General features: G+C 51.9%; 1 protein-coding gene across 1 annotated transcript; it reads right to left on the reverse strand.

The window, feature by feature from the left end:
• Positions 1-18056: 18056 nt before the first annotated feature.
• LOC147113822 (spondin-2-like) lies at positions 18057-44410 on the reverse strand. The gene is made up of 5 exons (XM_085996167.1): positions 44383-44410; positions 43559-43782; positions 42161-42352; positions 39823-39997; positions 18057-18465 (listed from the first exon to the last, which is right to left on the reverse strand). Exons 1-5 carry the CDS (start codon positions 44408-44410, stop codon positions 18284-18286), a joined length of 801 nt encoding a protein of 266 aa, XP_085852293.1. The 3' UTR covers positions 18057-18283.
• Positions 44411-70964: the final 26554 nt, after the last annotated feature.

The raw sequence follows: 70964 nt of genomic DNA on the forward strand, positions 1-70964 counted from the left end.
TTTAGTCCCATTATTTTACCAAGTACTATTTCCTAAGTGATAGTGATTGTCATTAGTTCCCCCCTCCCTGTGGCCCCTTGATTATCCATTATTGGGATGTTGTTAGTGTCTTCTACCGTGAAGACAGATACAAAATATTTGTTCAGAGTCTCTGCCATTTCCCCATTCCCCATTATTAATTCCCCCGTCTCATCCTCTAAGGGACCAACGTTTACTTTGGCTACCCTCTTCCTTTTTATATACCTGTAGAAGCTCTTACTATCTGTTTTAATGTTTCTTGCCAGTTTAGTCTCATAATTCATCTTCTCTCTCTTTATTATTTTTTTAGTCATCTTTTGCTGGTTTTTAAAAATTTCCCAATCCTCTGGTCTCCCACCAATCTTGGCAAAATTGTATGCCTTCATTTTCAATTTGATACCATCCTTTACTTCCTTCGTTAGCCACGGATGGTGCTCCCTTATGTTAAAATCTTTCTTTCTCACTGGAATATATTTTTGTTGAGAGTTATGAAACATCTCCTTAAATGTCCGCCACTGCATTTCAACTGTCTTACCCTTTAATTTATTTTTCCAGTTCACTTTAGCCAGTTCTGTCCTCATGCCATTGTAGTTGCCTTTGTTTAAGATCAGGACACTGGTTTGAGATACAACTTTCTCACCCTCCAACTGAATTTGAAATTCAACCATGCTATGATCATGCTTTCCTAGAGGATCCTTTACAATGAGATAATTTATTAATTCTGTCCCATTACACAGTACCAGATCCAAGATAGCCTGCTCCCTGGTTGGTTCCATTACATACTGTTCTAGGAAACCATTCCAGATGCACTCTATGAACTCCTCCTCATGGCTACCATGGCCAATTTGATTTGTCCAATCAATATGGAGATTAAAATCACCCATGATTATTACCATACCTTTTTTACAGGCCTCCATTATTTGTTGATTTATACTCTGTCCAACAATATTGCTACTGTTTGGGGACCAGTAGACTACGTCCACCAGAGACTTTTTCCCTTTATTATTTTTTATCTTCACCCAAACCGATTCGACATCTTGATCTTCTGAGCCAATATCACTTCTCATCACTGAACTGATCCCATCCTTTACCAACAAAGCCACCCCACCTCCCTTTCCTTTCTGTCTATCCTTCCGAATTGTCAAATACCCTGGAATATTCAGTTCCCAGCCCTGATCACCTTGCAACCATGTCTCTGTAATGGCGATCAGATCATACCCATTTGTATCTATTTGTGCCGTCAACTCATCTATCTTGTTACGAATGCTGCGTGCATTCAGATATAGAGCTTTTAACTTTATCTTCTTACCATTTCTCCTTGTTTTGGCCCCATTTTCTGTTGCACTCTTATTTTTAAACATTCTGTCCCTTCCTGTCACACTCTGGTTATTATTTCCTCCATCTCTATCCTGCTCTATTGCTTTCTTATTTCTCATTGACTTTTTAAATTTCCGCTCACCTGGATCTTCCCCCCCACTATTTAGTTTAAAGCCCTCTCTACAGCCCTAGTTATTCGATTCACCAGGACTCTAGCCCCAGCATGGTTCAAGTGAAGCCCGTCCAAACGGAACAGCTCCCTCTTATCCCAGTACTGGTGCCAGTGCCCCACAAATCGAAACCCATTTCTCCCACCAGTCTTTGGGCCACTCATTCATTTCATTGATCTTATTTACCCTATGCAAATTCGCTCGTGGCTCAGGTAGTAATCCAGAGATTATTACCTTTGTGGTTCTGCTTTTTAATTTAGCCACTAGCTGCTCATACTCTCTCAGCAGAACCTCTTTCTTTGTCCTACCTATGTTATTGGTGCCTACGTGGACCATGACAACTGGATCCTCTCCCTCCCACTCCAAGTTCCTCTCCAGCCCAGAGGAGATGTCCTTAACCCTGGCACTGGGCAGGCAACACAGCCTTCGGGACTCATGCTCTCGGCTGCAGAGAACAGTATCAATCCCCCTAACTATACTGTCCCCTATCACTACAACATTTCTTTATACGGTGCTGTGGTCAGATTGCTCATCCTTCCTGCAGTCCCTGCCCTCGTCCACACGGGGAGCAAGAATCTCGTACCTGTTGGACAAGGCCAAGGGCTGAGGCTCCTCCATCACTACCGCCAAATTGGAAGTAATTACTCTAGTGGGTGTGACTGCCTCCTGGAACTTAGTGTCCAGGTAATGCGCCCCCTCCCTAATGTGTCGCAGTGTCGGAAGCTTGGACTCCAGCTCATCAACTCTGAGCCGAAGTTCCTCGAGCAACCAACATTTGCTGCAGATGTGGTTGCCCTGGACCTCAATGGTGTCCGCCAGCTCCCACATGCAACAACAGCAACACATTGCCTGGTCTCCCATCTCAATTAATTAATTAATTCGTTTTCAAATTTGGAACACGTATATCTTTTAATCTACACCAAGGCACTTAAATTTAGATGCCCAAGTTTGGAAAACAAGTGAGAAATATAGAAATACTCACCAACTTGCTTTCTGGTTTTAAAGTCCGCGCCTCAATAATACATGGACTTCGGGAGAACAGTTTAACAGGTACTTTACTGAACAGGAGGGCAACGTCAGACTGAAATACAGAAGCCTGCTAGGGCCTTTTATACAGGGGTGGTCACTGCCGGGACTGCAGTCTAAAACCAGTTCTTCCCTTAAAGGTACATACACAACAATTCCTCCCCTTTTAGATAAACAGTACATAACATTCATTTAACAACTAAATAATAACTAATTATAATTTTCTGGATACTATATACATCAACTGAAATAATCATTTATAAGTTCAGTCTTTGAGGAGACTTCCAGATCCTGACTGGATAGCGCCTTTCTCGAGTATCCTGTTCTTGCGGTGAAGTTGATTCTGGTTCATTGTCATTGGTTGGTTCGTCAGCTTCCAATACCACTGCTTATGAGGTAGACGCAATCTGTACTTCGGGTTGATTACCTGGTGCACCTTCTCGTGGTATGGGTTTGGCTTGTTCCTGTGACTCTAGAATCTGGTCAGCATGGCGCCTCACGATGCTCTCTCCAACGTCCACTGTGTACATTAGTGGTCCCTGCTGTGTGCATAACGTGCCTGGCTGCCATTTTTCTGTTCGGTAATCGCGGGCCAAGACTGGTTGCCCTATCTTGAAGCTCCTGGTTGGCTTCTCATTTATGTGCTGGAACTGCTTATCCTCAACATCTCGTCTTATGTTTGGTTTGAGCAAATCCAAGCGACATCTTAGTCTCCGGTTGAAAAACAGTACGGCTGGAGTTTGGTTGGTTACTGCATGTGTCGCATTCCGGTAAGCAAACAGGAAGTTATCCACCTTGTGTTGCAGTGGTATGTCGTCATTATACATTGCCTTTATGGCCTTTTTAAAGGTCTGAACAAACCTCTCAGCCAATCCATTTGTGGCTGGATGATATGGGGCAGATGTGTAATGTTTCACCCCATTATTCTTCAGGAACCTCCGGAAATCCTCAGACACAAACTGTGGGCCATTGTCGGAACAGATCTGTTCTGGCAACCCATTCCTGGTGAAGATGGTCCTTAGGACTGCAATAGTTTTCTCCGTGGTGGTGGAGGACATTTTAATGACCTCTGGCCATTTCGAATGGGCGTCCACAGCGATTAGAAACATTGAGTCCATAAATGGACCAGCGAAATCAATGTGTACCCGTTGCCATGGAGATGAGGGCCACTCCCATGGATGTAGCGGGGCCTGTGGTGGAGCGTTTTGGACCTTCTGGCATCCTGTGCATCTCTTGGTCATATCCTCGATTTCTTTATCGATTCCCGGCCACCACACAAACGCCCTGGCTAGGCTCTTCATTTTTACCCCTCCCAGATGACCCTCGTGAAGCTCATTGAGTACTCTATCTCTCAACTTGGGTGGAATTACCACTCGGGATCCACACATCAAGGTTCCCCGGCACACTGACAGCTGTTCCCTCCTTGGCGAGAATGCTGGCAACAGTGAGTCGCCATATGCTGGCCATCCCTTCACCGTCAAATCATAGACCCGAGAGAGTGTCGGGTCATTTCGGCTTTCCTTCTCAATACTTGCATTTGTAACAGGCAAACATTCGACTATGGTCGCATGGAATATCTCCACCGGGTCCACTGCAGGTGCTTCTTCCGCCATAGGAAACGGTAGACGCGACAGCCCATCACCGTTTCCACGTTGTTTCGTACCTTTGTACTCTATGTCATACTGATATGCCCCTAGAAAAAGTGACCATCTTTGCAGCCGTTGCGCCGTCATCACCGGAACGCCCTTCTTGGGTTAAAAATTGAGACCAGGGGTTGATGATCAGTCAGTAGGGTGAATTTCTGCCCGTGCAGATAGTGATTGAACTTCTTCACCCCCCACACCAGGCTGAGGGCCTCCCTTTCAATCTGGGCGTAGTTACGCTCGGCTGAGGTTAGCGAGCGCGATGCAAAGGCTATTGGCCTCTCTGAACTGTCACGGAATTTGTGTGACAGCACCGCTCCAATGCCGTAAGGTGACGCATCACATGCCAACCGAATCGGTAGTGTTGGGTTGTAGTGGGCCAATACTTCTTTTGAAGTGATTTGGCATTTACATTCCTGAAAGGCACGCTTACACTCATCACTCCATTTCCATGTTACACCAGTTTGAAGGAGGGCGTTCAGTGGGTGCAGAATTGTAGATAAATTCGGCAAGAACTTATGGTAGTAGTTCACCAACCCGAGGAACGACCTCAGTTGCGACACATTTTCTGGTGCTGGAGCCTTGACTACTATAGCCTCAATCTTGTCCGGCGACTTATGCAACCCTTCCTCATCAATCATGTGGCCACAATACGAGATTTGTCTCCTGAAGAACTCGCATTTGGGACGGTTGGCTCGTAGCCCATATTCCTGCAATCTCGTGAGCACCTGTTCCAGGTTGGCAAGGTGTTCATTGTCATTTTCGCCCGTAACCAGGATGTCGTCCAAATAACACTGGGTCCCCGGGATCCCTTGCAGGACTTGTTCCATTGCCCTCTGCCACATAGCCGGGGCCGATGCTACCCCAAATACCAGTCGATTGTACTGGTAAAGGCCTTTGTGAGTGTTTATCGTGAGGTATTTCCTAGATGCTTCTTCCACCTCCATTTGTAGATACGCTTGAGCCAGGTCAATCTTTGTAAAACGTTTCCCTCCAGATAGTGAGGCGAAAATACCTTCTATCCGCGGAAGCGGATACTGTACTGTGTGCAGGACTGGGTTCACAGTCACCTTGAAGTCCCCACAGATGTGAACCTTCCTTGGCTCCCCAGGCGTGCTGCTCAATGCTTTCTTCATTACAGGAACGATGGGTGTGGCCCACTCGCTCCAGTCCACCTTAGACAGCACCCCCGAATGCTCCAGACTCTCCAGTTCAGCTTCCACAGCTGGGCGTATTGCATATGGCACCGGTCTGGCCTTGAAAATTTTTGGGTTTGCGTTATCCTCAATCTTTATGGTTGCCTTTACTCCTTTTAGAGTCCCAAGTCCTTGTTGGAACACCTCTTCCGCGTCAGATAGAATTTGTGACAGACGTCCAAGTGCGACGTCATCATCTTTTTTGTCAGTCACAGTTAGTGCCAGAATGGAATGCCAATCCAATTGTAGTCTTCGGATCTATTCACGTCCCAATAATGGTGGTCCTCCATCTCGTAGTATATACATGTATAGTTTCTGTGTTTCCTTTGCGTTATATTCAACTGGCACCCTTATTTTTCCTCTGGGGTAGACCTTTTGCCCCGTGTATGTCTTCAATACAATGGATGTGTCCTTTAAGGGTATGTGTGAGAATAGCCGCTCATAGTCTCGTCGATTCATGACAGTTAGGGCTGATCCTGTGTCCAATTCCATCTTCACTGGGGACCCTGCTATCATGAGGGTGACCCAAATGGTTCGGTGATCTTCTTTTGCGATCACGTTGTGTAACTTTAAACAACTTAGTCGCCTGCTCCCGGAGTCCTTATCACGCTCCTGATCTTCTGAACTACTATCTGTCAGTTTCTTTACTTTCCTGTACTGTTCCTTAGTAGTTCTTGTCGTGTTGGTCTTCTTTCCCGACCTGCAGACTCTTGTTATATGTCCCATTTTCCCGCATTGCCTGCATATTTTGTCTTTAAACCAGCAGTCCTTCTGCTCATGGGTTGTTCTGCCACAGCGATAGCACTTTTCGGCTCCATACGCCATTTCGTTAGCGCTGTATTCTTGTGGTTTCTGTTGTATTTCCGCAGCTCCCCGTGCTGCTGCTTCGTAGGATACTGCCACGCTGAAAGCCTGTTCTAGCGTCAGGTCCTTTTTTGAAAGTAGTCGTTTCTGGGTTCCTTCACTCTGGAGCCCGCAGACAAACTTATTCCGTAAGGTGTCTGCCAGTCCTGCTCCGAACTGGCAGTGCTTCGATAACTTGCGTAGTTCCATAAGATAGTCAGCATTGCTCTCATCTTTGTGCTGGTTTCTTTTATGGAACTTGAATCTTTCTGCTATCAGCAGTGGTGTAGGGCTTAGATGTTCCGGTAAGATATGAACAATCTCCTCAAAACGTTTCTCCATTGGTTTAGCTGGGGTAATTAAATTCCGCAATAGGCCGTACGTACTCGCACCCATCAGATTTAATAATACCGACGCCCTCTTTCCATCAGCCACCTCATTTGCCTTGCAGTACACTTCAGTTCTTTCCACATACATGGTCCAGTCTTCTACCTCGTTGTCAAAAGCAGTGATACTGCCACTTTTCGGCATCTTGGGCGGTTTAAAATGGCGCCTCCCGCGCTTTTGCTTCTTCCCCTTACTGCCACACTGCTCCTAGCATTCTACGGGGTAATGGCGGCGACCCGCAGCTTTGGCGCGTCTCGCTTTCCTTCCCCCCCCCGTTTAGTTTCTCTCCGCTGTCATGTTCTCGAGCACCGACCGCACCCTGTGCGCTCCACCCGCTCTCTCTTGTTTTCTTTTCCCGGCGACGCTGCGCGGCCCGATTTGTAGAGCCGCTCGATCGAGCTTGAGCCCGCCGCAGTCCGGAAGGGTCAGCGCGCTACCTGCTACCAACACGATTCGCTGGAACCACAGTCTCTCCCGCAATTCTCCAAACACCGATGGATTCTTTGGGCGGTTGCCCTCGGTCGACGCCCGTTGCTCAGACTACGACCTTCCAGGACCTTCCTTTCAGGCGAGATCCCCGTGAGATGATGCCACACTGCAGGTGAGTTCAAACTTACTCGTCGCCACTGTAAAGTCCGCGCCTCAATAATACACGGACTTTGGGAGAACAGTTTAACAGGTACTTTACTGAACAAGAGGCAGCTTGAAACTGAAACTACAGAAGCCTGCTAGGGCCTTTTATACAGGGGTGGTCACTGCCGGTACTGCAGTCTAAGACCAGTTATTCCCTTAAAGGTACATACACAACACCGCTGCTTTAAGTACCGCCGAGGTCTCGCGCTCTCCTGGGCTCCCACTGCATTAAATACCATGAGGTCTCGCGCTCTCCTGAGCTCCCGCTGCTTTAAGTACCGCCGAGGTCTCGCGCTCTCCTGGGCTCCCGCTGCTTTAAATACCACCAAGGTCTCGCACTCTCCTGAGCCCCCGCTGCTTTAAATACCACCAAGGTCTCGCACTCTCCTAGGCTTTCATTGCTTTAAGTACTGCCGAGATCTCGCGCTCTCCTGGGCTCCAGCTGTGTTTTGTACCACTGATATCTCGCGCTCTCCTGGGCTCCAGCTGTGTTTTGTACCACTGATATCTCGCGCTCTCCTGGGCTCCCGCTGTGTTTTGTACCACTGATATCTCGCGCTCTCCTGGGCTCCCGCTGCTTTTAGTACTGCTGAGGTCTCGCGCTCTGCTGTCTCGCACTGCTTTTAGTACTGCCGAGGTCTTGCGCTCTCCTGGGCTCCCGCTGCTTTAAATACCACCAAGGTCTCGCACTCTCCTAGGCTTTCATTGCTTTAAGTACTGCCGAGATCTCGCGCTCTCCTGGGCTCCAGCTGTGTTTTGTACCAGTGATATCTCGCGCTCTCCTGGGCTCCAGCTGTGTTTTGTACCACTGATATCTCGCGCTCTCCTGGGCGCCCGCTACTTTAAGTACCGCCGAGGTCTCGCGCTCTCCTGGGCTCCCGCTGTGTTTTGTACCACTGATATCTCGCGCTCTCCTGGGCTCCCGCTGCTTTTAGTACTGCTGAGGTCTCGCGCTCTGCTGTCTCGCACTGCTTTTAGTACTGCCGAGGTCTTGCGCTCTCCTGGGCTCCCGCTGCTTTAAGTACAGCCGAGGTCTCGCGCTCTCCTGGGTTCCTGTGGCTTTTAGTACCGCCAATCTCCGTCTTGAATATACTCGACGACTGAGCCTCCACAGCCCTCTGGGGTAGAGAATTGCAAAGATTCACCAACCTCTGAGTGAAGAAATTTCTCCTCATCTCAGTCCTAAAGGGCCGACCTCTTATCCTGAGATTGTGACCCCTGGTTCTAGACTCCCCAGCCAGGGGAAACATCCTCCCTGCATCTACCCTGTCAAGCCCTGTAAGAATTTTGTATGTTTCAATGAGATCACCTCTCATTCTTCTAAACTCTAAAGAATATAGGCCTAGTCTACTCAATCTCTCCTCATAGGACAATCCCCCCATCCCAGGAACCAGTCTGGTGAATCTTCGTTGCACTCCCTCTATGGCAAGTATATCCTTCCTGAGGTAAGGAGACCAAAACTGTACACAATACTCAGGTGTGGTCTCACCAGGGCCCTATACAATTGTAGTTAGATGTCTTTACACTTTTACTCAAATCCTCTTGTAATGAAGGCCAACTTTTGCTTTCCTAATTGCTTGCTGTACCTGCATGTTAACTTTCAGTGATTTGTGTACAGTGACACCCAGGTCGCTCTGAACACCGACATTTCCCAATCTCTCACCATTTAAAAAATACTCTGCTTTTCTATTTTTCCTACCAAAGTGGATAACTTCACATTTCTCCACATTATATTCCATGCTATGTCATGTTCTTGCCCACTCACTTAGCCTGTCGATATCCCCTTGAAGCCTATTTGTATCCGCCTCACAACTTACATTCCTACCCAGCTTTGTATCATCAGCAAACTTGGATATGTTACATTTGATCCCCTCATCCAAATCATTGATGTAGATTGTGAATAGCTGAGGCCCAAGTATTGATCCTTGCGGTACCCCACTAGTTACAGCCTGCCAACCTGAAAATGAATCGTTTATTCCTACTCTCTGTTTTCTGTCCGTTAACCAATCCTCAATCCATGATAGTATATTACCCCCAATCCCATTACCCTTAATTTTGTTTAATAACCTCTTGTGTGGCACCTTATTGAATGCCTTCTGAAAATCCAAATACACCACATCCACTGGTTCCCCCTTATCTATTCTGCAAGTTACAACATCAAAAATCTCAAACGTGATTTCCCTTTCATAAATCCATGTTGACTCTGTCCAATCCTATTGTTATTTTCTAAGTGCCCTGTTACCACGTCCTTAATAATAGATTCTAGCATTTTCCCTACTACTGATTTCAGGCTAACTGGTCTGTAGTTACCCGTTTTCTCTCTCCCTCCTTTCTTAAATAGTGGGGTTACATTTGCTACCTTCCAATCGCGGGAACCATTCTAGAATCTATGGAATTTTGGAAAATGACAACCAATGCATCCTCGATCTCCATAGCTAACTCTTTCAAAACCCTGGGATGTAGGCCATCAGGTCCAGGGGATTTATCGGCTTTCAGTCCCATTAATTTCTCCAGTACTTTTTTTTACTAATACTAATTTATTTCAGTTCCTCATTCTCGCTGGACCCTTGGGGGGAAAAATTGGGTGGCGCCCAAAAAGCTGGGACATTAATTTTAGCGCCCTGAAAAAGTTAACACCCCTCCGTCCTAAATTCAGTAGTAGCGTCTCAAGCAGGAGGTGGGGCGCTACTGGAAAGTGCTCCACCTCCTGCTTGGGGCGCTACTACTGAATTTTGTGGTGCTATGTGCCACCGCGCACCGTGCAGCGGCATGTGGCGCTGCATCATTGCAGGCCTCCTCCCCTGATTAAAGGGGACGAGCCTAGCGCTGCACACACCGGGGACCCTGCTGGACCTTGAAAACAGCCTGGCACTCAAGAGGAGTGCTGGACTGGTCGATCGCGGCCGGCAACCCGCATTAAAATGTGAAAGGGGGCAGGTGCTGGCTGTTGGCCAAAATAAAAATGGCCGCCCGACACCTGCCCTTTAAGTAGCGCCGCCGCCGCTGCAAAAACGCCCCCTGATCCTGTCGGACATATCGTCGGCGATAGGTCACGGGGCGCAAGGGAAGTTTGCGGCCGGGGCGCAAGCGGGGTGCTAACCTCCCGCTGAATTTCATGGGAGGTGCTAGTGGCGCCATGCCTGGGCACTGGGGGATTTGTGCCCCGTTAGCACCCCCGGGGGCACTAACCAGAGGTGCAAACCAACCCAATCTTTCCCCCTTGGTTCTCCCATTTCCGGGAAATTTTTTGCATCTTCTACCATGAAGACAGACACAAAGGGCTGGATTTTGTCAATGGGGATGTGATGGAGGCGTGTCTCCCACTTTTTGGGTTGTAGTCCCGCCTCCCTCGATTTGTGGCCAACCCATGCGATTTTCCCTTGATTGACCTTGTTGAGCCTGCCCAGCGGGCTCAGCAGGCCAATTAAGGGACACCCGGTTACAGGTGACGTCAGGGATTGACATTTCATCTGTCAAGAGCTTTTGACAGATGAAATATCAGTGTTTGACAGCTCTGTGAGGCTGTCAAACACTGACAATCTGACTTCTAACTTGAGCCCTTCTCCACAGACTCAGTTAGAAATCTCTCCAGAACAGAAAGTTGAATGCTGCAACTTTTGACAGCTCGCAGCCATTCTGCTTTCTGTGCCGGTGAGATGAGGGACTCCCGAGACCTGAAGGAAGGAAGCCTGCATTAGTAAGTAAAGGTAAGTAAAACTTATTTAAACACTTTACACACATCAAACACACTTACCTCTGCACTCATGCACCCATCACTCACCTGAACACCGGACATCTCGAACCCTCCAAGCCCTTCAGCCCGACGGTCCGCCTCGCTAACTTGGCGTGGTTTGGAGCCGTTGGGCAGCCCACACTTCAAGGCTAAAAATAGGGATTAGGCCAAAAACTGCCTGTTAGCTACCTGTTAACAGGCAGTTAATTGGCACTAATCCCCTTCCCGCCTCGGGGAGGCGGCTCCCAACACAGGTCGGGTACCCACCTCCTGGGAAACGGGCATGGAGACGGGTTGGGAGTGGAAAGGGTTCGTGCCCCCTGATTCTGCAATTTTCCCCCCACTCCCGCCTCCAAACCCGTCTCCACAGGGCTTGGAAATTCGAGCCCAAAGTATTTGTTTAATTTCTCTGCCATTTCCTTTTTCCCCATTATAATTTCTCCTGTCTCAGCTTGTAAGTGACCCACATTTACTTTCGCTAATCTTTCCTTTTTACATACCTATAGTGTAATGTATGTACCTTTAAGGGGAGAACTACTTTTTACAGCTCCTGTATACTGTAGCACCGGCAGTGACCACACCTGTATATAAACCCTGAGTAGTGATCTGTACAGTTAGTTCTAGAGTAACCCTCATTCAGTAAACACCTGTTGAATCGTTCCCTGCAGCCTTGTTGTCTAATTATTGAAGGACACAACATCAAGACACACGGATCTAACATATAGAAGCTTTTACAGTCTGTTTTTATGTCTCTCGCTAGTTTACTCTCATATTCTATTTTCCCTTTCTTTATCAATTTCTTGGTCCTCCTTTGCTGAATTCTAAAATCCTCCTAATCCTCAGGCTTACTACTCTTTTTGGCAACATTATAAGCCTCTTCCTTTGATCTAATACTATCTTTAACGTCTCTTGTTAGCCACGGTTGGACCACTTTTCCTGTGGGGTTTTGTGCCTTAAAAGAATGTATATTTGTTGTAAATTTTGTATTAATTCTTTAAATGCTAGCCATTGCTTCTCTACTATTATGCCTTTTAATGTAGTTTCCCAATCTACCTTAGCCAACTAACCCCTCATAACTACGTAGTTTGCTTTGTTTAGATTTAAGACCCTAATTTCGGATTTAACTAAATCACTTTCAAACTCATATTATTGTCACTCTTCCGTAAAGGCCCCTTTACTACAAGGTTATTAATTAACCCTTTCTCATTGCACAATACTAGATCTAAAATAGTCTGTTCCCTAGTTGGTTCCTCAACATACTGATCTAGAAAACTATCTTGCATACATTCCATGAATTCGTCCTCCACACTATTACTGCAAATTTGGTTTGTCCAGTCTATATGTAGATTAAAGTCCCCCATGATTACTGTATTACCCTTGTTACATGCACCTCTAATTTACTGATTTATACTCTGCCCTACATTACAACTATTTTTTGGGGGCCTATAAACAACTCCCACCAATGTTTTCTGCCCCCTGCTGCTTCTTAGCTCCACCCAAACTGATTCTACTTCTTGATTTTCAGAGCTGAGATCCTTTCTCTCTACTGTCTTTATCCCATCCTTTATTATCAGGGCTACCCCTCCTCCTTTTCCGTTTTGCCTATCTCTTCTAAAAGTTAAGTATCCTGGAATATTTAGTTCCCAACCTTGGCCACTTTGCAACCACGTTTCCATTATGGCTAGTAGATCAAACCTGTTAATTTCTATCTGCGCTATTAATTCATCTATTTTGTTGTGCATGCTTCGTGCATTCAGATATAGTGCCTTTAGCTTTGACTTATTTTTATTTTTCCCTGATGTCACCTTAGTCACTGATGCCATATTACCTTTGTTACTCTCTCTGTCCCTTCCTGACCCACTCTGCTTATTTTTACCCAAAACTCTACTCTGCTCTGGAGCCTTGACATTTCTCTCGCTGCTTTTAAATTTACTCTTTCCTGAATCCTCCCACCCCCCCCACCCCCTTCATTAGTTTAAAGCCCTGTCTACTGCCCTAGTTATTCGGTTCACCAGGACACTGGTCCCAGCCTGGTTTAAGTGGGGCCCATCCCAATGGAACAGCTCCCTCTTTTCACAGTACTGGTGCCAGTGACCCATGAACTGAAACCCCTTCCTCCCACACCACTCTTTGAGCCACGCATTTAAACCTCTAATCTGTTTGTCTCTATGCCAATTTGCATGTGGCTCAGGTAACAATCCAGAGATTATTACCTTTGAGTTTTTGCTTTTTAATTTGGATCCTAGCTCCTCAAACTCCCTCAGCAGAACCTCATTCCTAGTTCTACTTATGTCTTTGGTTCCTATGTGGACCACGACAACTGGATTCCCTCCCACCTCCCCCCCCACCACCCCCCCCCACCACCACCCTCCACTCCAAGTTCTTCTCCAGCCGTGAGGAGATGTCTTTAACCCTGGCACCGGGCAGGCAGCACAACCTTCGGAATTCTCGGTCGCGGCTGCCGAGAATGGTATCTATCCCCCTGACTATACAGTCCCCTACCACAACTGCATTCCCTTTTACACCCCCCACTTGAATGGCCTCCTGCACCATGGTGCTATGGTCAGCTTGCTCATCCATCCTGCAGGCTTTTCCCTCATCCACACAGGCAGCAAGAACCTCATACCTGTTGGACAAGGGCAAAGGCTGAGGCTCCTCCAGCACTGCACCTGGGGTCCCCTTACCTGCCTGAGTTGCAGTCACACCCTCCTGTCCCTGACCACTAACCAGACCTGTACCACTACCTAACCTAAGGGATGTGACTGCCTCCTGGATCAAAGTGTCCAGGTAAATCTCCACCTCCCTGAAGCCCCGCAATGTCTGCACCTCAGACTCCAGCTCAAAAACTGTGAGCTGAAGTTCCTCAAGATGCAGGCACTTACTGTAAATGTGGTTGTCCGGGATCACAATGCTCTCCACAAGCTCCCACATGCTGCAGTTGCAGCTCACCACCTGCACTGCCATCCCTATATGACCTTGTTTTATTTAATTTAATTTAATTTAATTTGTATTTAGGTAACTTAGTTTACAGTGTAGTTTCTTGACTACTTACTTGATCTAGATTAAGTTAAGGGTACTGAAATTAAATATCTACCTGTAACACAAAGCACTACAAGTAATGTAGGCAGAAAGCAACAACTCCTTCACACTCTTCTCCAAATTCTCTCTCACTCCAAATTCCCAAATAAAACACTCTATTCAAGTCCACTCCATTTAATCCCGCTTTGTGCAGACCGCTCTGTGCTCTGCAGGAATGTTTACATTTATACACATGTTGTGCAGTTGTATATATATGCTGTGTCCCAAGATATCACAACTGTAACCACCAATTCCATCGTCCTCCCCAGCTTCTCGGTTAGGTTGACCCATATGGTATTGAATCTTGGCTTCATTCCACATCCCGTCCATCACCAACATTGTTTACTTCCACTTTCACAGCATCACCTCACTCCCACTGCTGCTGAAACATTATCCATGCTTTTGTTACCTCTAGACTCAACTTCTCTAGTGCTGTCCTTGCTGACCTTCTGAGGTCAACCTTTCACAAACTCCAACTTGTCCAAAACTCCAGTGCCCACATCCTGTCCTCAACACAGCCCTGCTCACCCATCATCCTCATACTTGTCAATTTCCATGGGCTCCCTGTCCTTCAATGAATTAACTTGAAAATTTACAGTGACCTCAACCCACTCTCTCTCTGCAACCATCTCAAGCCTTATGTCCCAGTCCATGCCCTTCAGTCCTCAGACTCTCGTCTCCCACTTTCCCTGCATGCCACTATCAGTGGCAGAGCTGTCAGCCACCTTGGCTTTACTGTCTGGAACTCACTCATTGTACTCCACCCCTCACCACTTCTTGTTATTTCTCTCTGCCTTATCAACCATACTTTCAGTCATTCCTAACTCTTCTGCAACTGCTTGGCATCCATTTCACTTGTCTTCTTCTACTGGAAGGGCACTATATAAATGCAAGTTGCTATTAGACAATAAAATTTTTATGATGCATAAGTCGGCTGGAATTTATCTACTAGTTTCCCTGAGTGGGTTAGGGGTGCTGTGATGCTGAGTTGTACAAACAAGGAATATCACAGGTCCGTGTTGAGTTAGCTGATCTCTGTAAAAACTTTCAGCGCACAAGGCTATGGAAGGGCAAGTAAAGTCAGGGTTCCTGCACCTAATTGATATCCAGTGTGTGATGAAATATATGCCTTCATCAGCCCATGTGTTTTACCTGCTTGTATTGTGTGAACCGCCCCCTTTTGTTCCTATTGTGTGTATTGGCTACGCCCCTGTCTTTTGCCATATAAAGGTCTCAGGAGCTGTATGAGTCATTTCTACCAGACGAACCCGATGTGGGAAGACCTGTAATGCTGCAATGTGCTTAGTGATTAAAAGCCTTAGTTGAATCCTTTAAACTCCTTGTCTTTGAGTTATTGAAGGCACATCACAGTGATGTAGCAACCAGTTCACGGGCAGTATTGGTAAAGCCCTGGGAGCAGGTCATTTGCCTGTTCTGTCGGCCATATGCTTCTATTAACCATTATGACATACCTATGTTAGAAAGAAAGAATCCCATTTGCATGATGCCTTGTCACATCTCTCAGAATTATCTTAAAGCACTTCACAAAGAATGACTTTGAAATGCATTGACTGTTGTTTGGTAGATAAATTTAGTAGCCATTTTGCATACAGCAAGATCCCACAGCCAACAATGAGACGAATAGCCAGCTAATCTGTTTTAGGTGGTGTTGGTTGAAGGAGAAATGTTAGTCTGAATGCGGAGTGGACTCTCTTCTCTTTGAATAGTGCCACGAAATCTTTAATATCCATCTGAACTCGCATCTGATGTCAGCAATCCCTCAGTTCTGCGCTGAACGGTCAGCCTAGATTATGAACTCAGGTCCTGGAATGAGCTTTCAACCTACAGCCTTCTGATTCAGAGGTGAAGGTGCTACCAACTAAGACAAGCTGACACTTCTATGGGAGTCTCATGAGACCACTTAGAGTTTAACAACATGCCATAGCAATGAGAGGGAGCCCATGGAAATTGGCAAGTATGAGAGTGATGGGTGAATGGGACTTAGTGCAGGACAGGATGTGGGCAATATTCCCCTTAAGGTGCGTGGTCGCGCAGCCGTGCATCAAACCGGAGGTCCCCCGCAGGCCGCTCACAAGCTGTTGCCACTGGGGGAAGACATTGGTACATATAAACATCCAGAACCAGGACATTAAATGGTTCCAAACCAGTTATTTGTCGATTAGTTAACATCGGGACTGCCCTGTGATATCTGGTCACCTCCTCATCTATTTTTTTTAAAAGGGCCTCTGATAGCATAGAATCATCGAGCACAGAAGGAGGCCATTCGGCCAATCGTGCCTGTACCGACTCTTTGAACAAGCCAATTAGTCCCACTCCCTTGCTCTTTCCCCATAGCCCTGCAAATTTGGTACGTTTTCAAGTATCTAGCCAATTCCCTGGTTCGCTCTTTAATAATTCTTCCTGACTTAATTCATCAGATTGTCTGACTAATGGTGTTTTACAGTTCTACTCAAAAGAAAAAGGCTTGCATTTATATAGCGCCTTTCACGACCACCAGAAGTCCCAAGCGCTTTAAGCCAATGAAGTACTTTTTGAAATAACAACAGAAAATTCTGGAAATACTCTGCAGGCCAGGCAGCATCCGTGGAGAGAGAAACAGAGTTAACGTTTCAGGTCTGGGACCCTTCATCAGAACTGGAAAAAGCTGGAGATGTAACATATTAAGCAGGTGCAGAGATGGGGGGGGGGGTGGGGTTAGGAGGGGAGGAAGGAATAGAAAGAACACCCTGTATTTTTGTAAGAGGCAGGAAAGATAAAATGTTGCAAATGGGAGTGGCAAAAATCATACTGCATGAAAAATGGGGGCAGGGATAATTATCTGAAATTGTTGAACTCAATGTTGAGTCCAGAAGGCTGTAAAGTGCCCAATCGAAAGATGAGGTGCTGTTCCTCGAGCTTACGTTGAGCTTCATTGGAACAATGCAATAGCCCGAGGACAGAGAGATCAGAGCGGGAGTGAAGCGGTGAATTAAAGTGACAGGCGACCGGAAGCTCAGGGTCACCCTTACGGACTGAACGGAGGTGTTCCGCAAAGCGGTCGCCCAATCTGCGTTTGGTCTCCTCAATGTAGAGGAGACCGCATCGTGAGCAGCGAATACAGTATATTAAATTGCAAGAAGTACAAGTAAATCACAGTTTCACCTGGAAGGGGTGTTTGGGGCCCTGGACAGTGGGAAGGGAGGAGATAAAAGGGCATGTGTTGCATCTCCTGCGCTTGCACGGGAAGCTGCCAGGTGAAGGAGAAGGGCTGTTGGGGGTGATTGAGTGGACCAGGGTGTCGCGGAGGGAGCGGTCCCTTCGGAATGCTGAAAGGGGAGGTGAGGGGAAGATGTGTTTGGTGGTGGGATCACGTTGGAGGTGGCGGAAATGGCGGAGGATGATCCGTTGAATGTGGAGGCTGGTGGGGTGAAAGGTGAGGACAAGGGGAACCCTATCGTGGTTCTGGGAGGGAGGGGAAAGGGTGAGAGCAGAAGTGCGGGAAATAGAATGGTGTCAACCACTGTAGAGGGGAATCCTCGGTTGAAGAAAAAGGAAGACATGTTGGAAGCACAAGGCTGAATAGACAAACGGAACTCCCGTCGGAGAGAAGAGCAGAACTTCTTCAAGGTGGGCAAGGCTGAAAAGTACTTTTTGAACTGTAGTCATTGTTGTAATGTAGGAAACGCGGCAGCCAATTTGCGCACAGCAAGCTCCCACAAACAGCAATGTGGTTGATTGAGGGATAAATATTGGCCAGGACTCAGACAAACATGTTTACGTTTGGATGATAAAGAGGAGACTTTGAGCTGAGCTAACTGAAATTTTCAATGTTTTTCAAGATATTGTTTCAGGCAAATTGTTCACAATTACAAAGGGTTCAAGAACCAAGGGATACAAGTTAACACTTAGGGGGCACGTAGTAATAAGGGATGTCAGGCATAACATTTCATCCAAGAAACTTGTGGAATAAATTATCAGAGAAGGCCATTGAAGCAGACAATACACATGGGTTTAAAATACATTTAATTGTGTATCTGGAGAAGGGATTGAGGGACATGGTGAGAGATGGGTGGGAAAGCATTAAGAACAAGCAAAAAGAAATAGGCTTGTTGGCTCCTCCTTCTGTTCCTAAAAATTCTTATGTAATCACAGTCACTGGTACAAACTCTTAACTGTGACCTACAGGACTGAAAATGTTGTCATCCAACAGCAACACTGTCAGTCACACATCTAAAGATGTCACCAGAAACAGTTCCTGGGAATGCACTTCCTCTCCTGCTCCAGCTCCGGGCATGGAGCTCCGCTGCTGGAAGGCTTTGTGTGGATAAAACGTGTCCTGCGCCTGGTACCAAACGGACTGCATTCTCTGTTGCACAGGCCCCAAGAGGACCAGGTGGAAACCTCACAATCCAGAGGGGTTTCTGTAAGTAAAGGTAAGACCAAATAGAAATCAGTGTGAAGCTGTCCTTGGAGGCTCATTCACCACAAAATGTAACCCCCACCAGCACAGCAACCCATCTGCACAGCAACCCACCAGCACAGCAACCCACCAGCACAGCAACCCACCAGCACAGCAACCCACTATTATAAGGGCAACTGCCCAACTGACATGATCAAGTATGCAGTGAAATAGATTGTTTTCCTTTGAGCAGCGAAAGTTAAGGGGGGATTTAATACAGGTGTTCAAAATTAGAAAGGGTTTGATAGAGTAGATGGGGAGAAACTGTTTCCACTGGCAGGAGGGTCAGTAACCAGAGGACACAGATTTAAAACATAGAAACATAGAAGATAGGAGCAGGAGTAGGCCATTCGGCCCCTCGAGCCTGCTCCGCCATTCAATGCGATCATGACTGATCATCCAAATTCAGTACCCGGTCCCTGCTTTCTCCCCATACCCCTTGATCCCTTTAGCCTTAAGAAATATATCCAACTCCTTCTTGAATATATTTAATGTATTGGCCTCTACTGCCTTCTGTGGTAGAGAATTCCACAGGTTCACCACTCTCTGGGTGAAGAAATTCCTCCTCATTTCTGTCCTAAATGGCCTACCCCTTATCCTTAGACTGTGACCCCTGACCATCGGGAACATCCTTCCTGCATCTAGTCTGTCCAGTCCTGTCAGAATTTTATAAGTTTCAATGAGATCCCCTCTCATTCTTCTAAACTCCAGCGAGTACAAGCCCAATCGACCCAATCTCTCCTCATACGTCATTCCTGCCATCCCAGGTATCAGCCTGGTGAATCTTCGCTGAACTCCTTCCATGGCAAGAACATCCTTCCTCAGATAAGGCGACCAAAACTGCACACAATACTCAAGATGTGGTCTCACCAAGGCCCTGTATAACTGCAGCAAGACATCCTTGCTCCTGTACGCGAATCCTCTCGCTATAAAGGCCAGCATACCATTTGCCTTCTTAACCGCCTGCTGCACCTGCATGCTTACCTTCAGCGACTGGTGCACAAGGACACCCAGGTCTCGTTGCACTTCCCCTTCTCCCAATCTATTGCCATTCAGATAATAATCTGCCTTCTTGTTTTTGCCACCAAAGTGGATAACCTCACATTTATCCACGTTATATTGCATCTGCCATGCTTTTGCCCAATCACCCAACCTGTCCAAATCATACTGGAGTTTCACGGCATCCTCCTCACAGCACACACGCCCACCCAGCTTTGTGTCGTCTGCAAATTTGGAGATATTACATCTAGTTCCCTTGTCTAGATCATTAATATATATTGTGAATAGCTGGGGTCCAAGGACCGATCCCTGCGGTACCCCACTAGTTACTGCCTGCCACTCGGAAAAAGACCCGTTTATTCCAACTCTTTGCTTTCTGTCTGCCAACCAGTTCTCCATCCAAGTCAATACCTTGCCCCCAATCCCATGTGCCTTAACTTTACATGCTAATCTCTTACGCGGGACCTTATCGAAAGCCTTCTGAAAGTCCAAATACACCACATCCACTGGTTCTCCCTTATCTATTTTACCAGTTACATCCTCAAAAAATTCCAGTAGATTAGTCAGGCACGATTTACCTTTGGTAATTGGCAAAAGAATTGGGGCGGGGGGCGGGCGGGGGGGGGCGATGAGGAGAATTTTTTTACGCAATGAGTTGTTATGATCTGGAATGCACTGCCTGAAAGGGTGGTGGAAGCAAATTCAATAGTAACTTTCAAAAGGCAATTGGATATATACTTGAAAAGGAAAAATTTGCAGGCTACGGGGAAAGGGCAAGGGAATGAAACTAATTGGTTAGCTCTTTCAAAGAGCCTGCACAGACACGATGGGCCGAGTAGCCTCCTTCTGTGCTGTAAAATTCTATGATTCTATGACACGTCTGTGGTGTAACACCTCAGTTCTTGGCCATCTGTAGGTATGTGCAATACAACTGTGGAGACATGCATTCCTCCATCACACTACCTGTGAAAACTGTCACAATACCGTTGTGCTTATTTTATTACACTCATTAATGGCCCAGAAATTCGGGTCTCCACGGGTGAGTATGCACGGGGTACTCATGCGTGGGCCCGATGGAAGTGCTGGTTTCTTGCACGCATGCGCGGGAAACCGGCACTTCCGTTCCTCTGAAAGCAGGGGTTCAGAGGTCGAACGCGTGCGCGCGGGAGTCTGCGCGTGCGCTTTGAACTTACGTTTTTTTTACAGGTTTTTCCGTGAGGATAAGCCTGCAGGATTTACACATTTAAAAAGCAGGCGTAAGAGTAAAACAAGGTTACACTGCAGTAGGAGTAAATTGGCACAGCAGGCAGTGGAAACCAGTTTTCTAACCAATCAGCAGGGGTGACTCATTTGGCTGTAAACAAACAAACAGTATAAAAAGACCAGTCCTAGTGCGAGTCATCAAAGAGTGCTGTGAGTTTGGGTAAGTGCAGCACGGTGGCATAGTGGTTAGCACTGTTGCCTCACAGCGCCAGGGACCCGGGTTCGAATCCAGCCTCGGGTGACTGTGTGGAGTTTGCACATTCTCCCCATGTTTGCGTGGGTTTCCTCCGGGTGCTCCAGTTTCCTCCCACAGTCCAAAGATGTGCGGGTTAGGATGATTGGCTATGATAAATTGACCCTTAGTGTTAGGGGGATTAAATACGTGGGGTTACGGGGATAGGGTGGGATATGTGTTGGTGTAGGGGTTATGGGGATCGGGTGGGATATGTGTCGGTGCAGGCTCGATGGGCCGAAATGGCCTCTATCTGCATTGTGGGGTTTCTGTGATTTCTGTGATAAGTGTGAGTTACGGTAAGTGGGGTGTTAGGTGCTCTTTTCAAACTTTAACTCTGTGGGTTGTAGTTAATAAGGCCTTTCTGGTGCAGAGTGACTGTTGGTAAACCATTTAACTGGTGTAACTAGAGGGATTGATTTAATTTAAATCCAATTAATTAAAGGGGATACTAGCATCTAAAATCGGGCAGAGGGTGTCCATAACTAACAATAAAAAATTTAATTAATTACATAGAATGGAGCAGGTGATGTGTTACTGTTGCGAGATGTGGGAGCCGGTGAACCCCATTGAGGCTCACGGTGATTACGTCTGTGACAAGTGTCTGCTGCTACAGGAACTCCAGCTCCGTGTTGATGAGCTGGAGTCTGAGCTTCAGACACTGTGACACATCAGGGAGGGGGAGAAGTACCTGGACTCTGTGTATCAGGGGGTGGTCACACCTATAAAGTTAATTAATTCAGATGTAGCCCATAGTCAGGGACAGGACGGTGTGACTACGAGTGAGGCAGGTACGGGGATCCAGGAGGGAGAGCTGGAGGCGCCGCAGCCCTTGCTCTTGTCCAACAGGTTCGAGGTTCTTACTCCCTGTGGGGACAGGAGCAGGGACTGCAGGGAGGATGAGCAACCTGGCCACAGCACCGTGGAACAGGGGGCCATTCAAGAGGGGGGAGTAAATAGAAATGTTGTAGTGGTAGGGGATAGTATTATTAGGGGGATAGATAGAGTTCTCTGCAGCCAAGAGCGAGAGTCCCGAAGGCTGTGTTGCCTACCCGGTGCCAGGGTTAAGGACATCTCCTCTGGGCTGGAAAGAAACTTGCAGTGGGAGGGGGTGGATCCAGTTGTCGTGGTCCATGTTGGTACAAACGACGTAGATAGGACTAGGATGCCGGTTCTGTTAAAGGAGTATGAGCAGCTAGGGGTCAAATTAAAAAACAGAACCTCAAGGGAATTATTACCTGAGCCACGAGCGAATTTGGCTAGGACAAATAAAATTAGAGAGTTAAATGCGTGGCTCAAAGACTGGTGTGGGAGAAATGGGTTTTGCTTCCTGGGACACTGGCACCAGTACTGGGGCAGGAGGGAGCTGTTCCGTTGGGACGGGCTTCACTTGGCCAGTGCTGGGACTAGAGTCCTGGCGGATCATATAACTAGGGCTGTAGAGAGGGCTTTAAACTAACTAGTCGGGGGGGGGTTCCTAGAGAGCAAATAATAAAAATGACAACAGAGAAGGTCATAGACTTAGGTAGCAGTGGGGAAATTAAAAACCAGAGCGTGTCAGGAAGGGGCAGAAGGTATGGAGTAAAAGGTAAAGTAATAAAAAGGGCAAAAGCAGGAACTAAGTGTCACAAAACATATTTGAAAGTTCTCCATCTGAATGCACGTAGCATTCGTAACAAAATAGACGAGTTAATGGCACAAATAACTACATATGGGTATGATCTTGTGGCCATTACAGAAACATGGCTGCAGGGTGACAATGCCTGGGAATTAAACATACCAGGTTATTTAACGATCAGGAAGGACAGGCAGGAAGGAAGGGGAGGTGGGGTGGCTATGTTAATAAAGGAAGGAATCACTGTAATACAGAGAAATGATATTGGGTCAAAAGATCAGGATAATGAAACAGTTTGGGTGGAGGTAAGGAATAATAAGGGGAAAAAAACACTAGTGGGCGTAGTCTATAGGCCTCCGAACAGTTGCAACTCTGTTGGACGGAGTTTCAATCAGGAAATAGTTGAGGCTTGTAATAAGGGAACATCTATAATTATGGGGGATTTTAACTATCATATTAATTGGACAAATCAAATTGGGCAGGGCTGCCTTGAGGATGAGTTCATTGAGTGTATTAGGGATGGGTTTCTTGAGCAGTATGTAACTGAACCGACCAGGGGGCAAGCAACCTTAGATCTGGTCCTGTGTAACGAGACAGGATTAATTAAAAATGTCCTAGTAAAGGATCCCCTTGGATGGTTGAATTCCATATTCAATTAGAGGGTGAGAAGGTTGGATCTCAAACAAGCGTGCTAAGCTTGAATAAAGGAGACTATGAAGGCATGAGAGCAGAATTGAGTAGAGTGGATTGGGAAAATAGATTAAAGGGTAAGACGATACATGATCAGTGGTGTACATTTAAGGAGTTATTTTACAACTTCCAAAAAATATATATTCCACTGAGAAGAAAAGGGTGTAAAAGAAAAGACAGCCATCCGTGGCTAAGTAAAGAAATTAAGGATAGTATTCGACTAAAAATAAGGGCATATAAGGTAGCCAAATCTAGTGGGAGGATAGAGGATTGGGAAAACTTTAAAAGACAGCAAAAAATAACAAAAGGATTGATTAAGAAAGGGAAGATAGATTATGAAAGTAAATTAGCAAAAAATATAAAAACAGATAGTAAGAGTTTTTATAGTTATATAAAAAGAAAAAGGGTGGCTAAAGTAAATGTTGGTCCCTTAGAGGATGAGACCGGGAAATTAATGGTGGGAAATATGGAGATGGCAAAAACACTGAATATTTTGTATCAGTCTTTACAGTAGAGGACACTAAGAATATCCCAACACTGGACAAACAGGGGGCTATAGGGGGGGAGGAGCTAAACACGATCAAAATCACTAAGGAAGTGGTACTCGGTAAAATAATGGGACTCAAGGCGGATAAATCACCTGGACCTGATGGCTTACATCCTAGGGTCTTGAGGGAAGTGGCGGTAGGGATTGTGGATGCATTGGTAATAATTTTCCAAAACTCCCTGGACTCAGCAAGGGTCCCGGCAGACTGGAAAACTGCTAATGTAACACCCTTATTTAAAAAGGGCAGTAGACAGAAGGCTGGTAGGTAAAATTTTGGAGTCCATTATTAAGGAGACAGTAACAGGACACTTGGATAATCATAATTTAATAGGACAAAGTCAGCATGGTTTTATGAAGGGGAAGTCATGTTTGACAAATTTGCTGGAGTTCTTTGAGGAAGTAACATATAGGGTGGATAAAGGGGAACCAGTGGACGTAGTGTATTTAGACTTCCAAAAGGCATTTGACAAGGTGCCACACAAAAGATTATTGCTTAAGATAAAAAATCACGGGATTGGGGGTAATATTCTGGCATGGATAGAGGATTGGCTATCTAACAGAAGGCAAAGAGTTGGGATAAATGGTTCATTCTCAGACTGGCAATCAGTAACTAGTGGTGTTCCGCAGGGGTCAGTGCTGGGTCCCCAACTCTTTACAATCTATATTAACGATTTGGAGGAGGGGACCGAGTGTAACATATCAAAGTTTGCAGATGATACTAAGATGGGAGGGAAAGTAGTGAGTGAGGAGGACATAAAAAACCTGCAAGGGGACATAGACAGGCTGAGTAAGTGGGCAGAGATTTGGCAGATGGAATACAATACTGGAAAGTGTGAGGTTATGTACTTTGGCAGGAAAAATCATAGAGCAAGTTATTATCTTATGGCAAGAAACTGGAAATTACTGAAGTACAAAGGGATCTGGGGGTCCTGGTGCACAAAACTCAAAAGGTTAGTATGCAGGTGCAGCAAGTGATTAAGAAGGCCAATGGAATGTTGGCTTTCATTGCTAGGGGGATAGAATATAAAAATAGGGAGGTATTGCTTCAGTTGTACAAGGTATTGGTGAGACCGCACCTGGAATACTGCATACAGTTTTGGTGTCCATACTTAAGAAAAGACATACTTGCTCTCGAGTCAGTACAAAGAAGGTTTACTCGGTTAATCCCGGGGATGAGGGGATGGACATATGAGGAGAGGTTGAGTAGATTGGGACTCTACGCATCGGAGTTCAGAAGAATGAGAGGCGATCTTATTGAAACATATAAGATTGTGAAGGGGTTGGATCGGTTGGATGCGGGGAGGATGTTCCCGATGATGGGTGAAACTAGAACTAGGGGGCATAGTCTTAGAATAAGGGGCTGCTCTTTCAAAACTGAGATGAAGAGGAACTACTTCACTCAGAGGGTGGTAGGTCCATGGAATATGCTGCCCCAAAAAGCTGTAGAAGCTACATCATTACATAAATTTAAAACAGAAATAGACAGTTTCCTAGAAGTAAAGGGAATTAAGGGTTACGGGGAGCGGGCAGGAATTTGGACATGAGTCTAGGTTCGGATCGGACATGGCCCTGTGGGTAGCGGAGCGGGCCCAGGGGCCGTGTAGCCTGATCCTGCTCCTATTTCGTGTGTCTAATTCTGTTAGATTCAGGAGATGGTTCTGTGATAGTAGATTGGCGGTTAGGATCAGATCAGCCATGATCTTATTGAATGGCGGAGCAGGCTCGAGGGGCCGATTGGCCTACTCCTGCTCCTATTTCTTATGTTCTTATGTAAGGTAAGTGGTCAGTTAATTAAAATTAAAACATTTTTTCCACAGGTTTATTATTTTTAAATATTTTAAAGCAAGGTAAGTGTATTTTTAGCCCCGTTAGAATATAAAATTATTTTTTTCAAAAATTTAAATTGTTTAAAATAGTTATTTAATGTAATTTTTAGTTTATTTAAAAAGTGTGATTTAAAAAAAAAATTATTTGAAGGTTTACTGCTATTTTGGGGCCCATAGTATTTATAATTTTTGACAGCTCTTCCTGTCAATCTCATGAATGGGCATTTCCCTCCTCCGATTGGCTGCCCATGGCCCACGTGATCCCAGGGGACGCATCAAACTAACTGCGCCCCTGGGACATGCAAGCACTGCGCGGCGGGAGCTGGAGCAGGCCCCGGATCGGAATTCCACGGGGCCCTACAGCTCAACTGCCGGCGCGCAAGGTAAGTGCAGGTTGGGGGCTTGCACCCGCGGGAAGCCCCCGACCCGAATTTCTGGGCCGTTAACAGCACTGATTCTGAGCGGTTTTGTTCTCCGCCTCCAAGGGGAAAACATCACCAGTAGTGATGGCTAATAATAACACCATGATTTTACCTTGGTTACAGGCCAGATGTTAACATTGCTGGCCTGTACCGACATTCTGGCAACATCAGGGAAGGTGAGCAACAGAAATGGTAAAGCCACCAATGCGACTTTGGAGCAACTGAGCACGTGCAAATTCATCCCATCGTAGAACAGGATAAATTTGGAATCCAGGCATCTGCAACCTAACACAGGACAGCTTCCACTGCAAGCAGTTCCACAGTATAAATGGTTATATGAATCTGACTGCATGTAAATTTGTTTGCCTGTCAAAGCAGACAAATAATTGTGGAGTAGTACATCTCATTATATCGACAATTCATCTGTGTCTTTGATTATATATAACTAGCTGAAGTGCCCGGCGGTGCCGAGGCTTTTTCGAGGGCATGTTGTTGTTGGAAGAGAGAGAGAGAGCGACTGGGGGGAAGAGAGAGAGCGACTGGGGGGAAGAGAGAGAGCGACTGGGGGAAGAGAGAGAGCGACTGGGGGGAAGAGAGAGAGCGACTGGGGGGGAAGAGAGGGAGGGGAGGGGAGGGGGGAGGGGAGGGGGGAGGGGAGGGGGAGGGGGGGAGGGGGAGGAGGGGAGGGCGGGGGAGGGGGAGGAGGGGAGGGCGGGGAAGGGAGGGGAGGGGGGAAGGGAGGGCGGGGGGGGGAAGGGAGGGCGGGGGGGAAGGGAGGGGGGGAGAAAGGGGGGGGAAGGGAGGGCGGGGCCCCCCCCCCCGAGGGTCGCGGCCCCCCCCGAGGTGAAGACCGCCGATTGCGCGCGCAGCAGGAGCTGAGACGCGGCGTCTCTCTCTGGCTCGGCCGGCGGGCCCGGTTGCCAGGGTAACCATGATGCTGACCAAGCCCCGCCCCCCCGGCCAAGCCAGAGAGACGCCGCATCTCAGCTGCTCCTGCTGTGCGCGCGGGCCCCCCCCCCCGAGGGTCGCGGCCCCCCCCCCGAAGGTCGCGGCCCCCCCCGAGGGTCGCGGCCCCCCCCCCCCCCCGAGGTGAAGACCGCCGATTGCGGCTGTGCGAGACGTCCGGCGGGCCCGGTTGCCAGGGTAACGCTGGACGCTCAGCAAGCCCCGCCCCCCGGCCGAGCCAGAGAGAGACGCCGTGTCTCAGCTCCTGCTGCGCGCGCACCCTAGCGGCGCTGGGCTGAGGCTCGGCCCTCCAGCCTTCGAGTGGGGCCGGGAGGTGCCTAGCTCGGGCGTGGGTGCAGAGGAGATGCCGAGGCTTTTAGGCCTACCTGGAAAAACGGGGAAAGGTAGGAAAATTAATGAGATTAGATAAGTTAATTACTTTCTAAATCATTTTTTTTTAAAACAATATGTGTTTTAAAAGCAACGTTTTTTTTAAAGACGCAGAAAGCGGGGAAAAAGAAAGGAAAAGTTTGGAATCAAGATGGCGGCGACTCACCTCGGTTCAGAACGATAAGGCCCGGCCACACACGCACCGATTGGCCCGGCGGCATGCGCCAGCAACCCGGCGTACGATTGGTCGAGCTCGAGGTCACTCTGTCGCTAATGAGCGGATAATGAGATGCTAATGAGCGGAACGTTGAAGGTTTTTGGGATACCGCGGGCGCGATTTTAGCCCGGCCGAAACGTAAATACGCTTAAAACCGTCTCGGAAGCGTAAGCGTTCTTTGGAGGTAACGCGCGCGTAGGTACGCCCTGTAACTTTCGAGCGCATAGCCCGACAGACGCACAGGCGATGACAGACAGAATGGCAGAATGACAGACAGACAGACAGAAGTACCGATTTATATATATAAGACTAGCTGGAGAGCCCGGCGTTGCCAGGGCTGTTTTGGGGCAGGCGGTTTAAATCGAGTGCCAGGCTTTGGGGCCCTGTCTGTGTCCCTTTGTGAATCTGGTGCTGGGCAACATTTTAAATCGAGTGGCAGGCTTTAGGGCCCTGTCTGTGTCCCTATCTGTCTACCTTTTAAAAGCTTGAAAAATGAAAGTGAAAGTACTTATAAAACGTTTTTGGTAAATCTTATGTTATTTTTAAAAGAGATACTAACTTTCAAAGTAGTTTTAGCTGGAAGCTGAAGTCACAGAAATCACAGAAATCACAGAAACCTCACAGTGCAGATAGAGGCCATTTCGGCCCATCGAGCCTGCACCGACACATATCCCACCCCCGATCCCCGTAACCCCTACACCAACACATATCCCACCCTATCCCCGTAACCCCACGTATTTAATCCCCCTAACACTAAGGGTCAATTTTATCATAGCCAATCAACCTAACCTGCACATCTTTGGACTGTGGGAGGAAACTGGAGCACCCGGAGGAAACCCACGCAAACACGGGGAGAATGTGCAAACTCCACACAGACAGTCACCCGAGGCCGGATTCGAACCCGGGTCCCTGGAGCTGTGAGGCAACAGTGCTAACCACTATGCCACCATGCTGCCACTTGTCATTTGAGCTGGAAGCTGAAGTCAGAGCTGGTAGTGAAACAATGGCTGGCACATCCCCGAGATGAAAACGAATAGTCCCGCCCACACACACACCGATTGGCCAACCATCAGGGGACCGTACTGTAGGATTGGTCAATCGTGACGGAACAGGATTGGTGGAACCTTGATGTCAGTCAATCAATGCTAGCAGATAATGAGTTTAATTTTGAAGGTTTTTTGCATAAGGCGCGAACAATTTTCGTCCGACCGAAAAGTAAATACGCTTAAAACCGTACTGGAAGCGTAAGCGTTCTTTGGAGGTAACGCGCGCATAGGTACGCCCTGTAACTTTCGAGCGCATAGCCCGACAGACGCACAGGCGATGACAGACAGAATGACAGACAGAATGACAGAATGACAGAAGTACCGCTTTATATATATAGATAGATAAGAAGATATACGTAATCAGGTTCAATTCCTGGCCAGCACTGGGTTAGCTGCTCCCAGTCATGTAGCCACAACAATTGGTTTTGGCCCATCTGGGTTAAAGAGGAGGAAAGAATCAACCAGGATTTCCACTACCGATTGCTATCCAGTGACTTCTGCGAGAAGGTGCTTGTGTGTACCGGCATCAGGTGAGGACAGGACTGCACTCTTTAAAACCTACCTCTTGGGCCAAGCTTTTGGTCACCTGTCCTAATATCTTCTTATGTGGCCCGTTTTCAAATTTTGTCTGATAACACTCCTGTGAAGTGCCTTGGGACGTTTTACTGTGTTAAAGGCGCTATATAAACAACAAAGTATTCATTTGCGCAAACATTTTGTGTCCTTCTGCGCATGCGCGCGGCCGGTCCCGCCCCTTTGGTGCACGCGCACCGATCCCTACTGCGCACGCGCGATGTCACCGAGGCCATTCCGCGCGTGCGCAGTACTCCACAGTTGCGGCGACAGTGAAGTGTGGGCCGTACTTTGTTCAGCTCCGTGGGACAAGGCAGGTCATTGGATCCGTGGGGAGAAGAGAGGATTGAGAGGGAATCAGAGAGAGAGTGGGTGAGGGGATCGGAGGGAGAGAGGGGGGATCGGAGGGAGAGAGGGGGGATCGGAGGGAGAGAGAGAGAGGGATCGGAGAGAGAGAGAGGGAAGAGAAAGAGAGGGAGAGAAGGGATCGGGGGGAGAGAGGGGATCGGAGGGAGAGGGGGAAAGTGGGAATCGAGGGAGAGGACATCAGATGGAGAGAGAGGGGAGGGAGAGGGAATTGAAGGGAGAGAGTGGGGGAGGGGGGGAGGGTTTGGAGGGAGGGGATCAGGGAGAGAGGGGAGGGAGGGGAAATTGAAGGGAGGGAGGGGGAATTGAAGGGAGAGAGAGTAAGGGGATCGGAGGGAGAGAGGATCAGAGGGAGAGAGGGGGAATTGAAGGGAGAGTGGGGGAGGGGGTGAGGGGATCGGAGGGGGAATTGAAGGAAGAGAGTGGGGGAGGGGGTGAGGGGATCGGAGGGAGAGGGGATCAGAGGGAGGGAGGGGGAATTGAAGGGAGAGTGGGGGAGGGGTGAGGGGATCGGAGGGAGAGGGGGGATCGGAGGGAGAGTGGGAGAGAGGGAGGGAAAGGCGGAGGGAGGGGGAAAGTGGGAATCGTGGGAGAGAGTGGTGATCGGAGGAAGAGGGGATCAGATGGAGAGAGGGGAGGGAGGGAGTGAGAAAGGGTATTGAAGGGAGAGAGTGGGGGAGGGGGTGAAGGGATCAGAGGGAGAGGGGGGATCGGAGGGAAAGAGTGGGAGAGAGGGAGGGGTATCGGAGGGAGAGAGGGGGATGGGGAGAGAGTGGGAATCGGAGGGAGAGGGGGCATCGGGGAAAGGGAATCGGGGAAAGGGGAGATCAGAGGGAGAGGGGATCGGAGGGAAAGGGTGAAATTGGAGGGGGAGGGGTGAGGGAATCGGGGAAGGGGGATTGGAGGGAGAAGGGATCGGAAAGAGAGAGGGGGCATTGGAGGGGGAGAGAGAGGCGGGATTGGAGGGAGCAGAGGGGAGGGGGTGAGAGGAAATTGGGGAAAGGGGATTAGAGAGAGAGGGGATCGGAGGGAGAGGGGATCAGTGGGAGAGGGGGTATTGGAGGGAGAGAGGAATCGGAGGGAGAGGGAATGGGAGGGGGCAAGAGAGGGTATCGGAGGGAGTGAGGGGGAATCGGAGGGGGTAGAGAGGAGGTCAGGAACTCGTGGGGGAGAGGGTAAAGGTATGGAGAGCACAGTGGAAATGGTGGAAGATTGTGATACAGGTCTAAAGGGGAGGGGGTGGTGTTGAGAGTGAGAACGTGATCCAGATTGTAAATCCGGAAGTCACGACATTGTCACTGTTCACTTCATACCCAATAACCTGTTACCAATCCGTGGCCCACACAGAATGCCCCAACTATGGGGGGGAGGGGGGGGCGGAGAGCGGGTCGGAAGATCAGGAACTTGTTGGGGGGGGGGGTAAGGTCATTAATCCGTGGAGGAGGAACTTGGGCAGGGGGAGAAGGTAAGAAACCCAGGTGGGGGGGTGCGGTGGGGGAAGGTGATCAGGAAGCCAGGGTGGGGGGGGGGAGAAGGACAGGAACTCAGGTGAAGGGGGGAGGAGGTCAGAAACTTAGGCGAGCGAAGGTCAGGAACTTGGGCTGGGGGGGGGGGGGCGGAGAATGTCAGAAACTTGGGGAGAAGGCCAAGAACGTGGGCGGGGGGGGGGAGAGTAGGTCTGGAACGTGGGCGGGGGGGTAGAGTAGGTCAGGAACTTGGACGGGGGGGGGAGTAGGTCAGGAATGTGGGCGGGGGGGGAGAGTAGGTCAGGAACTTGGACGGGGGGGAGTAGGTCAGGAACTTGGGCGGGGGAGAGTAGGTCAGGAACGTGGGCGGGGAGGACAGTAGGTCAGGAACTTTGGCGGGGGTGGTGTGAGGAGGTCAGGAACTTGGGCGGGGGTGGTGGGAGGTGGTCAGGAACTTGGGCGGGGGTGGTGGGAGGTCAGGAACTTGGGCGGGGGAGAGTAGGTCAGGAACGTGGGTGGGGAGGACAGTAGGTCAGGAACTTTGGCGGGGGTGGTGGGAGGAGGTCAGGAACTTGGGCGGTGGTGGTGGGAGGTCAGGAACTTGTTCGGGGGTGGGGTGGAGAAGGTCTTAACCCGCAATGGTGAGCACTGTCGTTCCAAGTGAGCTCTGTTCTGTCTGGAGTAGGCAGTCAGAATGGCTCGAATTACACTTTGCAGAGTAACTGATTACGTTGGCAGGGAGGATCTAATTACACATTCCAGAGAAACTGCTGGTGTGTCTTGTCCTCCAAGGGGACCAATCAGAGCTTTAGGTGTTGCAAATAAACACATCTCTATATAAATGCAAGTTGTTGTTGTTGACTGGACTGTGATGCTCCTGGTGATAAGGCAGCCTGGCATCAGTCATTGTCTAGACATGAAGACTGGGCACTTGGAGGAGGTATCAGAGGAGCCGTGTGGAACTGTACCCTAACGAGGAGAGGGAGACAAAATGCTACAGTGGCGGCAAAAAGAAATTTAAAAATAGATCGCTGATAGCAGCAGGAGATTGCCCAGGACATTTTGTAATGTTACAAAATTCAATGTTCAAAACCACATGAATTCATTAAGGGATAAGTTTGCTACCAGTATTACAGGAGACCATGAAGTTACAGCTGTGTCAAATTAATCACAAATAGAGTTCTGGGCATTGTCCAGGTCCAATGATTCTGGCTCAGAATTTACAACATATGTAGAGCTCCCTAATACATGTGTTTTGAAGCATTGAACAACCACAGGACACCCAGACCAGATGGGATACACTCAAAAAGCCAATATTTTCAGCATCTCCATAAATAGAGGACTGGAGAATCTGTCCAGTTATAGTCAGCTGGCCATAACTTAATATCATCAGCAAATTTCCCAGCATTGGTACAATATGTGCGTACATCTCAATATATAGAAAAATACTTGGGGTGAAAGTCCATGGGCTGCTCGCTGTAACTGTCATCAGCCAATTTTCTTTCAGAAAATAATAGGATTGGGCAGAGTCAACATGGATTTATGAAAGGGAAATCATGTTTGACGAATCTGTCAGAGATTTTTGAGGTTGCAACTAGCAGAATAGATAAGGGAACCAGTAGATGATGTGTATTTGCATTTTCAGAAGGCATTCGATAAGGTGCCACACAAGGGGTTATTAAACAAAATTAGGGCTCATGGGATTGGAGGTAATATACTAGCATGAATTGAGGATTGGTTAACAGACAGAAAACAGGAATAAACGAGTTATTTTTGGGTTGGCAGGCTGTAACTAGTGGGGTACCGCAAGAATCAGTGCTTGGGCCTCAGTTATTCACAATCTACATCAATTTGGATGAAGGGACCAAATGTAATATATCCAAGTTTGCTGATGATACAAAGCTAGGTGGGAATGTAAGTTGTTAGGAGGATGCAAAGAGGCTTCAAGGGGATAAAGACAGGCTAAGTGAGTGGGCAAGAACATGGCAAATGGAATATAATGTGGAGAAATGTGAAGTTATCCACTTTGGTAGGAAAAATAGAAAAGCAGAGTTTTTTAAATGGTGAGAGTGGAAAATGTTGGTATTCAGAGGGACCTGGGTGTCCTTGTACACGAATCACTGAAAGTTAACATGCAGGTACAGCAAGCAATTAGGATAGCAAATGGTATGTTAGCCTTTATTACAAGAGGATTTATGTACAAGAGTAAAGACGTCTTACTGCAATTATATAGGGCCCTGGTGAGACCACACCTGAGTATTGTGCACAGTTCTGGTCTCTTTACCTAAGGAAGGATTTACTTGCCATAGAGGGAGTGCAACGAAGATTCACCAGACTGATTCCTGGGATGGGGGGATTGTCCAATGAGGAGAGATTGAGTAGACTAGGCCTATATTCTCTAGAGTTTAGAAGAATGAGAGGTGATCTCATTGAAACATACAAAATTCTTACAGGGCTTGACAGGGTAGATGCAGGGAGGATGTTTCCCCTGGCTGGGGAGTCTAGAACCAGGGGTCACAGTCTCAGAATAATGGGTCGGCCATTTAGGACGGAGATGAGGAGAAATTTCTTCACTCAGAGGGTGGTGAATCTTTGCAATTCTCTACCACAGAGGGCTGTGGAGACTCAGTCGTTGAGTATATTTAAGACAGAGATCGATAGATTTTTGGATATTAACAGAATCAAGGGATATGGGGATAGTGCAGGAAAGTGGAGTTGAGGTAGAAGGTCAGCCTGATCTTATTGAATGGTGGAGCAGGCTCGAGGGGCCGAATGGCCTATTCTTGCTCCTATTTCTTATGTTGAGCTGCAGACCAGCTAGTCTGAGTACTTTAGAGAACATTATCTGTGGGCATGCAAAGAGTACAGAGACCATAAGAGTAGTTTTAGAAACAATACTGCAATTAGAGTACATAACTAAATTGATCTGCCTGTTAATAAATGAAAAAGACTTTGCCCCTAATCGACTTCCACAGGGCTCCAGTCTGGTTCCTCTGTTCCTAACACAATTGACAGCAACTAGCCACTCTCTCGTGGCACAGATTGGGATGATACGCTATAACAATGGCAGTATTACAACATTCAAAAAATAAAATCATTCTTGGGCTATGGGTGTCTCTGTCAAGGCCAACATTTATTGCCCATCCCTCGTTGCCCTTGAGTAGGTGGTGGTGAGCTTTCTTCTTGAACCGCTGCAGTCCGTGTGGTGAAAGTACTCCAACAATGATGCTAGGTAGGAAGTTCCAGGATTTTGACCCAGTGACTATGAAGGAACGGCAATATATTTCCAAGTCAGGGTGGTGACTTGGAGAGGAACTTGGAGGTGAAGGTGTTCCCAAGTGCCTGCTGCATTTGTCCTGCTAGGTGCATATTCCATCACACTCCTGACCATATAACAGGGTATACTGTACCCTGCGTATTATTTTCATGCTAAAGAGCAGCTGTGTTTACTTTGGCCTGTCCCTTTATGGTCAATATAATTGTAAATCGGCACTTCCATAGGTCATTTATGGATTAGTTGTTGTTGGTGAGGGAAGTTTACAGATTGTAACTTTTCGGCTCTAGGTCAGAAGAATCCAGCATGAAAGCGACTGCCTTTCTCTTTTATTCATAATTTTGATACTTTGAAGTGTGCTGTCTGAAGTGTGACAAACACAAGCCAGATACAAGGGGTTGAAATTCCACGATGGTACTCCCGTTCACCCGCCATCACTTTGAGGTATGGAAGAATCGAGGAAATTGCAAAAAATTGGCATAAACGCCAATTACACCATTTATCTGGGGTTCCTGTGGCTCGTACAGCAAAGTTACGGCAAACAGCCCATGGACTTTCACCCCCATTTTTTTCTACATATTGATATGTACGGACATATTGTACCAATGTTGGAAAATTTACTGATGACATTAAGGTGTGGCCAGCTGATTAGAACTGGACAGATTCCTGATTCACCAGACGCAGAGGGATACCAACTTGGTGCCAATGCAGGAGGCATTTGTGGATCTAATTAATAGGGTGAGCTCGATTGTTGAAAGGTCTTTCTCTTGCTCATACTTCATGGGGTAAAAATTCGGTTGCTTTGTGCCTCCAGTTAGCGCCTCCTGCAAAATTCAGCGGGAGGTTAGCGACGGTGGTAGCCGGTAGCGCCCTGCAGAACTGCGCCTCCGGCAATGGCGTCATCACCGTGCGCAGAGCCCCGCTCACGCCCCGGCTGCAAACTTGGCTCGCGCCCCCTGACCTACCACCGGACGCTATGTCTGACAGGGTATGGGGAACGTTTTTGCGGCCGGGGCGGCAATAATTAAAGGGCAGGTGCCGGGCGGCCATTTTCTTTTGGGCCGTCTGCCAGCCCCTGCCCCCTCAGACCTCCTCAGGCGGGGTGCCGGTCGTGATTGGGCAGCCTGGCACTCCTCTTGAGTGCCGAGTTCTTTTGCTGCAACCCTGCTCCCTGGTGGTCCAGCAGGGCCCCGGTGCACCTGCGCTAGGCCCCTCCCCTTTAATCAGGGAAGGGAAGCCTGCAGTACCACGGTGCTACGTGCTGACACTCATGGAGCTGCTTCATGTAGCGCTGTGATATACAATAGGAGCGCTCCAAGAGGGAGGAGGAGCGCTTCCAGTAGCGCCCCGCCTCCTGCTTGGGGCACTACCATTGAATTTTGGGCGCAGGGGCGCTAACTTCCCCAGTGAAGTTATTGCCCCAAAGGGCACGCGAGACAATTTTCCCCCCATATCTTTAGAATGAGCAGTTTATTATAATGAGGTTCTAATATTGTTAGAAAGAGAAAGAACGTGCTAGCAGCCATCCCATACTACACCCACGTGGACATTCTGTGTAACGAGACAGGATTAATTAAAAATGTCCTACTAAAGGATCCCCTTGGATGGTTGAATTCCATATTCAATTAGAGGGTGAGAAGGTTGGATCTCAAACAAGCGTGCTAAGCTTGAATAAAGGAGACTATGAAGGTATGAGAGCGGAATTGAGTAGAGTGGATTGGGAAAATAGATTAAAGGGTAAGACGATACATGATCAGTGGTGTACATTTAAGGAGTTATTTTACAACTTCCAAAAAATATATATTCCACTGAGAAGAAAAGGGTGTAAAAGAAAAGACAGCCATCTGTGGCTAAGTAAAGAAATTAAGGATAGTGTTCGACTAAAAACAAGGGCATATAAGGTAGCCAAATCTAGTGGGAGGATGGAGGATTGGGAAAACTTTAAAAGAGAGCAAAAAATAACAAAAAGATTGATTAAGAAAGGGAAGATAGATTATGAAAGTAAATTAGCAAAAAATATAAAAACAGATAGTAAGAGTTTTTATAGTTATATAAAAAGAAAAAGGGTGGCTAAAGTAAATGTTGGTCCCTTAGAGGATGAGACCGGGAAATTAATGGTGGGAAATATGGAGATGGCAAAAACACTGAATGAATATTTTGTATCAGTCTTTACAGTAGAGGACACTAAGAATATCCCAACACTGGACAAACAGGGGGCTATAGGGGGGGAGGAGCTAAACACGATCAAAATCACTAAGGAAGTGGTACTCGGTAAAATAATGGGACTCAAGGCGGATAAATCACCTGGACCTGATGGCTTACATCCTAGGGTCTTGAGGGAAGTGGCGGTAGGGATTGTGGATGCATTGGTAATAATTTTCCAAAACTCCCTGGACTCAGCAAGGGTCCCGGCAGACTGGAAAACTGCTAATGTAACACCCTTATTTAAAAAGGGCAGTAGACAGAAGGCTGGAAACTATAGACCGGTTAGCCTAACATCTGTGGTAGGTAAAATTTTGGAGTCAATTATTAAGGAGACAGTAACAGGACATTTGGATAATCATAATTTAATAGGACAAAGTCAGCATGGTTTTATGAAGGGGAAGTCATGTTTGACAAATTTGCTGGAGTTCTTTGAGGAAGTAACATATAGGGTGGATAAAGGGGAACCAGTGGACGTAGTGTATTTAGACTTCCAAAAGGCATTTGACAAGGTGCCACACAAAAGATTATTGCTTAAGATAAAAAATCACGGGATTGGGGGTAATATTCTGGCATGGATAGAGGATTGGCTATCTAACAGAAGGCAAAGAGTTGGGATAAATGGTTCATTCTCAGACTGGCAATCAGTAACTAGTGGTGTTCTGCAGGGGTCAGTGCTGGGTCCCCAACTCTTTACAATCTATATTAACGATTTGGAGGAGGGGACCGAGTGTAACATATCAAAGTTTGCAGATGATACTAAGATGGGAGGGAAAGTAGTGAGTGAGGAGGACATAAAAAACCTGCAAGGGGACATAGACAGGCTGAGTAAGTGGGCAGAGATTTGGCAGATGGAATACAATACTGGAAAGTGTGAGGTTATGCACTTTGGCAGGAAAAATCGTAGAGCAAGTTATTATCTTAATGGCAAGAAACTGGAAAGTATTGAAGTACAAAGGGATCTGGGGGTCCTGGTGCACAAAACTCAAAAGGTTAGTATGCAGGTGCAGCAAGTGATTAAGAAGGCCAATGGAATGTTGGCTTTCATTGCTAGGGGGATAGAATATAAAAATAGGGAGGTATTGCTTCAGTTGTACAAGGTATTGGTGAGACCGCACCTGGAATACTGCATACAGTTTTGGTGTCCATACTTAAGAAAAGACATACTTGCTCTCGAGTCAGTACAAAGAAGGTTCACTCGGTTAATCCCGGGGATGAGGGGATGGACATATGAGGAGAGGTTGAGTAGATTGGGACTCTACTCATTGGAGTTCAGAAGAATGAGAGGCGATCTTATTGAAACATATAAGATTGTGAAGGGGTTGGATCGGGTGGATGCGGGGAGGATGTTCCCGATGATGGGTGAAACTAGAACTAGGGGGCATAGTCTTAGAATAAGGGGCTGCTCTTTCAAAACTGAGATGAGGAGGAACTACTTCACTCAGAGGGTGGTAGGTCCATGGAATATGCTGCCCCAAAAAGCTGTAGAAGCTACATCATTACATAAATTTAAAACAGAAATAGACAGTTTCCTAGAAGTAAAGGGAATTAAGGGTTACGGGGAGCGGGCAGGAATTTGGACATGAGTCTAGGTTCGGATTGGACATGGCCCTGTGGGTAGCGGAGCGGGCCCGTGTAGCCTGATCCTACTCCTATTTCGTGTGTCTAATTCTGTTAGATTCAGGAGATGGTTCTGTGATAGTAGATTGGCGGTTAGGATCAGATCAGCCATGATCTTATTGAATGGCGGAGCAGGCTCGAGGGGCCGATTGGCCTACTCCTGCTCCTATTTCTTATGTTCTTATGTTCTTATGAGCCTAGGCTGCGAGCGCAGCAGGCTATTGCACTATGGAGGGTATTGCAACTGAGCCCCAACCTGTTCCTGTCTAATGTGCACAGGCACTTTGTGTGGGGAGGTGGTCATTGTTTGATTTCCCCCCCTCCCCCTCCACTGGCTCAGGGGCATTGAGGTGAATTGCACCACCTATATTCTTTCCTTGGCTGAGATCAGCCATCTCAGCACTGACCAGAAAGGGGCTCTGTTGAAGCACCACATGTCCAGAGAATGTGGTTACTGACTGTGGGATGTTGTGGGACACAGTACAGTGATTATAAACCAGCTGGAGCTCCAGAGATTATGCAAGAAGTGCTGCCTACTTTGTACAGATCCTGTTATACTGTTCCCCCCACTTGGGTGCATTGTTGCTGAGTGTAGGTGGACCATTGAACTTCCTAGATAAATACATTTCCAGTAACTAAATTTTGGAGAAGACACTTAAAAGAAAAACTTGCATTTATATAGCACCTTTCACCACCTCAGGACGTCCCATAGCGCTTTACTGCTATGAAATACTTTTGAAGTGTAGTCACTGCTGTAATGTAGGAAACACAACAGCCAATCTGTGCACAGCAAGGTCCCACAAACAGCAATGTGATAATGACCAGATAATCTGTTTTTGTGATGTTGGTCGAAGGATAAATGTTGGCCAGGACAATGGGAGAACTCCCCATCTTTTCTTGCAATAGTGCCATAGCTTTTACAGAGGACAGACGGGGCCTCGGCTCAACATCTTATCCGAAAGACGTGCTGCAGCTCTGACAGTGCAGCATTCCCTCAGTACAGCACTGGACTGTCAGCCTAGATTTTGTCTCTGAAGTGGGACTTGAGCCCACAACCGTCTGACTCAGATGAGAGGGAGCTACCACTGAGTCACAGCTGACATGCTGGCGGCTGACTTAAAATGACATGCTCAGTATAAGAAGTTAGGTAACAAAAATAAAATGGAGAATGGAGGTTGTGCTACAATGGAATGTTGCATTTTTCCTTATATTGAATGGTAGTTGAAACATCGTTAAACTTCGGCATTAGATGTTCGCATTACATATTTGGAAGGAGCCATTTATTTAGCAATCCTTCGTCATTAATACATGCTTTGAAGGGCCAAATAGTCAGATAGTTTTAATTAATCTTTGAGGGAGTGCCCAACTGAGGTGATTTATGGGTCATCTTGTGCTGCCACCTCACACCCACTTGGAACTGAGCTGAGACTGTCCAAATATGTAAAGAGATTATAGTATAAAGTGGTGCAAAGCGACACTATGCGGGTCTCCCTGGGCGTTGGCACTAACAAATCTCACAGGTTTATATTGGGGTTGCTGCCGGCTGGGCACTTTTTGAGAACCGGTCGTGCAAACACCCCACCGTCACCAAGAAAAAAGCAGCTCCAGACAGCGGGACTGTCCTACCTGAAAACCTCTCTGTTTCCCTGCCACGAGGAATGAAGTTTAACTTGATAGAGGGTGTTTTTACAGACTGCCACCTCTTTAGCTTCCGGAGTGTGACTCGTGCCATCAGTGGGAGATGTCTGAGTCTGGGGTAGTAGAATGAATTAGCGCCATGATTGGGAAAAGCCGATGTTATCTGGAAGAGGCAAACATTTAAAACCTGGTGTTACTAGAATTATCCAAGAATGAAACCTCTGCAGCTTTCAAAACATAAACATTTTGTCACGTAATGCCTGTAATTATTTTCTATGAATTCTTGTCAAATAAATTTGGAGCCATGGAAAATGAGGTTGGATCTAGCTGGTTTCCACAACTGATGATTGATGAGTTTGGATCAATGAGAGGCTTTGGCTGAATGATGGGTTTGAATCTGCAAATGTCTTTGTGAATGGTTTAAGGTCAATGAAGATGAATTCGGATTCATCATGGATGAGTTTTAATAAATGTTGGTCAGCACTCTCAGTGAGATTATGCAATCCAGAGTTTCCTGCAGTGTTATTGATGTTGCTTTTCAAGTTGTTCTGAAGAAATCTTCCCATATCATAGAATTTTACAGCACAGAAGAAGGTCACTTGGGCCACCGTGCTTGTGCCAGTGCTCTGAAACAGTAATCCACTAAATCCCATTCATTTGTTCTTTCCCCATACCCTTTTAAGTTTTTTTATTTTTCAAATATTTATCCACTTCTACATTAAAAGCTGTTTTAGATTCTGTTTCATTCACTATTTCTGATAGAACATTGCATGTCCTAACAACCTTCTGCATAAATAAAATTCTCCAACCTTTCCTTTCAATCCTTTGGTGATGATTTTAAACTTATGTCCTCTAGTTACTAATTCAGTGACCAGTAGAAATAGTTTTTCTTAATTTACCTTATCAGAGCCCCTCATAATTTTCTCTATCAGATCTCCTCTTCATCTTCTAATGGAAAATTCCAGTTTCTTTAGTGTCCTCCTAACTAAAGCCTCTCATCCTTGCTATCATTTAATGTAAACAAATGTAGTGTGTAGGGCTAATGCCAAACATAGGTATACCATGTAGGGCTCTTAACTAAAATCTGTTGAGTGATAAAGAGACTTAAGTGATATAGCATATGAGTCTCTAAAGGCTCACAGCCAGTGCCACAAGGCTATAGCAAAAGCAAATAGAGTATTAGGATGTATTGCTCAGACAATCCACTATAAAATAAAAAGCACGATAGTGTCCTTGTACAAGACCTTGTTTAGGCCACCTCTAGAATATTGTGTCCATTTTTGGTCCCCTCACATTGTTGATGATATAGAGGCGCTAGAAAAGGTTCAGAGGAGGGCCACTAGATTGATACCTAGTTTAAAAGTCAGCATGATAGTCTTTAGAGAGCTGTCTTTTTACTCTAGAAAAGTGCCTATTTGTTTGATGTATTTTAAAGAATGAAAGTATTGGACTGTGTCCATGTGGATAGACTATTTGAATTAGATAGGTCAGGAAGAACCAGAGGACATTCATATAAGGTACGTAATCAAAGAACTAGGTTAGATGTCAGGAGGTTTTTTCTTTTCACAGAGGGTCATCGACCTTTGGAACAAGTTGTTGGCTCGTGCAGTGAGTGAAGATTCGCTGCAAGCATTCAGATGGGAGCTTGACAAGTCCCTGGCCGTGGCTAATGAATGGGTTTGAATAAATAGTGGATTTGAATCTGCAAGTGTCTTTGTAATTGGTTTAGACCAATGAAGATGAATTCGGATTCATCATGGATGAGTTTTAACAAATGTTGACCGACACGCTCAGTGAAATTATGGAGCCCAGAGTTCATAGTAATGTTATTAATGTAGTTTTTCATCGTGGAAAAAGATATGTGGGATGTTGGGTGATGTGCCTCATGGTCACTGCTTTTCTGCCTCTGCCAAGTGATTACCTGGCTGCTGGTGGGTGGGTATCATTGGGGGATCATGATGCCAGCGGTTGCAACCAGGTCCTTGTAATGTAGGGAGGCTTCAGTGGCACCAAGTTTCTGGGTATGCGTTTAAACTTTATCTAAGTACTCCTGTGCTGGAATGATTGTAGTTTCATCGATTTTTTTCTCCCTTTCTTTGAACCCTTGTGGAGAGTGATGAGAGCAGTCACATGATACAACTCACAATAGCTGAGAGTGATCTCTTAATAAAGTGGAATTACAGAGGCCACCAGCCATGTACAGTGTGTTTCTTTGTGGAGATTGCGAGGCAGTTGACCCTTTTTTCTCTCACATATTTCCATTGCTCCTTCCATTTTGCGCCCCAAATCTAATTACAAACATGCAGTCGAAAGTCACATTTATTACCTTTGTTATTTTGTCCTGTGGAACTGTTGCAAAATTGGGTGAAGAGAAAGTGAAGCCGCTGTCTGTCCCAGCATCATAAGGGTAAAGGTCAAGTGTCAGTTCCTCCTTCCAGTGATTCCCCTCACACAGAATAATGCTGTCGCTGCCAACAAACCAGTCAGGACTGGGGACTATCCGTACCATGAAGGACAGCTGAAGAATAAGCAACAGCTAAAGCACAGTGAGAGGATACAGCTCCCAATACCACCACTCATTAGCACAACACCTCAGAATAGCTCTCCCCCATCAACCCCCCAATTTATTTTATTTGATTCCTTTAAAATGCCATTAAAAAGGAGGGAAAGTACGCATTCAAATTGTATTTGAGGGAGAGATTACTCAACGTTCTTTGTGGTTTGGCGTCTACATTGCTCAAAGGTACATGTCAGACCTATACCTAACCATCACTTGCTGAGACAGGGTTATGGGAATCAACAACTTGTATTTATATAGCACCTTTAACGTAGTAAAACGTCCCCAAGGCTTCACAGGAGTATAAAAAGACAAAAAATTTGACACTGAGCCACACAAGGAGAAATTAGGGCAGGTGACCAACAGCTTGGTCAAAGAGATAGGCTTTAAGGAGCGTCTTAAAGGAGGAAAGAGGTAGTGAGGCGGAGAGGTTTAGGGAGGGATTTCCAGAGCTTAGGGCCTAGGCAACTGAAGACACAGCCACCAATGGTTGAGAGATTATAATCAGGGATACTCAAGAGGGCAGAATCAAGCCAAATTTTGAACTTGAGGTGATCAGAATTAGATAATTTTGAATTAATTTACCAATACCTGAATTTGGCCTAATTCAAGTATCAGGTTAAGATTTAGACAGTCCGTTTAGAGAAGCCAGAAGTGTCCAAACTACAGCTCCTGGGCTACATACCCCCAAACCGTGGCAACCTGCCCACAAAGCTCAAGCAACTCAATCCTATTTATGTCTGTTTCTCAGCCACTGGTTTGTCCTGTTTGAATTTCTGTGGGCCTGGAGGTTTGGAAAGGGTTGATTTTTAGGACTGTTGTCTCATTGGTGGATAGCTTCTAAATCAGCACACCAAGATTTTGTTAGTATCAGCAGCTTGAGGTGTCTGAACATTAATCGGAACATTGATTAAATCTCATATGTAGTTCCCAAGGCCCACATTGCGCATCTAAAAGGCGCACAAAGACAAATTGATGGGCAGATCTGCACTGGGCTGTGTGCCACCCCCATTGGCACCTCAGTACAATTTCTCCAAGCGTTTCTGTGCTTCCACCAACCCCAGGCTCAAATTAGTGAGCAAGCTGTCCATGTTCTAGTTGCCAATGGCTGTACCCTCTTCTTATGCCACCTGATATACAAAAAACATTGCTTGACCAATTCCTTACCAGTGGGTGTGTTGAGTAGACTGTAAGTTTAATTGATCTCTGTCCTATCCCACTTGGAATGGCTGATGCCTTGAAGAACTCAGTGATGCTGTGCATCTTGTTTTGTGCTTTTTCTGTCTCCTGTGTCAGTGTCGCATTAGTGCCTCTCTCTGCGTATTCCCGTACTCCTGGGCTGGCCAGGGAATCCAACTGCCATAGCTGGTACTTGTCATTGTGAGTGACAGCTGCATTGGAAAATTAAGCTATGAACTCAGCTTAAAACATTCATTAAATCATTGAGTCAGCTCCTCAATGGGTAAACTGATTAAGATGGTGAGCAGCTAAACCACTTGGACCAGGAAAGTCCAGGTTTGATGCCCAGTTTATGCCTGAGTTATGTGGTCTCAGCCAGTGTGGCAATAGGAGTGCCACAGTTAGTCTTAAAGCCCTTGGGGCAAGGAGGGGACAAACAGTTATTGTTTCTATTCTTGAACACAATCCCAAAAATCCCTGCAGAAAAATGGAGTTCAGGTAAGCTCCCCCCTCTAGTGGTTGCAATTCACTGATTGGACTCACACTTGAGTGAGATACCCAGAAGCAGTGGAGGTGAGGGCCAGGTAACCCAAGACCAGTGAAAGTATGGCCCCGGTAATGCAGGATCAGTGGAGGTGTGGGCCAAGTATCCCAGGACCACTGGAGGTGAGGGCCAGGTAATCCGGGACCAGTGGAGATGAGGGCCAGGTAACCCAGGAGCAGTGGAGGTGAGGGCCAGATAACCCAGGACCAGTGGATGTGAGGGCCAAGTATCCCAGGAGAGTGGAGGTGTGGGCCTGGTAACCCAGCACCAGTGGAGGTGAGGGCCAGGTGACCCATGACTGGTGAAACTGTGGGCCAAGTAACCCAGGACGAGTAGAGGTGTGGGCCAAGTATCGCAGGACCAGTGGAGTTGAGGGCCAAGTATCCCAGGACCAGTGGAGGTGAGGGCCACGTGACGCAGGACTGGTGAAACTATGGGCCAAGTAACCCAGGACCAGTGGAGGTGTGGGCCTGGTAACCCAGGACCAGTGGAGTTGAGGGCCTGGCAACCCAGGACCAGTGGAGTTGAGGGCCAGGTAACCCAGGACCAGTGGATGTGTGGACAAAGTAACCCAGGACCAGTGGAGGTGATGGCCAGGTAACCCAGGACCAGTGGAGGTGAGGGTCAGATAACCCAGGACCAGTGGAGGTGAGGGTCAAATAACCCAGGACCAGTGGAGGTGAGGGGCCTGGTAACCCCGGACCAGTGGAGGTGAGGGCCAAGTATCCCAGGAAAAGTGGAAGTGTGGGCCAAATATCCCAGGGTCAGTGGAGGTGAGGGCGAACAATTCCAGGACCAGTGAAGGTGAGGGCCAGGTATCCCAGGACCAGTGGAGGTGAGGGCCTGGTAACCCAGGACCAGTGGAGGTGAGGCCCTGGTAACCCAGGACCAGTGGAGGTGAGGGCCTGGTAATCCAGGACCAGTGGAAGTGTGGGCCAAATATCCCAGGGTCAGTGGAGGTGAGGGCGAACAATTCCAGGACCAGTGAAGGTGAGGGCCAGGTATCCCAGGACCAGTGGAGGTGAGGGCCTGGTAACCCAGGACCAGTGGAGGTGAGGGGCCAGGTAACCCAAGACCAGTGGAGGTGTGGGCCAAGTATTCCAGGACCAGTGCAGGTGAGGGCCTGGTTTCCCAGAACAAGTGGAAGTGTGGGCCAAGTATTCCAGGACCAGTGGAGGTGAGGGCGAAGTATCCCACGACCAGTGGAGGTGAGGGCCTGGCAACCCAGGACCAGTGGAGGCGAGGCTCTGGTAACCCAGGAGCAGTGGAGATGAGGGGCTGATAACCCAGGACCAGTGGAGGCGAGGGGCCTGGTAACCCAGAACCAGTGGAGGTGAGGGCCTGGTAACCCAGGACCAGTGGAGGAGAGTGCCAGGTATCCCAGGACCAGTGGAGATGAGGGGCTGATAACCCAGGACCAGTGGAGGTGAGGATCCAGGTAACCCAGAACCAGTGGAGGTGTGGGCCAGGTAACCAAGGACCAGTGGAGGTGAGGGCCAGGAATGCCACGACCAGTGGAGGTGAGGGCCAAGTATCCCAGGACCAGTGGAGGTGAGGGCTAGTTAACCCAGGACCAGTGGAGGTGAGGGCCAAGTATCCCTGGATCAGTGGAGGTTTAAGCCAGGTAACCCCGGACCAGTGGAGATGAGAGCCTGGTAACCCAGGACCAGTGGAGGTTTGAGCCAGTTAACCCAGGACCAGCGGAGATGAGGGCCTGGTAACCAAGGACCAGTGGAGGTGAGGGCCTGGTAACCCAGGACCAGTGTAGGTAAGGGCTTGGTAACCGAGGAGCAGTGGAGGTGAGGGCCACGTAACCCAGGACCAGAGGAGGTGAGTGCCAAGTATCCCAGGACCAGTGGAGTTGAGGGGCAAGTATCCCAGGCCCAGTGGAGATGAGGGCCAGGTAACCCAGGACCAGTGGAGGTGTGGGCCTGGTAACCCAGAACCAGTGTAGTTGAGGGCCAGGTAACCCAGGACCAGTTGAGGTGAGGGGTTGGTAACCCAGGACCTGTGTAGGTGAGGGCCTGGTAACCCAGGACCAGTTTAGGTGAGGGCCAGGTAACCCAGGACCAGTGGAGGTGAGGGCCAGCTAACCCAGGACCAGTGGAGGTGAGGGCCTGGTAACCCAGGACCAGTGGAGGTCAGGGCCAAGTAACCCAGGACCAGTAGAGGTGTGGGCCTGGTAAGCCAGAACCAGTGTAGTTGAGGGCCAGGTAACGCAGGACCAGTGGAGGTGAGGGGCCTGGAAACCCAGGACCAGTGGAGGTGTGGGCCAGGTAACACAGGACCAGTGGAGGTGAGGGCCTGGTAACCCAGGACAAGTGGAGGTGAGAGCCAAGTATCCCAGGACCAGTGGAGGTGTGGGCCTGGTAACCCAGGACAAGTGGAGGTGAGAGCCAAGTATCCCAGGACCAGTGGAGGTGAGGGCATGGTAACCCAGGACCAGTGGAGGTGAGGTTCCAGGTAACACAGGACCAGTGGAGGTGAGGGCCTGGTAACCCAGGACCAGTGGAGGTGAGGGCCTGGTAACCCAGGACCAGTGGAGATGAGGGTCTGGTAACCCAGGACCAGTGGAGGTGAGGGCCTGGTAACCCAGGACCAGTGGAGGTGATGGCCAGGTAAACCAGGACCAGTGGAGGTGAGGGCCAACTATCCGATGACCAGTGGAGGTGTGGGCCAAGTATCCCAGGACCAGTGGAGTTGAGGGCCAGATAACCCAGGACCAGTGCAGGTGAGGGCCAAGTATTCCAGGACCAGTGGAGGTGAGGGCCAGATAACCCAGGACCAGTGGATGTATGGGTCAAGTAATCCAGGACCAGTGGAGGTGAGATTCCATGTAACACAGGACCAGAGGAGGTGAGGGCCAGGTAACCCAGGACCAGTGGAGGTGAGGGCCTGGTAAACCAGGACCAGTGGACGTGAGATTCCAGGTAACCCAGGACCAGAGGAGGTGAGGGCCTGGTAACCCAGGACCAGTAGAGGTGAGGGCCTGCTAACCCAGGAACAGTGGAGGTGAGGGCCAGGTAAACCAGAACCAGTGGAGGTGAGGGCCAGGTATCCCAGGACCAGTGGAGGTGAGGGCCAGGTAACACAGGATAAGTGGAGGAGAGGGCCAAGTATCCCAGAACCAGTGGAGGTGAGGGCCTGGTAACCCAGCACCAGTGCAGGTGAGGGCCTGGTAACCCAGGACCAGTGGAGGTGTGGGACTGGTAACCCAGGAGCAGTGGAGGTGTGGGCCTGGTAACCCAGGACCAGTGGAGGTGTGGGCCTGGTAATCCAGGACCAGTGGAGGTGACGCCCAGGAAACCCAGGAGCAGTGGAGGTGGGGGCCATGTATCCCAGGCCCAGTGGAGATGAGGACCTGGTAACCCAGGACCAGTGCAGGTGTGGGTCTGGTAACCCAGGACCAGTGGAGGTGACGCCCAGGAAACCCAGGAGCAGTGGAAGTGAGGGCCAGGAAACCCAGGAGCAGTGGAGGTGAGGGACAGGAAACACAGAACCAGTGGAGGTGAGGGCCAGGAAACCCAGGACCAGTGGAGGTGTGGGCCAGGTAACACAGGACCAGTGGAGGTGAGGGCCAGGCAACCCAGGACCAGTGGAGGCGAGGGGCCTGGTAACCCAGAACCAGTGGAGGTGAGGGCCTGGTAACCCAGGACCAGTGGAGGAGAGTGCCAGGTATCCCAGGACCAGTGGAGATGAGGGGCTGATAACCCAGGACCAGTGGAGGTGAGGATCCAGGTAACCCAGAACCAGTGGAGGTGTGGGCCAGGTAACCAAGGACCAGTGGAGGTGAGGGCCAGGAATGCCACGACCAGTGGAGGTGAGGGCCAAGTATCCCAGGACCAGTGGAGGTGAGGGCTAGTTAACCCAGGACCAGTGGAGGTGAGGGCCAAGTATCCCTGGATCAGTGGAGGTTTAAGCCAGGTAACCCCGGACCAGTGGAGATGAGAGCCTGGTAACCCAGGACCAGTGGAGGTTTGAGCCAGTTAACCCAGGACCAGCGGAGATGAGGGCCTGGTAACCAAGGACCAGTGGAGGTGAGGGCCTGGTAACCCAGGACCAGTGTAGGTAAGGGCTTGGTAACCGAGGAGCAGTGGAGGTGAGGGCCACGTAACCCAGGACCAGTGGAGGTGAGTGCCAAGTATCCCAGGACCAGTGGAGTTGAGGGGCAAGTATCCCAGGCCCAGTGGAGATGAGGGCCAGGTAACCCAGGACCAGTGGAGGTGTGGGCCTGGTAACCCAGAACCAGTGTAGTTGAGGGCCAGGTAACCCAGGACCAGTTGAGGTGAGGGGTTGGTAACCCAGGACCTGTGTAGGTGAGGGCCTGGTAACCCAGGACCAGTTTAGGTGAGGGCCAGGTAACCCAGGACCAGTGGAGGTGAGGGCCAGCTAACCCAGGACCAGTGGAGGTGAGGGCCTGGTAACCCAGGACCAGTGGAGGTCAGGGCCAAGTAACCCAGGACCAGTAGAGGTGTGGGCCTGGTAAGCCAGAACCAGTGTAGTTGAGGGCCAGGTAACGCAGGACCAGTGGAGGTGAGGGGCCTGGAAACCCAGGACCAGTGGAGGTGTGGGCCAGGTAACACAGGACCAGTGGAGGTGAGGGCCTGGTAACCCAGGACAAGTGGAGGTGAGAGCCAAGTATCCCAGGACCAGTGGAGGTGTGGGCCTGGTAACCCAGGACAAGTGGAGGTGAGAGCCAAGTATCCCAGGACCAGTGGAGGTGAGGGCATGGTAACCCAGGACCAGTGGAGGTGAGGTTCCAGGTAACACAGGACCAGTGGAGGTGAGGGCCTGGTAACCCAGGACCAGTGGAGGTGAGGGCCTGGTAACCCAGGACCAGTGGAGATGAGGGTCTGGTAACCCAGGACCAGTGGAGGTGAGGGCCTGGTAACCCAGGACCAGTGGAGGTGATGGCCAGGTAAACCAGGACCAGTGGAGGTGAGGGCCAACTATCCGATGACCAGTGGAGGTGTGGGCCAAGTATCCCAGGACCAGTGGAGTTGAGGGCCAGATAACCCAGGACCAGTGCAGGTGAGGGCCAAGTATTCCAGGACCAGTGGAGGTGAGGGCCAGATAACCCAGGACCAGTGGATGTATGGGTCAAGTAATCCAGGACCAGTGGAGGTGAGATTCCATGTAACACAGGACCAGAGGAGGTGAGGGCCAGGTAACCCAGGACCAGTGGAGGTGAGGGCCTGGTAAACCAGGACCAGTGGACGTGAGATTCCAGGTAACCCAGGACCAGAGGAGGTGAGGGCCTGGTAACCCAGGACCAGTAGAGGTGAGGGCCTGCTAACCCAGGAACAGTGGAGGTGAGGGCCAGGTAAACCAGAACCAGTGGAGGTGAGGGCCAGGTATCCCAGGACCAGTGGAGGTGAGGGCCAGGTAACACAGGATAAGTGGAGGAGAGGGCCAAGTATCCCAGAACCAGTGGAGGTGAGGGCCTGGTAACCCAGCACCAGTGCAGGTGAGGGCCTGGTAACCCAGGACCAGTGGAGGTGTGGGACTGGTAACCCAGGAGCAGTGGAGGTGTGGGCCTGGTAACCCAGGACCAGTGGAGGTGTGGGCCTGGTAATCCAGGACCAGTGGAGGTGACGCCCAGGAAACCCAGGAGCAGTGGAGGTGGGGGCCATGTATCCCAGGCCCAGTGGAGATGAGGACCTGGTAACCCAGGACCAGTGCAGGTGTGGGTCTGGTAACCCAGGACCAGTGGAGGTGACGCCCAGGAAACCCAGGAGCAGTGGAAGTGAGGGCCAGGAAACCCAGGAGCAGTGGAGGTGAGGGACAGGAAACACAGAACCAGTGGAGGTGAGGGCCAGGAAACCCAGGACCAGTGGAGGTGTGGGCCAGGTAACACAGGACCAGTGGAGGTGGGGGCCAGGAAACGCAGGTCCAGTGGAGGTGAGGGCCAGGCAACCCAGGACCAGTGGAGGTGAGGGCCTGGTAACCCAGTACCAGTGGAGGTGAGGCCTTGGTAACCCAGGACCAGTGGAGATGAGTGACAATTATCCCAGGGCCAGAGGAGGTGAGGGCCTGGTAACCCAGGACCAGTGGAGGTGAGGGGCCAGGTAACCCGGGACCAGTGGAGGTGAGGGCCAGGTAATCCAAGACCAGTGGTTGGGCCAAGTATTCCAGGACCAGTGGAAGTGTGGGCCAAGTATTCCAGGACCAGTGGAGGTGAGGGCGAAGTATCCCATGACCAGTGGAGGTGAGGGCCTGGCAACCCAGGACCAGTGGAGGTGAGGCCCTGGTAACCCAGGAGCAGTGGAGATGAGGGGCTGATAACCCAGGACCAGTGGAGGTGGGGGCCATGTATCCCAGGAGGAGTGGAGGTGGGGGCCATGTATCCCAGGCCCAGTGGAGGTGAGGGCCTGGCAACCCAGGACCAGTGGAGGTGAGGCCCTGGTAACCCAGGAGCAGTGGAGATGAGGGGCTGATAACCCAGTACCAGTGGAGGTGACGCCCAGGAAACCCAGGAGGAGTGGAGGTGGGGGCCATGTATCCCAGGCCCAGTGGAGATGAGGACCTGGTAACCCAGGACCAGAGCAGGTGTGGGTCTGGTAACCCAGGACCAGTGGAGGTGACGCCCAGGAAACCCAGGAGCAGTGGAGGTGAGGGCCAGGAAACCCAGGAGCAGTGGAGGTGAGGGACAGGAAACACAGAACCAGTGGAGGTGAGGGCCAGGAAACACAGGACCAGTGGAGGTGTGGGCCAGGTAACACAGGACCAGTGGAGGTGAGGGCCAGGAAACGCAGGTCCAGTGGAGGTGAGGGCCAGGTAACCCAGGACCAGTGGAGGTGAGGGCCTGGTAACCCAGTACCAGTGGAGGTGAGGTCTTGGTAACCCAGGAACAGTGGAGATGAGTGACAATTATCCCAGGGCCAGAGGAGGTGAGGGCCTGGTAACCCAGGACCAGTGGAGGTGAGGGGCCAGGTAACCCAGGACCAGTGGAGGTGAGGGACAGGTAACCCAAGACCAGTGGTTGGGCCAAGTATTCCAGGACCAGTGGAAGTGTGGGCCAAGTATTCCAGGACCAGTGGAGGTGAGGGCGAAGTATCCCACGACCAGTGGAGGTGAGGGCCTGGCAACCCAGGACCAGTGGAGGTGAGGCCCTGGTAACCCAGGAGTAGTGGAGATGAGGGGCTGATAACCCAGTACCAGTGGAGGTGACGCCCAGGAAACCCAGGAGCAGTGGAGGTGGGGGCCATGTATCCCAGGCCCAGTGGAGATGAGGACCTGGTAACCCAGGACCAGTGCAGGTGTGGGTCTGGTAACCCAGGACCAGTGGAGGTAACGCCCAGGAAAGCCAGGAGCAGTGGAGGTGAGGGCCAGGAAACCGAGGAGCAGTGGAGGTGAGGGACAGGAAACACAGAACCAGTGGAGGTGAGGGCCAGGAAACCCAGGACCAGTGGAGGTGTGGGCCAGGTAACACAGGACCAGTGGAGGTGAGGGCCAGGAAACGCAGGTCCAGTGGAGGTGAGGGCCAGGTAACCCAGGACCAGTGGAGGTGAGGGCCTGGTAACCCAGTACCAGTGGAAGTGAGGCCTTGGTAACCCAGGACCAGTGGAGATGAGTGACAATTATCCCAGGGCCAGAGGAGGTGAGGGCCTGGTAACCCAGGACCAGTGGAGGTGAGGGGCCAGGTAACCCAGGACCAGTGGAGGTGAGGGCCAGGTAACCCAAGACCAGTGGTTGGGCCAAGTATTCCAGGACCAGTGGAAGTGTGGGCCAAGTGTTCCAGGACCAGTGGAGGTGAGGGCGAAGTATCCCACGACCAGTGGAGGTGAGGGCCTGGCGACCCAGGACCAGTGGAGGTGAGGCCCTGGTAACCCAGGAGCAGTGGAGATGAGGGGCTGATAACCCAGGACCAGTGGAGGTCAGAGCCAAGTAACCCAGGACCAGTAGAGGTGTGGGCCTGGTAAGCCAGAACCAGTGTAGTTGAGGGCCAGGTAATGCAGGACCAGTGGAGGTGAGGGACTGGTAACCAAGGACCAGTGGAGATGAGGGCCTGGTAACCCAGGACCAGTGGAGGTGAGGGACTGGTAACCCAGGACCAGTGGAGGTGATGGCCAGGTAAACCAGGACCAGTGGAGGTGAGGGACTGGTAACCCAGGACCAGAGGAGGTGAGGGCCTGGTAACCCAGGACCAGTGGAGGTGAGATTCCAGGTAACCCAGGACCAGAGGAGGTGAGGGCCTGGTAACCCAGGACCAGTAGAGGTGAGGGCCAGGTAAACCAGAACCAGTGGAGGTGTGGGCCTGGTAACCCAGCACCAGTGCAGGTGAGAGCCTGGTAACCCAGGACCAGTGGAGGTGTGGGCCTGGTAACCCAGGGCCAGTGGAGGTGTGGGCCAGGTAACCCAGGACCAGTGGATGTGTCGGCCTGGTAAACCAGGACCAGTGGAGGTGGGGGCCAAGTATCCCAGGCCCAGTGGAGATGAGGGCCAGGTAACCCAGGACCAGTGGAGGTGAGGGCCAGGAAACCCAGGACCAGTGGAGGTGAGGGCCAGGAAACCCAGGACCAGTGGAGGTGTGGGCCAGGTATCACAGGTCCAGTGGAGGTGAGTGCCAAGTATCCCAGGACCAGTGGAGGTGAGGGCCAGGTAACCCAGGCCAGTGGAGGTGTGGGCCAAGTATCCCAGGAACAGTGCAGGTTTGGGCCAAGTATTCCAGGACCAGTGGAAGTGAGTGTCAGATAACCCAGGACCAGTGGAGGTGAGGGTCATATAACCCAGGACCAGTGGAGGTGAGGGTCAAATAACCCAGGGCCATTGGAGGAGAGGGGCCTGGTAACCCCAGACCAGTGGAGGTGAGGGCCAAGTATCCCAGGACCAGTGGAAGTGTGGGCCAGGTAACCCAGGGCCAGTGGAGGTGTGGGCCAACTATCCCAGGACCAGTGCAATTGTGGGCCAGGTTATCCAGGACCAGTGGAGGTGAGGGCCAAGTATCCCAGGACCAGTGGATGTGAGGGCCTGGTAACCCAGGACCAGTGGAGTTGAGGCCCTGGTAACCCAGGACCAGTGGAGATGAGGGGCTGATAACCCAGGACCAGTGGAGGTGAGGGCCAAGTAACCCAGGACCAGCGGAGATGAGGGCCAAGTATGCCATGACCAGTGGAGGTGAGGGCCTGCTTAACCAGGACCAGTGAAGGTGAGGGCCAGGTAACCCAGGACCAGTGCAGGTGAGGTCCAAGTATCCCGTGACCAGTGGAGGTGAGGGCCAAGTATCCCATGACCAGTGGAGGTGAGGGCCTGGTAACACAGGACCAGTGCAGGCGAGGGCCTGGTAACTCAGGACCAGTGGAGGTGAGGGCCTGGTAACCCAGACCAGTGCAGGTGAGGGCCTGGTAACCCAGGACCAGTGGAGGTGTGGCACTGGTAACCCAGGAGCAGTGGAGGTGTGGGCCTGGTCACCCAGGACCAGTGGAGGTGTGGGCCTGGTAACCCAGGACCAGTGGAGGTAGGGGCCATGTATCCCAGGCCCAGTGGAGATGAGGACCTGGTAACCCAGGACCAGTGAAGGTGTGGGACTGGTAACCCAGGAGCAGTGGAGGTGACGCCCAGGAAACCCAGGAGCAGTGCAGGTGAGGGCCAGGAAACCCAGGAGCAGTGGAGGTGAGGGACAGGAAACACAGGACCAGTGGAGGTGAGGGCCAGGAAACCCAGGACCAGTGGAGGTGAGGGCCAGGAAACCCAGGACCAGTGAAGGTTTGGGCCAGGTAACACAGGACCAGTGGAGGTGAGGGCCAGGAAACCCAGGTCCAGTGGAGGTGAGGGCCAAGAATCCCAGGACCAGTGGTGGTGAGGGCCAGGTAACCCAGGACCAGTGGAGGTGAGGGCCAAGTATTCCAGGACCAGTGGAGGTGAGGGTAAAATAACCCAGGACCAGTGGAGGTGATGGCCAGGTAAACCAGGACCAGTGGAGGTGAGGGCCAACTATCCGATGACCAGTGGAGGTGTGGGCCAAGTATCCCAGGACCAGTGGAGTTGAGGGCCAGATAACCCAGGACCAGTGCAGGTGAGGGCCAAGTATTCCAGGACCAGTGGAGGTGAGGGCCAGATAACCCAGGACCAGTGGATGTATGGGTCAAGTAATCCAGGACCAGTGGAGGTGAGATTCCATGTAACACAGGACCAGAGGAGGTGAGGGCCAGGTAACCCAGGACCAGTGGAGGTGAGGGCCTGGTAAACCAGGACCAGTGGACGTGAGATTCCAGGTAACCCAGGACCAGAGGAGGTGAGGGCCTGGTAACCCAGGACCAGTAGAGGTGAGGGCCTGCTAACCCAGGAACAGTGGAGGTGAGGGCCAGGTAAACCAGAACCAGTGGAGGTGGGGGCCAAGTATCCCAGGACCAGTGGAGGTGAGGGCCAGGTAACACAGGATAAGTGGAGGGGAGGGCCAAGTATCCCAGAACCAGTGGAGGTGAGGGCCTGGTAACCCAGCACCAGTGCAGGTGAGGGCCTGGTAACCCAGGACCAGTGGAGGTGTGGGACTGGTAACCCAGGAGCAGTGGAGGTGTGGGCCTGGTAACCCAGGACCAGTGGAGGTGTGGGCCTGGTAACCCAGGACCAGTGGAGGTGACGCCCAGGAAACCCAGGAGCAGTGGAGGTGGGGGCCATGTATCCCAGGCCCAGTGGAGATGAGGACCTGGTAACCCAGGACCAGTGCAGGTGTGGGTCTGGTAACCCAGGACCAGTGGAGGTGACGCCCAGGAAACCCAGGAGCAGTGGAGGTGAGGGCCAGGAAACCCAGGAGCAGTGGAGGTGAGGGACAGGAAACACAGAACCAGTGGAGGTGAGGGCCAGGTAACACAGGACCAGTGGAGGTGAGGGCCAGGAAACGCAGGTCCAGTGGAGGTGAGGGCCTGGTAACCCAGTACCAGTGGAGGTGAGGCCTTGGTAACCCAGGACCAGTGGAGATGAGTGACAATTATCCCAGGGCCAGAGGAGGTGAGGGCCTGGTAACCCAGGACCAGTGGAGGTGAGGGGCCAGGTAACCCAAGACCAGTGGTTGGGCCAAGTATTCCAGGACCAGTGGAAGTGTGGGCCAAGTGTTCCAGGACCAGTGGAAGTGTGGGCCAAGTATTCCAGGACCAGTGGAGGTGAGGGCGAAGTATCCCACGACCAGTGGAGGTGAGGGCCTGGTAACCCAGGAGCAGTGGAGATGAGGGGCTGATAACCCAGGACCAGTGGAGGTCAGAGCCAAGTAACCAAGGACCAGTAGAGGTGTGGGCCTGGTAAGCCAGAACCACTGTAGTTGAGGGCCAGGTAATGCAGGACCAGTGGAGGTGAGGGACTGGTAACCAAGGACCAGTGGAGATGAGGGCCTGGTAACCCAGGACCAGTGGAGGTGAGGGACTGGTAACCCAGGACCAGTGGAGGTGATGGCCAGGTAAACCAGGACCAGTGGAGGTGAGGGACTGGTAACCCAGGACCAGTGGAGGTGAGGGCCTGGTAACCCAGGACCAGTGAAGATGAGGGCCTGGTAACCCAGGACCAGTGGAGGTGAGTGACTGGTAACTCAGGACCAGTGGAGGTGATGGCCAGGTAAACCAGGACCAGTGGAGGTGAGGGCCAACTATCCGATGACCAGTGGAGGGGTGGGCCAAGTATCCCAGGACCAGTCGAGGTGAGGGCCAGTTAACCTAGGACCAGTGGAGGTGAGGGGCCTGGTAACCCAGGACCAGTGGAGGTGAGGGCCAGGTAACCCAGGACCAGTGCAGGTGAGGGCCAAGTATTCCAGGACCAGTGGAGGTGAGGGCCAGATAACCCAGGACCAATGGAATTATGGGACAAGTAATCCAGGACAAGTGGAGGTTTGGGCCAACTACTGCAGGACCAGCGGAGGTGAGGGCCAGGTAACCCAGGACCAGTGGAGGTGAGGGCCTGGTAACCCAGGACCAGTGGAGGTGAGATTCCAGGTAACCCAGGACCAGAGGAGGTGAGGGCCAAGTATCCCAGGACCAGTGGAGGTGAGGGCCAAGTATCCCAGGACCAGTGGAGGTGAGGGCCTGGTAACCCAGCACCAGTGCAGGTGAGGGCCTGGTAACCCAGGACCAGTGGAGGTGTGGCACTGGTAACCCAGGAGCAGTGGAGGTGTGGGCCTGGTCACCCAGGACCAATGGAGGTGTGGGCCTGGTAACCCAGGACCAGTGGAGGTGGGGGCCATGTATCCCAGGCCCAGTGGAGATGAGGACCTGGTAACCCAGGACCAGTGGAGGTGTGGGACTGGTAACCCAGGACCAGTGGAGGTGACGCCCAGGAAACCCAGGAGCAGTGGAGGTGAGGGCCAGGAAACCCAGGAGCAGTGGAGGTGAGGGACAGGAAATACAGGACCAGTGGAGGTGAGGGCCAGGAAACCCAGGACCAGTGGAGGTGAGGGCCAGGAAACCCAGGACCAGTGGAGGTTTGGGCCAGGTAACACAGGACCAGTGGAGGTGAGGGCCAGGAAACCCAGGACCAGTGGAGGTGAGGGCCAAGAATCCCAGGACCAGTGGAGGTGAGGGCCAGGTAACCCAGGACCAGTGGAGGTGAGGGCCAAGTATTCCAGGACCAGTGGAGGTGAGGGTAAGATAACCCAGGACCAGTGGAGGTGAGGATTATATAACCCAAGACCAGTGGAGGTGAGGGCCAAATAACCCAGGACCAGTGGAGGTGAGGGGCCTGGTAACCCCGGACCAGTGGAGGTGAGGGCCAAGTATCCCAGGAAAAGTGGAAGTGTGGGTCAGGTAACCCAGGACCAGTGGAGGTGAGGGCCAGGAAACCCAGGACCAGTGGAGGTGAGGGCCTGCTAATCCAGGACCAGTGGAAGTGTGGGCGAAATATCCCAGGGCCAGTGGAGGTAAGGGCGAACAACTCCAGGACCAGTGAAGGTGAGGGCCAGGTATCCCAGGACCAGTGGAGGTGAGAGCCTGGTAACCCAGGACCAGTGGAGGTGAGGGCCTGGTAACCCAGGACCAGTGGAGGTGAGGGCCAGGAAACCCAGGACCAGTGGAGGTGAGGGCCTGGTAACCCAGTACCAGTGGAGGTGAGGCCTTGGTAACCCAGGACCAGTGGAGATGAGGGCCAGGTTACCCAGGACCAGTGGAAGTGTGGGCCAAGTATCCCAGGACCAGTGGAGATGAGGGGCTGATAACCCAGGACCAGTAGAAGTATGGGCCAAGTAATCCAGGAAAAGTGGAGGTTTGGGCCAACTACTGCAGGACCAGTGGAGGTGAGGGCCAGGTAACCCAGGACCAGTGGAGGTGAGGGCCTGGTAACCCAGGACCAGTGGAGGTGAGATTCCAGGTAACCCAGGACCAGAGGAGGTGAGGGCCTGGTAACCCAGGACCAGTAGAGGTGAGGGCCAGGTAAACCACAACCAGTGGAGGTGTGGGCCTGGTAACCCAGCACCAGTGCAGGTGAGAGCCTGGTAACCAAGGACCAGTGGAGGTGTGGGCCTGGTAACCCAGGACCAGTGGAGGTGTCGGCCTGGTAAACCAGGACCAGTGGAGGTGGGGGCCAAGTATCCCAGGCCCAGTGGAGATGAGGGCCAGGTAACCCAGGACCAGTGGAGGGGAGGGCCAGGAAACCCAGGACCAGTGGAGGTGAGGGCCAGGAAACCCAGGACCAGTGGAGGTGTGGGCCAGGTATCACAGGTCCAGTGGAGGTGAGTGCCAAGTATCCCAGGACCAGTGGAGGTGAGGGCCAGGAAACCCAGGACTAGTGGAGGTGAGGGCCAGGAAACCCAGGACCAGTGGAGGTGTGGGCCAGCTTTCACAGGTCCAGTGGAGGTGAGTGCCAAGTATCCCAGGACCAGTGGAGGTGAGGGCCAGGTAACCCAGGCCAGTGGCGGTGTGGGCCAAGTATCCCAGGAACAGTGGAGGTTTGGGCCATGTATTCCAGGACCAGTGGAAGTGAGTGTCAGATAACCCAGGACCAGTGGAGGTGAGGGTCATATAACCCAGGACCAGTGGAGGTGAGTGTCAAATAACCCAGGGCCATTGGAGGAGAGGGGCCTGGTAACCCCAGACCAGTGGAGGTGAGGGCCAAGTATCCCAGGACCAGTGGAAGTGTGGGCCAGGTAACCCAGGGCCAGTGGAGGTGTGGGCCAACTGTCCCAGGACCAGTGCAATTGTGGGCCAGGTTATCCAGGACCAGTGGAGGTGAGGGCCAAGTATTCCAGGACCAGTGGAGGTGAGGGCCAGATAACCCAGGACCAATGGAATTATGGGACAAGTAATCCAGGACAAGTGGAGGTTTGGGCCAACTACTGCAGGACCAGCGGAGGTGAGGGCCAGGTAACCCAGGACCAGTGGAGGTGAGGGCCTGGTAACCCAGGACCAGTGGAGGTGAGATTCCAGGTAACCCAGGACCAGAGGAGGTGAGGGCCAAGTATCCCAGGACCAGTGGAGGTGAGGGCCAAGTATCCCAGGACCAGTGGAGGTGAGGGCCTGGTAACCCAGGACCAGTGGAGGTGTGGCACTGGTAACCCAGGAGCAGTGGAGGTGTGGGCCTGGTCACCCAGGACCAATGGAGGTGTGGGCCTGGTAACCCAGGACCAGTGGAGGTGGGGGCCATGTATCCCAGGCCCAGTGGAGATGAGGACCTGGTAACCCAGGACCAGTGGAGGTGTGGGACTGGTAACCCAGGACCAGTGGAGGTGACGCCCAGGAAACCCAGGAGCAGTGGAGGTGAGGGCCAGGAAACCCAGGAGCAGTGGAGGTGAGGGACAGGAAATACAGGACCAGTGGAGGTGAGGGCCAGGAAACCCAGGACCAGTGGAGGTGAGGGCCAGGAAACCCAGGACCAGTGGAGGTTTGGGCCAGGTAACACAGGACCAGTGGAGGTGAGGGCCAGGAAACCCAGGACCAGTGGAGGTGAGGGCCAAGAATCCCAGGACCAGTGGAGGTGAGGGCCAGGTAACCCAGGACCAGTGGAGGTGAGGGCCAAGTATTCCAGGACCAGTGGAGGTGAGGGTAAGATAACCCAGGACCAGTGGAGGTGAGGATTATATAACCCAAGACCAGTGGAGGTGAGGGCCAAATAACCCAGGACCAGTGGAGGTGAGGGGCCTGGTAACCCCGGACCAGTGGAGGTGAGGGCCAAGTATCCCAGGAAAAGTGGAAGTGTGGGTCAGGTAACCCAGGACCAGTGGAGGTGAGGGCCAGGAAACCCAGGACCAGTGGAGGTGAGGGCCTGCTAATCCAGGACCAGTGGAAGTGTGGGCGAAATATCCCAGGGCCAGTGGAGGTAAGGGCGAACAACTCCAGGACCAGTGAAGGTGAGGGCCAGGTATCCCAGGACCAGTGGAGGTGAGAGCCTGGTAACCCAGGACCAGTGGAGGTGAGGGCCTGGTAACCCAGGACCAGTGGAGGTGAGGGCCAGGAAACCCAGGACCAGTGGAGGTGAGGGCCTGGTAACCCAGTACCAGTGGAGGTGAGGCCTTGGTAACCCAGGACCAGTGGAGATGAGGGCCAGGTTACCCAGGACCAGTGGAAGTGTGGGCCAAGTATCCCAGGACCAGTGGAGATGAGGGGCTGATAACCCAGGACCAGTAGAAGTATGGGCCAAGTAATCCAGGAAAAGTGGAGGTTTGGGCCAACTACTGCAGGACCAGTGGAGGTGAGGGCCAGGTAACCCAGGACCAGTGGAGGTGAGGGCCTGGTAACCCAGGACCAGTGGAGGTGAGATTCCAGGTAACCCAGGACCAGAGGAGGTGAGGGCCTGGTAACCCAGGACCAGTAGAGGTGAGGGCCAGGTAAACCAGAACCAGTGGAGGTGTGGGCCTGGTAACCCAGCACCAGTGCAGGTGAGAGCCTGGTAACCAAGGACCAGTGGAGGTGTGGGCCTGGTAACCCAGGACCAGTGGAGGTGTCGGCCTGGTAAACCAGGACCAGTGGAGGTGGGGGCCAAGTATCCCAGGCCCAGTGGAGATGAGGGCCAGGTAACCCAGGACCAGTGGAGGGGAGGGCCAGGAAACCCAGGACCAGTGGAGGTGAGGGCCAGGAAACCCAGGACCAGTGGAGGTGTGGGCCAGGTATCACAGGTCCAGTGGAGGTGAGTGCCAAGTATCCCAGGACCAGTGGAGGTGAGGGCCAGGAAACCCAGGACTAGTGGAGGTGAGGGCCAGGAAACCCAGGACCAGTGGAGGTGTGGGCCAGCTTTCACAGGTCCAGTGGAGGTGAGTGCCAAGTATCCCAGGATCAGTGGAGGTGAGGGCCAGGTAATCCAGGCCAGTGGCGGTGTGGGCCAAGTATCCCAGGAACAGTGGAGGTTTGGGCCATGTATTCCAGGACCAGTGGAAGTGAGTGTCAGATAACCCAGGACCAGTGGAGGTGAGGGTCATATAACCCAGGACCAGTGGAGGTGAGTGTCAAATAACCCAGGGCCATTGGAGGAGAGGGGCCTGGTAACCCCAGACCAGTGGAGGTGAGGGCCAAGTATCCCAGGACCAGTGGAAGTGTGGGCCAGGTAACCCAGGGCCAGTGGAGGTGTGGGCCAACTGTCCCAGGACCAGTGCAATTGTGGGCCAGGTTATCCAGGACCAGTGGAGGTGAGGGCCAAGTATCCCAGGACCAGTGGATGTGAGGGCCTGGTAACTCAGGACCAGTGGAGTTGAGGCCCTGGTAACCCAGGACCAGTGGAGATGAGGGGCTGATAACCCAGGACCAGTGGAGGTGAGGGCCAAGTAACCCAGGACCAGCGGAGATGAGGGCCAAGTATGCCATGACCAGTGGAGGTGAGGGCCTGCTTAACCAGGACCAGTGCAGGTGAGGGCCAGGTAACCCAGGACCAGTGCAGGTGAGGTCCAAGTATCCCATGACCAGTGGAGGTGAGGGCCAAGTATCCCATGACCAGTGGAGGTGAGGGCCTGGTAACACAGGACCAGTGCAGGCGAGGGCCTGGTAACTCAGGACCAGTGGAGGTGAGGGCCTGGTAACCCAGACCAGTGCAGGTGAGGGCCTGGTAACCCAGGACCAGTGGAGGTGTGGCACTGGTAACCCAGGAGCAGTGGAGGTGTGGGCCTGGTCACCCAGGACCAGTGGAGGTGTGGGCCTGGTAACCCAGGACCAGTGGAGGTAGGGGCCATGTATCCCAGGCCCAGTGGAGATGAGGACCTGGTAACCCAGGACCAGTGGAGGTGTGGGGCAGGTAACCCAGGACCAGTGGAGGTGACGCCCAGGAAACCCTGGAGCAGTGCAGGTGAGGGCCAGGAAACCCAGGAGCAGTGGAGGTGAGGGACAGGAAACACAGGAAGTGGAGGTGAGGGCCAGGAAACCCAGGACCAGTGGAGGTGAGGGCCAGGAAACCCAGGACCAGTGGAGGTTTAGGCCAGGTAACACAGGACCAGTGGAGGTGAGGGCCAGGAAACCCAGGTCCAGTGGAGGTGAGGGCCAAGAATCCCAGGACCAGTGGAGGTGAGGGCCAGGTAACCCAGGACCAGTGGAGGTGAGGGCCAAGTATTCCAGGACCAGTGGAGGTGAGGGTAAGATAACCCAGGACCAGTGGAGGTGAGGGTTATATAACCCAAGACCAGTGGAGGTGTGGGTCAAATAACCCAGGACCAGTGGAGGTGAGGGGCCTGGTAACCCCGGACCAGTGGAGGTGAGGGCCAAGTATCCCAGGAAAAGTGGAAGTGTGGGTCAGGTAACCCAGGACCAGTGGCGGTGAGGGCCAGGAAACCCAGGACCAGTGGAGGTGATGGCCTGGTAATCCAGGAACAGTGGAAGTGTGGGCCAAATATCCCAGGGCCAGTGGAGGTAAGGGCGAACAATTCCAGGACCAGTGAAGGTGAGGGCCAGGTATCCCAGGACCAGTGGAGGTGAGGGCCTGGTAACCCAGGACCAGTGGAGGTGAGGGCCTGGTAACCCAGGACCAGTGGAGGTGAGGGCCAGGAAACCCAGGACCAGTGGAGGTGAGGGCCTGGTAACCCAGTACCAGTGGAGGTGAGGCCTTGGTAACCCAGGACCAGTGGAGATGAGGGCCAGGTAACCCAGGACCAGTGGAAGTGTGGGCCAAGTATTCCAGGACCAGTGCAGGTGAGGCCCTGGTAACCCAGGAGCAGTGGAGATGAGGGGCTGATAACCCAGTACCATTGGAGGCGAGGGGCCTGGTAACCCAGGACCAGTGGAGGTGAGGGCCTGGTAACCCAGGATCAGTGGAGGTGAGTGCCAGGTATCCCAGGACCAGTGGAGATGAGGGGCTGATAACCCAGGACTAGTGGAAGTATGGGCCAAGTAATCCAGGACAAGTGGAGGTTTGGGCCAACTACTGCAGGACCAGTGGAGGTGAGGGCCAGGTAACCCAGGACCAGTGGAGGTGAGGGCCTGGTAACCCAGGACCAGTGGAAGTGAGATTCCAGGTAACCCAGGACCAGAGGAGGTGAGGGCCTGGTAACCCAGGACCAGTAGAGGTGAGGGCCAGGTAAACCAGAACCAGTGGATGAGTGGGCCTGGTAACCCAGCACCAGTGCAGGTGAGAGCCTGGTAACCCAGGACCAGTGGAGGTGTGGGCCTGGTAACCCAGGACCAGTGGAGGTGTGGGCCAGGTAACCCAGGACCAGTGGAGGTGGAGGCCAAGTATCCCAGGCCCAGTGGAGATGAGGGCCAGGTAACCCAGGACCAGTGGAGGTGAGGGCCAGGAAACCCAGGACCAGTGGAGGTGAGGGGCAGGAAACCCAGGACCAGTGGAGGTGTGGGCCAGGTGTCACAGGTCCAGTGGAGGTGAGGGCCAAGTATCCCAGGACCAGTGGGCGTGAGGGCCAGGTAACCCAGGCCAGTGGATGTGTGGGCCAAGTATCCCAGGAGCAGTGGAGGTTTGGGCCAAGTATTCCAGGACCAGTGGAGGTGAGTGTCAGATAACCCAGGACCCGTGGAGGTGAGGGTCATATAACCCAGGACCAGTGGAAGTGAGGGTCAAATAACCCAGGGCCAGTGGAGGAGGGGGCCTGGTAACCCCAGACCAGTGGAGGTGAGGGCCAAGTATCCCAGGACCAGTGGAAGTCTGGGCCAGGTAACCAGGGCCAGTGGAGGTGTGGGCCAACTATCCCAGGACCAGTGCAATTGTGGGCCAGGTTATCCAGGACCAGTGGAGGTGAGGGCCAAGTATCCCAGGACCAGTGGATGTGAGGGCCTGGTAACCCAGGACCAGTGGAGTTGAGGCCCTGGTAACCCAGGACCAGTGGAGATGAGGGGCTGATAACCCAGGACCAGTGGAGGTGAGGGCCAAGTAACCCAGGACCAGCGGAGATGAGGGCCAAGTATGCCATGACCAGTGGAGGTGAGGGCCTGCTTAACCAGGACCAGTGCAGGTGAGGGCCAGGCAACCCAGGACCAGTGCAGGTGAGGTCCAAGTATCCCATGACCAGTGGAGGTGAGGGCCAAGTATCCCATGACCAGTGGAGGTGAGGGCCTGGTAACACAGGACCAGTGCAGGCGAGGGCCTGGTAACTCAGGACCAGTGGAGGTGAGGGCCTGGTAACCCAGACCAGTGGAGGTGAGGATCCAGGTCACACAGGACCAGTGGAGGTGTGGGCCAGGTAACCAAGGACCAGTGGACTTGAGGGCCAGGTATCCCAGGACCAGTGGTGGTGAGGGCCAAGTATCCCAGGACCAGTGGAAGTGAGGGCCAGGTAACCCGAGACCAGTGGAGGTGAGGGCCAGGTAACCCAGGACCGGTGGAGGTGAGGGCCAGCTAAAACAGGTCCAGTGGAGGTGAGGGCCTGGTAACCCAGGACCAGTGGAGGTCAGGGCCAAGTAACGCAGGACCAGTGGATGTTTGGGCTTGGTAACCCAGAACCAGTGTAGTTGAGGGCCAGGTAACGCAGGACCAGTGGAGGTGAGGGGCCTGGTAACCCAGGACCAGTGGAGGTCAGGGCCAAGTAACGCAGGACCAGTGGAGGTTTGGGCCTGGTAACCGAGAACCAGTGTAGTTGAGGGCCAGGTAATCCAGGACCATTGGAGGTGAGGGCCAAGTAACCCAGGAGCAGTGGAGGTGAGTTCCAGGTAACCCAGGACCAGCGGAGATGAGGGCCTGGTAACCCAGGACCAGTGGAGGTTTGGGCCTGCTAACCCAGGACCAGTGGAGGTGAGGGCCAGGTAACCCAGGACCAGTGGAGGTGAGTGACAATTATCCCAGGACCAGAGGAGGTGTGTGCCTGGTAACCCAGGACCAGTGGAGGTGAGGGGCCAGGTAACCCGGGACCTGTGGAGGTGAGGGCCTCGTTACCCAGAACCAGTGGAAGTGTGGGCCAAGTATTCCAGGACCAGTGGAGGTGAGGGCGAAGTATCGCATGACCAGTGGAGGTGAGGGCCTGGCAAACCAGGACCAGTGGAGGTGAGGCCCTGGTAACCCAAGACCAGTGGAGATGAGGGTCTGATAACCCAGGACCAGTGGGGGCGAGGGGCCTGGTAACCCAGGACCAGTGGAGGCGAGGTTCCAGGTAACAAAGGACCGGTGGAGGTGAGGGCCTGGTAACCCAGGACCAGTGGAGGTGAGGTTCCAGGTAACAAAGGACCGGTGGAGGTGAGTGCCAGGTATCCCAGGACCAGTGGAGATGAGGTTTCAGGTAACCCAGGACCAGTCGAGGAATGGGCCAAGTTTCCCAGGACCAGTGGAGGTGAGGTCCAAGTATCCCAGGACCAGTGGAAGTGTGGGCCAGGTAACCCAGGGCCAGTTGATGTGTGGGCCAACTATCCCAGGACCAGTGCAAGTGTGGGCCAAGTATCCCAGGACCAGTGAAGGTGAGGGCCTGGTAAACCAGGACCAGTGAAGGTGAGGCCTTGGTAACCCAGGACCAGTGGAGATGAGGCGCTGATATCCCAGGACCAGTTGAGATGAGGGCCAACTAACCTAGGACCAGTGGCGGTGAGGGCCTGGATACCCAGGACCAGTGCAGGTGAGGGCCAAGTATCCCATGACCAGTGGAGGTGAGGGCCAAGTATCCCATGACCAGTGGAGGTGAGGGCCTGCTAACACAGGACCAGTGCAGTTGAGGGCCTGGTAACTCAGGACCAGTGGAGGTGAGGGCCTGGTAACCCAGACCAGTGGAGGTGAGGATCCAGGTAACCCAGGACCAGTGGGGATGTGGGCCAGATAACCAAGGACCAGTGGAGGTGAGGGCCAAGTATCCCAGGACCAGTGGAGGTGAGGGCCAGGTAACCCAGGACCAGTGGAGGTGTGGGCCAAGTATCCCAGGAGCAGTGAAGGTTTAAGCCAGGTAACCCCGGACCAGTCGAGATGAGAGCCTGGTAACCCAGGACCAGTGGAGGTGAGGGCCTGGTAACCCAGGGCCAGTGGAGGTGAGGGCCTGGTAACCCAGGGCCAGTGGAGGTGAGGGCCTGGTAACCCAGGGCCAGTGGAGGTGAGGGCCTGGTAACCCAGGGCCAGTGGAGGTGAGGGCCTGGTAACCCAGGGCCAGTGGAGGTGAGGGCGTGGTAACCCAGGACCAGTGGAGATGAGGGCCAGGTAATCCAGGACCAGTGCAGGTGAGGGCCAGATAACCTAGGACCAGTGGAATTATGGGCCAAGTAATCCAGGACAAGTGGTGGTGTGGGCCAACTATTGCAGGACCAGTGCAGGTGAGGGCCAGGTAACCCAGGACCAGTGGAGGTGAGGGCCTGGTAACTCAGGACCAGTTGAGGTGAGGTTCCAGGCAGCACGGTGGCATAGTGGTTAGCACTGTTGCCTCACAGCGCCAGGGACCCAGGTTCAAATCCGGCCTCGGGTGACTTTCTGTGTGGAGTTTGCACATTCTCCCTGTGTTTGCGTGGGTTTCCTCCGGGTGCTCCGGTTTCCTCCCACAGTCCAAAGATGTGCGGGTTAGGTTGATTGGCCATGATAAAAAATTGGCCCTTAGTGTTAGGGGGGATTAATTACGTGGGGTTATGGGGATAGGGCTTGCGTGGGATGGCTGTCAGTGTAGGGACCGGGTGCTAGGGTTTGGATGATCAGCCATGATCTCGTTGAATGGCGGAGCAGGCTCGAAGGGCCGAATGGCCTACTCCTGCTCCTATCTTCTATGTTTCTATGTAACCCAGGGCTAGAGGAGGTGAGGGCCTGGTAACCCAGGACCAGTGGAGGTGAGGGCCTGCTAACCCAGGACCAGTGGAGGTGAGGGCCAGGTAAACCAAAACCAGTGGAGGTGAGGGCCAAGTATCCCAGGACCAGTGGAGGTGAGGGCCAGGTAACACAGGACCAGTGAAGGTGAGGGCCCAGTATACCAGGACCAGTGGAGGCGAGGGCCAGGTAACCCAGGACCAGTGCAGGTGAGGGCCTGGTAACCCAGGACCAGTGGAGATGTGGGCCTGGTAACTGAGGACCAGTGGTGGTGTGGGCCTGGTAACCCAGGACCAGTGGAGATAAGGGCCTGGTAACCCAGGAACAGTGGAGGTTTGAGCCAGGTATCCCAGGAACAGCGGAGATAAGGTCCTGGTAACCCAGGAACAGTGGAGGTGAGGGCCTGGTAACCCAGGACCAGTGCAGGTGAGGGCCTGGTAACCCAAGACCAGTGGAGGTGTGGGCCTGGTAACTGAGGACCAGTGGTGGTGTGGGCCTGGTAACCCAGGACCAGTGGAGATAAGGGCCTGGTAACCCAGGAACAGTGGAGGTGAGGGCCTGATGACCCAGGACCAGGGGAGGTGAGGGCCAAGAATCCCAGGACCAGTGGAGATGAGGCCCTGGTAACCCAGGACCAGTGGAGGTGTGGGTCTGGTAGCCCAGGACCAGTGGAGGTGAGGCCCAGGAAACCCAGGAGCAGTGGAGGTGAGGGCTAGGAAACCCAGGACCAGAGGAGGTGAGGGCCAGGAAACCAAGGTCCAGTGGAGCTGAGTGCCAGGAAAACCAGGACCAGTGGAGATGTGGACCAAGTAACCAGGACCAGTGGAGGTGAGGACCTGGTAACCCAGGACCAGTGGAGGCGAGGGCCAGGAAACCCAGGACCAGTGGAGGTGATGGCCAAGTATCCCAGGACCAGTGGAGGCGATGGCCAGGTAACCGAGGACCAGTGGAGGTGAGGGCCAACTATCCGAGGACCAGTGGAGGTGTGGGCCAGGTATCCCAGGACCAGTGGAGGTGAGGGCCAGCTAACCTAGGACCAATGGAGGTGAGGGCCAAGTATCCCAGGAGCAGTGAAGGTTTAAGCCAGGTAACACCGGACCAGTCGAGATGAGAGCCTGGTAACCCAGGACCAGTGGAGTTTTGAGCCAGGTAACCCAGGACCAGTGCAGATGAGGGCCTGGTAACCCAGGACCAGTGGAGGTGAGGGCCAGGTAACCCAGGACCAGTGGAGGTGTGGGCCAGGTAACACAGGACCAGTGGAGGTGAGGGCCTGGTAACCCAGGACCAGTGGGGATGAGGGCCTGGTAACCTAGCACCAGTGCAGCTGAGAGCCTGGTAACCCAGGAGCAGTGGAGGTGTGGGCCTGGTAACCCAGGACCAGTGGAGGTGTGGGCCAGGTAACCCAGGACCAGTGGAGGTGTGGGCCTGGTAAACCAGGACCAGTGGAGGTGGGGGCCAAGTATCCCAGGCACAGTGGAGATGAGGACCTGGTAACCCAGGACCAGTGGAGGTGTGGGTCTGGTAAACCAGGACCAGTGGAGGTGACGCCCAGGAAACCCAGGAGCAGTGGAGGTGAGGGACAGGAAAACCAGGACCAGTGGAGGTGACGGCCAGGAAACCCAGGACCAGTGGAGGTGTGGGCCAGGTATCCCAGGACCAGTGGAGGTGAGGGTCATATAACCCCGGACCAGTGGAGGTAAGGGGCAAGTATCCCAGGAAAAGTGGAAGTGTGGGTCAGGTAACCGAGGACCAGTGGAGGTGAGGGCCAGGACACCCAGGACCAGTGGAGGTGATGGCCTGGTAATCCAGGACCAGTGGAAGTGTGGGCTAAGTATTCCAGGGCCACTGGAGCTGAGGGCGAACAATTCCTGGACCAGTGAAAGTGAGGGCCAGGTATCCCAGGACCAGTGGAGGTGAGGGCCTGATAACCCAGGACCAGTGGAGGTGAGGCCCTGGTAACCCAGGACCAGTGGAGATGAGGGCCAGGTAACCCAGGACCAGTGGAGGTGAGGGGCCAGGTAACCCAAGACCAGTGGAAGTGTGGGCCAAGTAACCCAGGACCAGTGGAAATGTGCGCCAGGTAATCCAGGACCAGTGCAGGTGAGGGCGAAGTATCCCGCGACCTGTGGAGGTGAGGGCCTGGCAACCCAGGACCAGTGGAGGTGAGGCCCTGGTAACCCAGGAGCAGTGGAGATGGGTGGCTGATAACCCAGGACCAGTGGAGGCGAGGGCCTGGTAACCCAGGACCAGTGGAGGAGAGTGCCATGTATGCCATGACCAGTGGAGGTGAGGGCCTGGTTACCCAGGACCAGTGCAGGTGAGTGCCAGATAGCACAGGACCAGTGCAGGTGAGGGCCAAGTATCCCATGATCAGTGGAGGTGAGGGCCTGGTAACACAGGACCAGTGCAGGTGAGGGTCTGGTAACCCAGACCAGTGGAGGTGAGGATCCAGGTAACCCAGGACCAGTGGAGGTGTGGGCCAGGTAACCAAGGAGCAGTGGAGGTGAGGGCCAGGAATCCCAGGACCAGTGGAGGTGAGGGCCAAGTATCCCAGGACCAGTGGCGGTGAGGGCCAGCTAACCCAGGACCAGCGGAGATGAGGGCCTGGTAACCCAGGACCAGTGGAGGTCAGGGCCAAGTAACCCACGACCAGTGGAGGTGTGGGTCTGGTAACCCAGAACCAGTGTAGTTGAGGGCCAGGTAACGCAGGACCAGTGGATATGAGGGCCAGGTAACCCAGGACCAGTGGAGGTGAGGGCAAAGTAACCTAGGACCAGTGGTGGTGTGGGCCTGGTAACCAGGACCAGTGGAAGTGAGAGCCAAGTCTCCTAGGAGCAGTGGAGGTGAGGGCATGGTAACCCAGGACCAGTGGAGTTAAGGTTCCAGGTAATCCAGGACCAGCGGAGGTGAGGGGCAGGTAACCCAAGACCAGTGGAAGTGTGGGCCAAGTATACCAGGACCAGTGCAGCTGAGGGCCAAGTATCCCAGGACCAGTGGAAATGTGGGCCAGGTAATTCAGGACCAGTGGAGGTGAGGGCGAGGTAACCCACGACCAGTGGAGGTGAGGGCCTGGCAACCGAGGACCAGTGGAGCTGAGGCCCTGGTAACCCAGGACCAGTGGAGGTGAGGTTCCAGGCAACCCAGGACCAGTGGAGGTGAGGGTCTGGTAACCCAGGACCAGTGGAGGTGAGTGCCAGGTATCCCAGGACCAGTGGAGATGAGGGGCTGATAACCGAGGACCAGTGGAGGTGAGAGGCCTGGTAACCCAGGACCAGTGGAGGTGAGGTTCCAGGTAACCCAGGACCAGTGGAGGTGTGGGCCAAGTCTCCCAGGACCAGTGGAGGTGAGGGCCAAATATCCCAGGACCAGTGGAAGTGTGGGCTAGGTAACCCAGGGCCAGTGGAGGTGCGGGACAACTATCCCAGGACCAGTGCAATTGTGGGCCAGGTTACCCAGGACCAGTGGAGGTGTGGGCCAAGTATCCCAGGACCAGTGGAGGTGAGGGCCAAGTATCCCAGGACCAGTGGATGTGAGGGCCAGGTAACCCAGGACCAGTGCAGGTGAGGCCCTGGTAACCCAGGACCAGTGGAGATGAGGGGCTGATAACCCAGGACCAGTGGAGGTGAGGGCCAGGTAACCCAGGACGAGCGGAGATGAGGGCCAAGTATGCCATGACCAGTGGAGGTGAGGGCCTGATTACCCAGTGTGGTAAACCACTGTCATACCTGTCTGTGTCTGTATGTGTATTCCACTAGGTACAGGTCTGGACATGCCTCGGCTGACTCCTCCCACTATTCCAGGTATATAAGTGACTACCTCCCAGTCCCTTAGTATTCTGGACGGGTCGACCACTCGAGACAAGACCTTCATTCTTTAGTTAATAAAAGCCTGATTGTTACTCGCTCAACTTCAGTCTTTTGAGTAATTGATGGCGCATCACCCAGGACCAGTGGCTATGAGGGCCAGGTAACCCAGGACCAGTGGAGGTGAGGGCAAAGTAACCTAGGACCAGTGGTGGTGTGGGCCTGGTAACCAGGACCAGTGGAAGTGAGAGCCAAGTATCCCAGGAGCAGTGGAGGTGAGGGCATGGTAACCCAGGACCAGTGGAGTTAAGGTTCCAGGTAATCCAGGACCAGCGGAGGTGAGGGGCAGGTAACCCTAGACCAGTGGAAGTGTGGGCCAAGTATTCCAGGACCAGTGCAGCTGAGGGCCAAGTATCCCAGGACCAATGGAAATGTGGGCCAGGTAATCCAGGACCAGTGGAGGTGAGGGCGAAGTATCCCACGACCAGTGGAGGTGAGGGCCTGGCAACCGAGGACCAGTGGAGCTGAGGCCCTGGTAACCCAGGACCAGTGGAGGTGAGGTTCCAGGTAACCCAGGACCAGTGGAGGTGAGGGTCTGGTAACCCAGGACCAGTGGAGTTGAGTGCCAGGTATCCCAGGACCAGTGGAGATGAGGGGCTGTTAACCGAGGACCAGTGGAGGTGAGAGGCCTGGTAACCCAGGACCAGTGGAGGTGAGGTTCCAGGTAACCCAGGACCAGTGGAGGTGTGGGCCAAGTCTCCCAGGACCAGTGGAGGTGAGGGCCAAATATCCCAGGACCAGTGAAAGTGTGGGCCAGGTAACCCAGGGCCAGTGGAGGTGTGGGACAACTATCCCAGGACCAGTGCAATTGTGGGCCAGGTTACCCCGGACCAGTGGAGGTGTGGGCCAAGTATCCCAGGACCAGTGGAGGTGAGGGCCAAGTATCCCAGGACCAGTGGATGTGAGGGCCAGGTAACCCAGGACCAGTGGAGGTGAGGCCCTGGTAACCCAG

Source organism: Somniosus microcephalus, chromosome 8 (genome assembly GCF_052327205.1).
Source record: "Somniosus microcephalus isolate GS21.2 chromosome 8, FLI_Smic_1.0, whole genome shotgun sequence".
NCBI lineage: Eukaryota > Metazoa > Chordata > Chondrichthyes > Squaliformes > Somniosidae > Somniosus > Somniosus microcephalus.

What these genes read in the sequence shown, in the direction of transcription:
- LOC147113822 (XM_085996167.1), bottom strand. Translation starts at nt 44,410, where the DNA reads ATGGGTCACCTGGCCCTCACCTCCACTG. An exon ending in TCTACTCAACACACCCACTG is followed by an intron (nt 42,353 to 43,558) that starts GTAAGGAATTGG and finishes CTTATTCTTCAG; the next exon opens with CTGTCCTTCATGGTACGGAT. An exon ending in CACAGGACAAAATAACAAAG is followed by an intron (nt 39,998 to 42,160) that starts GTAATAAATGTG and finishes TGCCTCTTCCAG; the next exon opens with ATAACATCGGCTTTTCCCAA.